General features: G+C 44.4%; 1 protein-coding gene and 1 pseudogene across 1 annotated transcript; one reads left to right on the forward strand and one right to left on the reverse strand.

The window, feature by feature from the left end:
* Positions 1 to 9,822: 9,822 nt before the first annotated feature.
* LOC8044156 (intracellular coagulation inhibitor 1-like) lies at positions 9,823 to 11,031 on the forward strand. Its single transcript, XM_002416636.5, has one exon. The coding sequence runs from the start codon at positions 9,823 to 9,825 to the stop codon at positions 11,029 to 11,031; it is 1,209 nt and encodes a 402-aa protein (XP_002416681.4).
* A 16,909-nt stretch (positions 11,032 to 27,940) lies between these two features.
* LOC115330531 lies at positions 27,941 to 33,085 on the reverse strand (annotated as a pseudogene).
* Between the last annotated feature and the right edge of the window lie 39,004 nt (positions 33,086 to 72,089).

A 72,089-nucleotide genomic window follows, 5' to 3' on the forward strand; every position in this document is an offset into this window, starting at 1 on the left:
ATTTGCAGTACTTTTCCTCACTTAAAAATATGTCTTACTAAAAATATGTAGTATAGCCGATGACAAAAAGAGAATGGCTGGGCGTCCTCCAGCACGTGCTTGTGCTTTTCACCCCGCTTTGGACAGATGTGCTCGCTCCAGGCTCATCAGGCGCTGAAACGTCATCGAAGGCAGCAGACGGGCTGGAGGTGGAACAACGGAGACTTCTCCCTGCCTTTCTGATGGTGTCAGTGAGCGTGTACTTCTATACTCTAACTTAGCTTAACCTGCACAGAGCTGAGTAGAATAGGCTTGGCAAGTGCCCTTATTGCATATGCATTTGTACAGCTGAGGCACTTTCTAAATCAAGAACATTGTGTACCTTACCTTCAAAAACACATCATTTTGGGGGTGCAAAAGGAATTCTAAGGCATATTTTTGTTTGTATTGTCCTATTACGCATCGACTCCTTCAACTTAATGCAGAGTCGACCCAGCCTCTTGAAAAATTTAATGCTTGCCAGGTAATTGTTTTGCATTTAGTTGATATATCAGTATTCAGTTAGGTATCCCAAGTCATTAGTCGTTGAGGTGGAGTCTCTCTGTAAGTCAATCATGTTTAACATTCATAGAAATGCTTGTCAAATAATGGCACTGTCGAGGATATCTATTCAGCTCGGAACAATCGCTGGGCACAAGCTGATCGTGTGGTTACAGGCAGCAAGCATCCCGGTTGGAACGTCCTATTTCGCAATGTAGCTGCAGACTAGGTGAGGGCCCCACTCATAAACGTCTATACTTTTAGTCTCTTTAAGCTGGACCACTTTTGACACTACAAGCCATTGCAGCTAAAACAGCATGACACATGATTATAAGCTAGACGTACCATGGCGTCCAACTAGAAGGTCACATGGCTTGCTTTGTGCACTGAATTTGCAAGGATGGCTTGAAGCTTCTGTCGTGGTTAACTTTAAGCTGCGATACTTTAAAATAATGCTCTCAGTTTTTAGTGTTGCCCGGCATGGTTAACAAGTTGGTGATATAGCGCTGCATTGAAAAGTCTGTGCATTCATGACTGTATCACCTTATGAATGCATACGAGCTATTAAACTCTTCGTTTTTCAGAGAAATGAAATGCACTTTGCTTCCAATTGCACCTGCTTCTGTAACTTCATGGTATGAAGCACCTTACGGCTGCAAGCTCTGATTGATCTTGTTCTCTGGTCTGCGCAGGCCCATATCAGGGAGTCGCTCCGAGAGCCTCACCAAAGTTTCCTGCCCGTGGTCGTTCTAAATTTTTTTTGTTGTAGGTATGCATCCTTTCTGTCTTTCCCTTAATTGTACTCAAACGTCTTCTTTTCATTGTCGCCGATTTGCCTCAAAATTGGTTAAGCACACAAATGGACGCTGTACAACTTTATTATACATATTTTGTTCAAGGTAACTTTTCTTTGCCACAGTTACAGATTTTTTTATGAAGGTTAGTCTTTTTTGTTTTTATTTACAAATTTATGTGAGTTTCCATGGGCAGCACTAAAACGTTATGCCAGGAGCAAGGAGTTCACTGCTGTAATTTGTTCTCAACTGATTGCAAGAAATTTCGTTAATGTCGTGAAACCTCCTTCCAGCGCTTGCTTTGCAGCATAAAAAAAAATTATACATAGGACATACTCTGTTTTTTAAACTGCTTGCTCAATCTGCAGGTCTGCCTGCCATAGATGTCGTGCTACTGGAGAGCAGGCAAATTCGATTGCTGGTTTTGCCATTGCTTTTTTTTTTTTTTAGCCGTTGTCTTAGTAGTTCTTGTAAATTTAGAGATTTTCCTAAAAAGCAAGCCGGGAAGAATATTTAGTTTAGTTAGGTAGGTGAAAGTAATGATTTAGTACCCCTTTGTCAGTAAAATAGATACTGTATGCCGCTGTTAGTGTCAAGCCGAGATCCACGCTTTTTTGGCATTTTGCTCAGAGTAGTACCCATTCTTATTCGTTAGCCTCTTGGTGTGCCAACTAAACTCTTTGTATACAGACACCTGCCCTCTGCTGGTACACTGTACCCTCATGTTCAGCGAGTGTATGAACTGGAGTTGTATCCACAGTCGACACTCGCTGAGCACGAGGGTAGGAAAATCTTTCCATTGCAGCAGAGCCATATATGGGGAGAGTCCGGCAGTATGATTTCGCTGCCGTAACGTCTTCCTTCCGAGTGAGCTGATCAGCCCGTGGCACAGAGCAAGAGGCGTGAGCGCATGCGCGTGAACTCTAGGCTGCTCCCAGCTGAGCGGGGAGGGCCGCCATTTTCATTCATTCGCCCGGCATGGGATCGATATTCAAATTTCGGTTCTTTCCTTTTATTTGGCAGGCTCTGGCAATAAAATGATATAGTGTTATTCCTCGGTGGCTTAAAAACCTAAAAAAAGAAGTTCCTCTATGTTTAAACGCACTTTTATTTAGACAAAAAAAAAAAAAAAAAATAAGCCCGTAGCAGACGACTCATAGCCTCAACAGTGCTCCGTGCCGACAGCTTTGCGTCAAAATGGCGGTCATCTCTTTGCCTCTTTGCTGCCTTCTCTATCCCTCCTTCGGCGTTCTCCTCCCTTTCCTCCTCTCCGGCGCCTTCGTTGCCACACCCGCTGGCTAAACTCTCCCACTATACGGCTTTGCATTGCAGTAGTAGTTTTATTTGTAGTCTTTACAGTTGAATGTGAATATTTGACAGAAGTCTCTCAGGTTGGGGCGAAAGGGGGTTAAATGAATGCATTTGATCATTCGCCTAAATTCGGTACCCATCATTTTAACGCCTACGTAGCCTTGTCCTGGTGGGTGACTATGACTAAAATAAGAGGATCTATGTGCTGATCACGAAAGAATATGCTAGCCATTCTAATGTAGCTCTGCCAAGTACTTGATTGTGATTTGTTTTTATTTTCAGCTACTTGGGTGCCTCGAGATCTGGAGATCCTAGTGGCCACAAGCTTGGACTCAATCTTTTTCTGTGGTCTGGCCAGGACCATGGGGGAGGTAATCCCAGCAACAAGAGCATCGCAGTATCTCCCTGCCTGTGACTTTCGATCAGCGTCACGACAGGGGAGTCCTCGTGCCACCAGGTGTTAGGTATGCCACTTGAAATAAGCATTTTTCTTACCTATTAATAGAACAGCAAAAGCACTACTAAGCCTAAAATGCAAAAAAAAACATATTCAAATCTTGGGTTGGATGAAATTCCAATTACAAAAAGGAGTCTGCAGACATGATTATCATGTGAACTTAAAGCCCGCAGATGTAGGTTCGACGGTGTCACAGAAATAACTTCTCGCAGATCGCCTTGCTCGTGCTATACCCAAACAAATTCTTAAAATAATCATTGTGTTTCGTTGGTGTCATCAATCTTATGTCCCTACCACACCCACCAGTTGGGACATGTGAAATATAGAAAAACAGGAACTTGCACATTGTCAGCTCTGCAAAGATTTATATAGTAAACAGAGCATAGCACGTTCAGCTTAAGAAAAAAAATTTAGTGCAGGCCTATATTCATGGTTCACATATGTGTGATTGCTCTTTATAATGAAGTGAAAACTGCTTAAGTTGTGGCCCACTACAGGCTTTCTATTAGTGTTAAAAAGTGCGGTAGAAAACATGATTGTGCTTGGAAGACGGGGACATAGGAAGGACAGACACAACAGAGCGCTAACTTTCAACTGATTTAATTCAAGAACCTCAGCGTAGAAACGGACTGTGTCACCACACCACATCTCAACCAATCCGTGGCCCTGCCACGGACCGCAAGTACGCCAACTCCTTATCCGCCAAGTCAATTGACGCCGCACTGACACAACTTGTGCCGGAACTATTTATAGTGTCAGCCTCCATAATCTCGCTAACAGTCCTATCTTTGTGCCTCTCAAGAGCAGTAGACGAAGCAAATAATGGTTTGCACCCGCAGTCCTGACAGTGACACGACAGATCATGACTGCGAGTGCAAACCATTATTTGCTCAGTCTACTGTTCTTGCTAGGCACAAAGATATGAGTGTTCGAGAGATTATGGAGGCTGATGCTATAAATAGTTCTGGCATGTGTTGTGTCAGTGTGGCGTCAATTGACTTGGCGGATAAGGAGTTGGCGTACTTGCGGTCCGTGGCAGGGCCACGGATTGGTTGAGATGTGGTGTGGTGACGCATTGTGTTTCTACGCTGAGGTTCTTGAATTAAATCAGTTGAAAGTTAGCACTCTGTGGTGTCTGTCCTTCCTATGTCCCCGTCTTCAAAGCACAATCATGTTTTCTAACGTAGTCAGCACTTGTTAAAAAGTGCTATTGTGTTTTAAGCAGCTCGTACCAAATATTTTCTTGAAATACATTGGTTCATGGAAATTATTATGTAGATGTTGGCAGACAGTCATGGTGAGGCCAATCTTTAATGCCAAGTGGTCCACTTATTCAGAGTTAATTGAGTTTGTAAATATTGTAGCTCGCAAATTAAATTTTTATGGTACGCAATGGGCACAATCATCCGTAATGACTAGCTCTACCTAGGAGAACTTCATACGTTTACTACGGCAAGATGGTTTCGAAAAACAAAGTATTTAGTTTATTCAACTCCTGCACTAACCTTGTCTCTAGAAACTTTTTATATTCTTTGCGATGCTGAGATAAGATTCTGGAAATAGTTTTTCTAGAACTACTCTAGATATTTCCAGTTCGTCATTTTTCTCGCAAAGCATTCGAGAGAGCCAAGCCCTGTAATGTACGGAGGGAATTCACAGAATGATGCGACTGACAGTTTGGAACATTGGGCACTGTAACAGTAATTATGACATGTCACTTATGTAATGCTCATTATCGCAGATCAAACTGCTTTTTCGTCTACACTCATTTTCAGTAGACTCATTCAGCGAACTCCCACCTGAGACTGCAGCGCTGGGTTCTGCAAAGTAATTTGAATGAATATAGATGCAACAGGTTTCTTTGAGTGTGCATCTAACACATATTCTTCATATTGAATCTGCTAACTGTATTCATGACCATGTCCATAATTGTATCCACATTCCAGCTTATTTTTATTTTGACATTTGAGTTTTCTTCAGTACTTTTCTCAACATCTGTGCTTGCTGAGCCGTACTCAAGTTCATACATCTTGTCTTTCGCTATTACATTAATATATAAAACTGTTGATGCCAAGTGAGAATTCAAGGTACCGAATCTGTCGTGCGAGCTAAATAAGAACCAATAAAAAGCTCTACAAAGGAAATTTTGTTAAAGGATGCTGTATGAGCATTAGAATAGTACATGCCATGCTAAAAAAAAAAAATACAAATTCTTGTTAGGTATGCGAGGATGACAGTGCTGTGCTGTTTCTGATGTGTCACAAAAAAAAAAAAAAGAAATCAGTGCCATACAGTGTTCCTTATGGAAGTACAAACTGTTGAATTCGAAGCCCAGAAGTTTTATTCAAGAATGTTCCTCAATACAAATGTATTTAGAGATCTGAGCTACTGACTCATACATGACTATGTGGCAAACATTCATTTTCATGTGGATTATAGTTTACAAGGTCTAGTCTGCATTGATTTATTGCATTCATGCTGAAACTGGGAGGGGTTCTCTGGGTATGAATAAAGAGATAAACATTTCTTGAAATCAATACATTTGAGAACGGACAAAAGGAAGGATCTGAGAACGGTATCTTAGATTCTCTTCTTTTTCTTACAGTATCTCTAATGTTCACTTTATTTCACCTGATGCATTTAGTTTTTAGCGCAGCTCTTAGCACCCGTTTCCGCGTTTTGCGGCGTCGCTGTCGGCGTAACCGCCCAACTAAACTTGGCAGGAAATTGAATTAATGTTGTGGTCATGTGACGTTAATATTTCCGCTAAGTCTAGCTGAGAAACTGAATTTTTTTATGGATGACGTGACACGGTCATGCGACGTCATTTTCCCCGCTACATTAGCGGAAAAACTGCATTTGTGTTGAGGTCATGTGACATCAATTTCTGCGCTAAATTTAGGGGGAAACTTAACCAGCTAAATTTAGTGGGGAAATTTTCCCGCTAAATTCAGGGAAATTTCCCGCTAAATGGGAGGGAGCAGAAGAGGAGGAGGGGAGGGGGAGGAGGGGCATACCCTCCCATCCTCCTCTTCAAGATCTGTGCTCTAATTTCACGTTACAGAGAATTGTAAACGTCTCATATTTCATCTCATGTTTATTCAACTTTTATATTGCAGGTGCGCTCGCAGCACAAATCTGGGTTGTGCTGATCCTCTACGCACAAGTTAGGAACTCCTGAGCGGCAAGAGTGGGAGTTTGGTCTGACAGCTCAAGGGACACCATTGTTCAGTATTGAATTTTTAATAATCTTCTTTTGAGCAAAGTTAAGCTTTGCTGCATGCAGTTCTTGTAAAAATAAATACCTGCAACCAAATTTACCAGGTCACGACATTTCGCCTCTGCTCTTAGTGCTCCTGGTGAGCCTCGGATAAGAGCTTACTGGTGTGCAAACATCATGCTTGTTTGAAACCACTCACTGATGTAGAGACTCGCTGACATCCAGCATTCCAATGAAATGCTGGATGTCCACAAGTCTTTCTTGAACAATGCAAGCGGGGAAAGAACCATACAATCGTATCGTATTGGGGGACATTCTACAGAGTGTTTTTTTCTATGTTTTACAGATTTTTTTAAAAAAAGCCGTAAAAGCTACATTTACACGGTCTGTGCACGTGAGTTATATGGCCAGGGCGGCACAGTATAAAAGGCTAATTTGTAATGGTCCGTCGGCTTATTACAGAGATGTGCCAGACTTCTTTCAGAAAACTAGATGGAGGTTCATTCTAGCGTAGTTTTATCCCGCGAATCTGAATATCCCGTTCGTTTTCCTCAAAGATATAACTAAACGTCAGAAAACACACAAAAACATCCTACCAACAGTGACATCGTAAGAAGACCTTTCGGCCGCCAAGCGTGTGTCGCTTAAGGGCCGCTCGTCCAATCGCAAGTTTTCTAGGTATATTCTCCGGCATTGGCACCAGTTGTGACACATTTTTCTGCCCTTTTAAAAAATAGCATGTGCGTGCATAGCTTTGATAGGCGCTGAAGATGCGTGAACAAAGATTTTGAAAGCTGCTCTTGTGACGTCGCTCTCTAGGGAAGTGCTTTCACAGCGCTTTAAAAATGACTCTATGCAGCCTCAATTAATTAAATTAGCAAATAATTTTGATATTTGAGATTCTGGAGGTCAAATGAAGAAGATTTAAAAGTGTTTTCTCAAATACAAAACCGCTTCAGCCTCTCCTAGTATGTTCCTGAAATTTTTAATCAGTGAAAATAGACCCATGGTTCCAATTAGAAACTTGCTAAGCATCATCAAAACACACTAAATCAATTTTCTTTGTAAAGATATAAGACAAGAGTAGCATTTTATGGCGTTCTAAAAAAAATGGTCAATTTGGACGCGTTTCCAGACTTCGGTTTCTTACCAGAGCGCATCTTTGCACCTGCGGTCCAGCTGCCCAGTGGCCACAGTGCGAAGCCGCCCCCTCGCCTCCCTCGTAGGATGAAGGGAAGCAAGGCGCACGTGTGTTGCGTGTCTAAGCCCCTGGGGAACAGGACCGTGGGCGCAGAGATGAGCTCTGATAAGAAACTGAAACCTAGAAACTCATCCAAATAAAGCTTTTTACAGAACGCATAAAACGCTACCCCTGCATTATTACCTTCTAAAAAAACTTGATTTTGTGGTTTTCAATGACTCAGCAAGTTTCTAATTGAAACCATATTTTCATTTTCGCAAATTAAAAAGTTGATTAACAAATTGTATTTAATTATCTGACTGATCGTTACGACTAGGTCCCTATACTACGTACGCCTGGCCGTATAACTCGCCTGCACAAACCGCATTAATTTAGCTTTCACGACCTTTTTAAACATATATGTAAAGCTTAAAACTAAATCGCCCTGTACAACAGTGAAAAGGCGAAACCAACATGATGGAGCCATATGGCTCCACCATGCTGGTATCGCCTTTTTGCTGGTATAGGATGTCCCATATTACGTTATGCATGTATGGTTCCGTCCACCTCCATGGTTCCGCCTTAATCCACTACGCTGGTATAGGATGTCCCATAATACGACACGCTTGTATGGTTCCGCCCACCTGTATGGTTCCGCCTTATTCCACTATACTGGAGCCGCCTTTTTCGCTTGTATAGGATGTCCCATATTACGGTTACGCTTGTATGAGCCTTTTCCGTCATCTTTCCATCATCGATATTTTCCAACAGGGTGGCCCAGACTGTATTTAGCATGTTGCTCGAGCAGCATGCAGCTTTTTTTGCTTCGGCTATCTTGTTTAAAAGCAGAGATACAAAAGAAATAGTATACATAACCTGCCAATTCATTCAGACCATCAGCAGCATTTATTGCGCGAGACGTAAATCTATAGTGATGCTCCTGAAATTGTGGCCATATTTCCTTATTTTCATATACCAGCTCTGATTCATGCGTTGCCTGCCCTGTCAACCATGCTTAAAATGTTGGTTGAAGTATCGCCTGTAGCTACAGGCCATACCTTAATAAAGGCCCATATAAAAATTTACACTTCCTACGAAAAACACGCCAAAAAAATTAAATAGAAACGAGCGCGCCGACAGCTAGCGTCGTCACAGCCTCCACAGGGCGAGCGAGGCGAGTCGGGGAAAAATTCTCCCCTCGCCATGACGTCACCCCGGTTTGCCGTATGGGGGCGCCACGCGAACTTCTCGGGGCTAATAGCGCATGCGAGACCCACGGGGGAACTGCCCGGGCAGCCCAAGGTGAGCATGGCCCCTTCCTAGCCGAACTTTTACCTATGACGGTACTGCGGAGGCAGACCAAGTGGGCGTGTCCTTGCTTGGCCGATATCTACGTTAACTTTGCCTTCGCATAACGGGGGTGAAAATACGACGGTATTGCGTGGGCAGCCCAAAATGGGCATGCCCGCGTCGCACCGACGTGGGGCCCACGAGGGTACTGCAGGGGTTACCCCAGTCAACGTCGCCCACGTGCCCCTCATTCAAATCTATCGAGAACGTTACACGCTTCCCCTAGAGCGAGATCACACGTAGACAATATTTGTGTGTTCCATCGAAAGCTGTAGACCTGTCCTCATATAACGAAACATATGCCAAATAATGATAAATACCAAACGGATTCTTTTTTTGTTAAAAATAACGAGACATTACTGCACTAGAGACGCACCGGCAAACAATGCAACGTGGTTTTTAAAGAAAAATAACTAGAGAGAAGGTAACAAAATGTTTTGTTTATTTGTATTCATTTTTGTATTAAAACCAGCACACTCTTTTTTATTGCGTTGTTTTTGGAATATAAAACGTCATTTGTAATTTTGATTACAAATAAAACTCACGCGGCAGAGAAGAATAAATAACGACCCTTATCAAACCGCGGCTATCCAACTTTATAAAAGACATCTCACGAACACTAAATAACTGTTACTTCACAAGCGCCGCGCAATTTTCCTGCTAAACTAAGCTCTTTATACGCACAGTTATACAATATAATTTTATTACTAGACGAGCGAATCAACTTCGAAAAGTTAAATTACCTTTTATAGAAACAAAACCTACAAGACCGAAATCCCAAAGCGTGAGGAGTACAACACACGCAAAATGGTTTGCGAAAATCCCACTCAGTGTCCACCATTTTTCGAGCAATACAATGGCGTTTATGGGGATAATTCTTTATCAAAAGGAGCCGACTTGATTGTGGTGGTATGTTTTGATCTTGGTTTTCAATCCGCCTGTGCGGGTATAAAAGCTCCAGAAATCTTAACGCATTCTCACTTCTTCAGCGATGTCTCCCCGGAGTGCACTTATAGTCTTGATTACGGTGCTAGCGGCTGCTGGGCACGTTAGTACTCAGAGCGACGATCCTAAACTCGCCAGGGCAAGCTCAGAGTTCGGTTTAACACTTCTCAAGGAACTGTGCTCTACCAGGAAGCCTCAAGAAAACATCTTCTTCTCCCCAAGCAGCATCTTCGCAGCGCTGACCATGGTTTACGCTGGTGCAAAGGGTACGTCTGCCGCGGAACTTGAGACTGTCCTAGGCCTAAGCAGGGCACAAATCACGACGCGGGACGCCGTTCTCGGGGCGTACAGGACGTACCTGAATGACCTCCAGTCGCCCAACGTGACCCTGAAGATAGCCAACGCAGCTCTGGTCGATAAAAGGCTTAGACTTCTCGAGAGCTACAAGCGGGACCTGGCTGAGACGTTTGGTGCCGAGGTTCGGTCTGTTGATTTTGAGAACAATCTGAAAAACGTTGTGCCGGAAATTAACCAATGGGTCAAGACGAAGACAAAAGGCAAAATTTCCGATATCGTTAGCGAAGGTTCCTTACGCGAGGCAGTGATGGTCCTCATAAATGCTATATATTTCAAAGGCTCTTGGGAGAACGCTTTCGACACCAATCAAACAGCTCATTTTCCGTTCTACAATGGAGGCATCGAACCTGTCCAGGTGAAAACAATGGCACGCTTGAGCACGATAAACTATTGTACGCTACCCGAGCTCAAGTCTCAAGCCGTTCAGCTTCCATACTCCGGGCACAGATACAGCATGGTCATTGTTCTTCCAAACGACAGGATCGGACTTCCTCAGCTCATAGGAGCCCTCTCTGTCAGAACACTTCTGACTCTTCAGAAGAAACTGTCTCCGCACGAAGTGGAACTCAGACTCCCGAAGTTCGAGCTAAGAACAAGCTACAAGCTTGTGGATGCGTTGAAGGGGCTGGGCTTAATATCCATATTCAGCAATCGGTCTGACCTATCGGGGATCTCAAGTTATGGGAAGCTCAAAGTGTCCGATGTTGTGCACAAAGCTATGGTGGATGTGAGCGAAGAAGGGACTGTCGCAGCCGCTGTTACGGAAGTCAAGGTTGTATTTGAAAGCCTCAGCTCTCCAGAGGCTCTGAATGTTCACGTCGACCACCCTTTTCTGTTTCTCATCTCTGACACCGTCCAAAATCGAATCCTCTTTATTGGTGCGGTTCATAGATTGTGAACAGACCGCATCTGAAGAGATGTTATTTGAACTTCCTTCGCCGCACTTGGTAAATATTTAGAAAAGGTTTTCCTAACTAATAAACCATATTCGAAGCAATATATGTGTTTACGTCCTTATGAGTGATGCTCCTTCAAAAGCACAGCCGTGCAATAAAATGGGCTCTCAAAATATATATTTTTAATTGCGTGTCATCCGCCTGTTGTCCAGATTATCTGTGAGGTAAGAAAATGTTTAGGGTCCGCTGGTGCTCCGCCGTTTTCATTTTTTATGCTCGTTAATTACCGTTAAAACTGGCTCAATGTAGCACAAGATTTCGCTGATCTAGTTACAAAATTCTAACGGAAACAAATATATTCCCGAAGTTATTGGGATTTTTGTTTGTCATCGCGTTTTATTAAATTTAATCTCTGGTATAGTCAGTTGCAGATGAAGAAAAGTATTCGAAGGAAATGAGGGGTGGGGCGGAGGAAGCAAACGAAATGCTGGAAAGGAGAGAAGGAAACCTTCTCTCTTGTTTTTTTTTTCTGACTTCTAACTTGCACCGAACCTGAGCGCACTGAACGTAGTATCTTAATAAATCTTTCCTTTTTTCGAATTTCGCTTTATTTCAAAAGTTATAGGCAAAATAAGATTACAAAAAACAAGCAGAAAGTAACCTCCTCCATGACGCCCTTGGTTGCTTAAGTGCCCGTGAACTAGAGGAAGGGTAGTGAGCTCAGCGAGCGCTCACGGCTGCCGCGCTAAGTGTAGACGGCTGGAGAAGGCGCCACTAAAGCATGTTTAGATAGGCTGTTTGAAGCGGGCAGCCAGGGCGGCTCGCATTGCATTTGCGGTGCGATTAAACACTAATTCGGCATGACACTTCGTGGGTCAGAAACGACAGCAAACACGGGGTAAAGATCAATTCAGAACGGGAGCCACTTCGCGCTGCCATACTGCCAACCGGCCAAACCGCAAGCCAAACCTTCTCGGCGAAGGCCTTCGGAGCGCTCGAAACCGGTCGGATCCTCGAGCCCGTATACGACTGCAGCGCCGCCGGTTACATCCGGGACCTTTCTACGCTCGCCGCCCCTCGGTGCCTGATCGCACTGCACCGTTCTTGTATACGTCGCCTTTTGCACCGCGTAGTGGCGGGTATGTCGACGGGTCATTTCTTGTTTCCGTACTTTATAAGCTGCATTTGTTTTTGTTTTCTTTTTTTTCGATCTAAAATACTGAACAAAAACTACTTTTATAAATATTGGAAACGGTTCGCGCCACTTATATTTTGTATTTCGAAGCTTTTAGCGCCTCTCACCAGTAGTAAGCCCAGGACAACAGACTACATTACGCGCGCTTTCGGCACCGCGCGTCGCCCCCGTAGGTGGAGGAGGTTTCCGTGTCGTCCGGTTAAAATATGACGCACTGATTTTTAGTTACTTTCTCCGAGACTTGTGCTCGTTACTTGAAAAATGAAATGAATTACAATTACAAATTACCGAGCCTCAAATGTAATGGATTGCAGTTACAAATTACTTTCGCTGAAAAGTAACGGATTACTTTACTCGTTACGTTACAAATTACTTTCACGTTACTTTTTCCGTACACTTACCCAGGAAACAACTGAAACAAGTTTGATATTTTTCAAAAATGTTCTGCAACACTACTTTTCATTTCTCATACACCCGTATAATCGTAGTCCTTGTAAATATAAAATATTGTATTTAAGGGAAAGAGTGTACGTGCACTTCGTTCACCTATAAGCTGACAAGGCACCGAAACCGGCAACCACACACGCAATCCCGCTAGCTTAAGGCCTCCGGAAATGATCCATGGAATTGTGCAGACAAACCTAGCGGTGCGCATGCTCAGTAGCAGCGTCTACCTCTGCTACTAGATTCGGAGCTAAAGACGCGATCTACGAAAGCTCCCTCTTTACTCGGGTGTTTCGCCCGTTATTCACAAGAAAAGAAACATTTGGTTCTAACGTTAGAATGTATAGCGAATTTAGAATGCAGGTGTCCCAGCTTACCTTGATGTGTTTCCGTAGATTAGAGTTCGTTTTTCTTGCTGATGACAATGCGTGTTTTTTGGCGAGCAATGTATGCACTGAAAATCTAGGTTTCCGTTCTCCTGAATTTCGAACATCTCATTAAGAGTTGGTCATGGAGACGATGGAAACTTCATGATCTAAAACTCGACCAGTCAGAGAAAAAGTGGTGGTTACGGGTTATCGATCTTTCATCGGGTCTCACTTTCATACCAATATTCGTGGAGGCCAGGGGGAAAAAAAGGCATAGAGAGCGAAAGCAGCGGTGGCCACCGGTCTCAAAAAAAAACAACAACAATAGAATGTCACACCGCTTTTACGCGTTCTGTCTTTCTCTCTCTCTCTGTCACCACTCCTAGATGGACTAACCTCCCCCCACCCTCCCCCTTTACGTTGGCAGTTGACTGTAAAGTGAGGAGTGGACTCGACCACCATGTCAAGACAAGCAAACCAAAAGAAGTATCGTTCGTACCCTCAAAAACGATGCTCTTAGGCTCGCACCGGGCGCTCTTCAGCCATGCCTCCAGAGCGTGCTAAAATAAAGTAGCCTACATCAAAGACAAAAAGAATTTGACTTCTTCGCACGAGGCTACATCGTCTGTTACGTGAGTTGTGAACCCCCAGATCGGAAAGGGGGGGGGGGGGGGGGGGGGGGGGCTTACGGACTCGCCTTTGATGTATGTGCAGGTGGCGGGAGACGTCGAAAAGCTTGGAAAGTGTGAAACGGTGTAAAAGACGAAAAAAAAATAAACACGAAGAGCTTTCCGCTGCGCAGAAGAAGAAAAACAGGATGGAGGGCGACGGAGAGCCTTCTCCGCGTTGCCTTACTTGATCTTTGTCTTTCGTATATTTGTGCATGCCCTGCCCATATTGAATTAACCTGAGACTGGGGTAGAGAAGAAACATCAAAACGTGGAAGGTATTCTACGTTTTGATGTTTCTTCTCTGCCAGTCTCAGGTTAATTCAACATGGTTAATATTCACCAGCTCGCCTGCACACTTACAATTTTTTTTTTGCCCTGCCCATTTTTTTTTTGTTCTAGTAACCGGTTATACAAAAACTCGTGTTTTCTTTTCGGCTATTCTTCCCTTCCTGATGTTTTCTATTTTGCTGAACTTGCTCTGTTTATGATGCTGAATTTTCAGTTCCTATTGCTCCAGTTACTGTAATATGCTCTTATTTAAAAAAAAACTAACGTAGTAATTAAATACGTTAGCATTTATTTCGAAAAATGCATATCCAACTAGCCCACCTTAATATTTTCGTTAGCAATTATTTTTAACGAAATTTCATTACAAATTTCTTTCCATAAAAAATAACGTGGCACTTACAAAATTACATAAAAAGTAACTGATTACTTCCCAAGTCTGCTCTCTCCGTGCCCGCTGGCTTGCCCGAACCCCAAGAGACGTGAAAACCGCAAAAAAAGGTAGACGCTTAAATATGATTGCAGGGCCTCATTAAGGAGCGGTCGAGTATAGGTCACGTAGCATCAACACACATAAAAGTCAACGTTACTAGATTAGCTCAGTTGCGAAGCTGCCAATTGACCTTATGTGACGTCATCGCTTCAAACAAATCTTTACTAGGGGCGTCGTTATGGACAAATACATGGGACGGAATTTCGCTCAGAAAGGACGATCGGTAAAATATCGGACCTGGAATTTTAACGTCTAAAAATAATAGATATTGGGAGCCTAGATTTCACACTTACCACGACAGAAGTTGGCCGAGAATCGGATGTTTCTGAAATATTTGCGATGGCAACTTCCGGTCCTCGAGAGGTCTGAAATACCTGCTGGAGACGACAAAGGCATGACGAACGCACACGGAATGACTGGAGTATGCCGTCTACACGAGTGTGAATCCTTTGCTCAATTATACTGTTTCGTCTTACGTTCTTTGGCGAAGAGAACACACAGACAACCTTTCGTGCCGGAGTCAAGCTGAAGACAGAGGTTTCGTTTATTAAATATAAAACGAAATAAAAGAAGGACTCCTCTGGTGCGGGGCGCTCAAATTGAGCGCGAAGCGTGGAATCGGACGTCTTTAGCTTCTGGTCCCATGCTGTAAATGAGAGCGTCGACTTGGTGTGATGATGGTTGAGATGCCGGTCCTGATGCACTGTGGAAGCGCTTGAATCTTATCCTCCACGCCGGCCATTCGTTAGTTGTTGTAAAACTGAAGGCTTCGGGTGGCGAGATGCGAAAAGTTGCTGTTACCGATTGTTGTGTAGCACCGTTGTCGGCAGAAGTTGAGGGCTTGTCCATTCTTGCTTCTTTTGAAGTCGATCCTGCGCTTTACTAATTATTAGCAGACTCGCGGAGCGATCTCACTTCTGACACCATGTTTTGTTTTACGTTCTTTGGCGAAGAGAACACACAGACAACCTTTTGTTCTGGAGTCAGGCTGCAGACTGAGGTCTCGTTTATTAAATATAAAACGAAATAAAAGAAAGACTCCTCGTGTGCGGGGCGCTCAAGTTAAGCGCGAAGCGTGGGAACGGACGTCTTTAGCTTGTGGTCCCATGATGTAAATGAGAGCGTCGACTTGGTGTGATGATGGTTGAGATGCCAGTCCTGATGCACTGTGGAAGAGCTTGAATCTTTCTTCCACGCCGGCCATTCGTTAGGTGTTGTAAAACTGAAGGCTTCCGGTGGCGAGATGCGAAAAGTTTCCGGTACCGATAGTGGCGTAGCACGGTTGTCGGCAGAAGTTGAGGGCTTGTCCATTCTTTCTCCTTTTGTAGTCCATCCCTATTGAAAAAGGCCAATATGAACTCGGATTATTAGAAATATTGTATTTCAATGAAGTTGATGGAAACCAATAAAAACTTATTGTTATCCGATTAATCCAATACGCACGACGGGAATTCATATCGGAGCACAATATCCCGATATAGTATGCGGTTATTGGTATACAACAGGATATTGGAGCACAATATCCCGATATAATTTGCGGTTATTGGTATACAACACGATATTGAAGCACAATATCGCGACAGAACGTACGGTTATTGGAATAGAATACGACACCGCGTGCATATTGGTGACCGACATGGACATACTGTGCGGCCACACGATATATAAATATCGGTCGTCGATCACGGGCCCAAAGGAAAATACAATATCGCGTGGATAAATCTCAGAACTAATTCCAAGTTACCAACATGAATTACGTCGGCATATACCGCGGACTAAGAGGATACGTAACACAGTATTGATCGCCCGTGAAGCAACATGTGGATATCGGTACGCCCACATATACGACATTGCGTGAATGATATCGTAGAACAGCAGGAGTTACCATACGGCAATACGAGAGAGAACAATATTGGAGGTGGATACACACAGAACACAAACGTTCCGCGTTGCGAACACATTCACATTGATCGAAAGCGCAAGTGTACGTACGGCACACAGTACACAGAGCCTCGAGCGCTTGAAATGCTAGACAACCACCAAACCACTCAGAATAACTAGCTGGGACACTCGCGACCTACCTTTCAATGAGAAAGCCCAATAGCGACGTGCTCATTGGAGTGATCGTTTTCAAACAAATGTTTATTGCAGTTTTAATGCAACAAAAGTTAGGTTACCGATGTTGGAACCCAAATCGAACGCGATACGTGACAATGTCAGTTCGCACGATAAAATAATGAGGATTAATGGGCTTGACAGGTCACGTGCTTCTTACCCGCACATTTATCGATATTGACCCACCTTTCCGGGTAATCCTACGTCGTACACAAAATCGACAACCACACACGAGCACATTTCACCCACCCCTCTTCGTCGCCTGTTTTGCAAGATTCACACACTGTAAAACAACGACGGGAAAAATACGTGCATTTGCGCCATCAAACGATACGTTACAGACTCGTTTTATGAGAAACGTTTCCATCGTCAACCCGCGCGCGCGAAAGCTCGAGCGCTCGATCTTAGGAGGCAGTTCGAACTTCGAATTCCGAAGGGAGGCGAGCCGAGCGAGCCGAGCGAGTCGCGAGTAGCCCATCGAGCCAGACGAGCGGCTGAGCGAGCCGCCGAGGCCGCCGAGTGGCCGAATCCGCCGATCCAGCCAAGCCTAGCCGAGCCGCCGAGATTGCGCGATTGCGCCATTGCGCAGCGACCGCGGCCGTGCCAACCCGGCGAGACGGCGGCGATGGCGGGACCGACGGATGACAGCTCGTCAAGTTCGTCGCGCACTTTGCTTGTGGGTTCCAAGTGAAACCAACGCACTTTCCATCGCTTCGAAAGGTACGTATAGACGAATTTATTACTTGCAGCATTGAGTGCTTTGGTATAGGCTTTGGTATACACAGATCAAAGTGAACACTGAACGACAGTAGGGAGACATGATGTTTTGAAATCGCAGCTTATTTGAACGCATGCGTCCCCTGCTGAAAGCGTCTGGCTGTGCTCTGTTGCAGACGTCATTTCGACTGCGTGTACTCTGATGTAACGTCAGTCAGTGTTTACACTCGGCTAGCTTCACTATCTTGTTATCTCATGTGCGAAATAGACGTAGAAACCAGCGCGTCGTCTCTTTCGGATATTCAACCTCCAGCCCCCTGGCTCCCAGCGTGCTTACCGGCGCAAACCGTTCGACGTGTTGGATTCGTGGGCTCGTTCGAAGAGGCGTTGTTTAACGCTCACGAGTCGCCGAAGTGTTACCGGAGCTTCTCTTTACGAAAGTCGCAATCGACGCTGAGCTCTGAACTCGTACTTTTTTCTTCCCTGGTAGACTAAGAGTGCCGACTATTCATCTGTGGTGCCGACTGGCGCCGTACGAAGTTGAGAAAAGCTAGCGAGTCTGTTAGATTTTCGTGACGCCGCCCAACTGCTCTGCTACCGGCTGCGCTCAACGAATAATGTAAAAAAAAACAAAAAAAGCGCGTTTTCTAATTTTCAAATTTTTTTTTTTTGCCATGTTTCATTACAGTCGTTGCAAAGTAAATCGCGGCCGTACGTCGGTTGACTCCCGGTTACTGTCTCTACATCGTAGATTGTCTCACCACAATGGTGCCTCGTTGGTGTGATCTTATTCTGATATCGTTACATCTTGCTTTTTCATCTTGGCACACTTCTAGACGACCTTCTACACGTTGCACTCCTTGTCGACATGTCGCTGGTGTTAGAGACAAATCTGAAGTCGCTGTTTGCTCACTCCTTGGTGCACATATTTCATGTTCAACATCAGGTATCTGAAGGAGGCGCCATGAAACCCTGGAGTTTGTTTAGAGGTACCTCAACATACTGTATTCAAGTGTCGTTTTGTGTGTTATAGTTTCCTACATAACCAAATTGCACTTTGTTCGTAATATACCCTATAACTGTTCATTTCAATTAAAGTTGCTATGAAACATTGGCCACGAGAGGTGACTCGGCCAACGCAGCCTGAAAATTCCTGGCATAATTTTCTTCATGGGTAATTTTGGACATTGACAAATTTTCTTGTGAATAATGAGTGTTATGCACATGTGTTCTACTTTTCGTACAGGTACTTCAGTTAGATAAACCCCAGCAAAGGCAGCAAGACCGTCTCATGGGGTCACACCAAGGATAACTGCATTCCTGCTCGAGTCCTGAGTCTTGTCACCAAACTTCACTGAACATAATGGTACATTCCGTTTCGTTAACTTTTTCTTCTGAAATCTTTTTTATTGTTGCTTTTTTCTATTGAAAAAAGGGTAGTACAACGTTTAAACACCCAGTGTTTTTTTTTTCTTTTTGTAAAATGTGTAGTACATCGTTTAAACATCCAAGCGTTCATAAATGGTCTCTGTACCAGACAATAGGGTGTCTTATACCCTGTTTCATACTTAGCGTGCAACGCTGTCAAAGGTACTAATGTGGTGCGCATGAAAAAATAGAAAAAGTGTTACTCTGCGCATTTCGTGGACGAGTGGTAGAAGGCGCTGCTCTGGCGATATTGACGTCTCGGTGGCCGTGGTTCGAACCCATAATACGCACAAAGTTTTTTTTTTTTTTTTCTTTTTTAGACATACTTTTCGTGCCAAATTGTGCGCATTGACGAAGTGCATATTTCAGTTCCTCCTCCTTGATTTTTATTTATAAGTCGCCGAGAGGCCAGATTTCTACCATCTGGTCTGCCGCTTTGCAAGTGTTATTTGCCTCCGGCACCGAGTTATATTTTTCTTTCGTGCAGCGTGGAATGAGGAATCGCCCTGATAGCGGCCTTGTCCCAAAATTTATAATAAGACGTTAATCGACAATGGTTGTGGCCGGTACAGTTTATTTTGAAATAGCTGTCAAGGGTAGGAATCTCCCTCTCGGAGCAGAAAAAAATGCACCTTCAGGCGAATGGCGTTCTGTGTGAACTCGTCATGCTTGACGGTCCCCGTGCTCGAAACTTTCACGTTGCGAGGTCTTTGCTTCGGGGACGCCACCTTGCCAGATAGGCACTGCGCCTTGCACTTCGCGACAGTACAGGACACACTCCAGTGTCGTTACTGGCCGTCTCCAGGACTTCACGACCGAATTCTCCAGGGAATGTGTTCTTATGCTCCCGTACACATTGGCGATCATCTGCTGGCACTCTTTCAAGATTTTCGCACAACGAATCTTCGAAAACATCCGAGCAGGAGAGGTACTTGAGCTTGCTGCGCAAGACGCCATCTTCTCAAAACCAGCCAGTGCCACACAACCCGAAACCCCACAGCGGCTGCCACACGGATGAACACGAAAGCAATTTAAGGTGGTTTACATTATTTTTTCCTTTTTCTTAAAAAACATTTGTGCTCCGTTGAAATCATAACGCCACTATCAGTTGCAGGGGACGCACTATCTTATGGGGCGAACGTAGGCACGGTCAGCAATGCAAACCGGTGCGCTAGCTTTGACTGCGTTGCACTCTATGTATGAAACATAGTATAGGATCGCTTCAGACGGGGCAACCTTTCCAGCAATTTTGGGGCTGCTGGCGGGTTGTTCCCTAGTTTTCCCTAGATCGACACAAATTGCTGAGATCGGGTCCGGCTCGAAGCGGACGAGCAACTCTGACTACTCGGAGATGTCTGAAGCGGCAGCAGCCAATCAGGAATGCAATATTTTCACGTGACACCCCTGTGGTCGTGATGATGAGAACTGAGGACTTAGATCTGGTTTGAAATGGATCATTTTTGAAAATAAACTGTTTCAAAAAGATGAGTTAGTATTCTCAGCGCAATTTAAAGATATAAAAACATGTTTTTAGGATATAACTGTGCGTCTAAATACTGTAAGAAAAATAAAATTTCATGATGATGATGGCAAGTCGTAGCAATTCGGTTGCTGCATGTGAACGCGGGCGGCCCGTGTTATTATGCGACATATAGATGCATAATTTACACACTAATTGATTTTCAGAAGCGCTTTTATTCACACTCTGTGGCTTTCTAGTGCTTGCAATAGCTTCTCGGTGAGCTAATGCCAGCTCTGCAAAGGGAGAGGGATCTTCCCACGCTTTGCAAGCTGTAAAGCTGTGGCTTGCACAGCTCTAGTGTGTCACACCTCGCTCACTGGCTCCATCGCGAAGCATAGGTGCTGCATGAGTCGCGCCACACCGTAATCCCATATACGGTCGGGTGACAAACCTGGGACCAATTGTCACTGCACTCAGCTATGGTATGGTGGCATGGTCGGGGCATGAAGCAGGGGTACAGCTTGGAAATGCTGATCTTCATGACATTTTAAACACATTTTTCATTACTTTTGTGTCGAGTTGTCAGCATTCTCAAGGTGAGAAAGCAAGCAGCAACGACAGCAAGAGAAGAAAAATTTAAGACCGCTTTCACCAAGAATCAATTACGAGCACTAGAAAGGCATGGAGTGTAATTAAAACGCTTCTAAAGGTGAATTAGCGTATAAATTAAGTACTTGTGCCTCAAAAACACAAAAAAATGTAAATATAGTTATAAGGATAAAAATATACACCAGGAGGACTTAAGCCAAAACTACAGTCTAAGTCTGAAATTTGACACCTTAAACCACTTGGCCACCACCCAATTTTATTTCCAGGTCGTTCATCGAGGTATATGAATTTTGTTTGCAGCTGTCGGCTGCAAGAGAGATTGCCTTAATTTCATTTACTTTACTATTCCCACGAAATATGACAAGTGATAAAGAATAGAACCTCATTTGGTTGGCCGAGGCACTGTGCTTGCATCAAGGCAAACTAGCCTGTCTTGCTGGGTTCATATTTCGTTTCATCACCTGTTTAGGATTCTGTTGTCGCTCATCAGAAGAAAAAAAAAACTGACTAATTCTGACTTATTCTGGTGTGCAGGTACCCTTGGCAGTAAACTCTGCTAAATAAGGCAAAATATAGATACTTTTTTTAGCAAATATGCATCGTTTTAGCAAAATGAGCTACACTATTTGACTAACGTGAAACAGAACGAGCCTCTCCACTTGGGTCTTTTTTCATCTCTCGCAGACACTATTTTCTGCTTTTTGTGGTTTGTATCAGACTTTTGTATTCTGTCCGGCCAAAGCATCTGTGTTACACTAAGACTGGGTTCTTTAGGATATCTACAGGTATTCTTCGCTGCAAATGGCTTCCAATCAGGAACACGAGTTTGTTCTCGGCCACCGAGAGCAAGTATTTTCAAGGTAAGCCATTGCCCGCCTATATCAGCTTTGTGTTTCATTCCTTTTGGATGCCATTTCCTATGTGTAGTGGTCTTGCACTAGTAGTTTGTTGTCTCTCTTCTGCAAAAGCACCCAAGTTTAATTAAGACCGGGTTCTTTCTTATACATGCAGGTCTTGGTGGCAAGAACCAGCCAATCAAGGCCAGAAGTTTGTTTTTTTGCCGCGCATGGCAGGTGTTTTCAAGGTGAGTGATTGATGCCTATCTGAGTTGTTTGTTTCATTCCTCACAGACACTCTATTTCCTGTCTGTATAGTGGTCTTGTTTCAGGCTTTTGTGTCTCTGTCCGGCCAAAGCATCTGTGTTAGACTAATCTTTAGGATATGTGCAGCAATTCTTGGCAGCAAGTGGCTGCCAGTCAGGAACACGAGTTTGTTCTCGGCCACCAAAAGCAAGTATTTTCAAGGCGAGCTATTGCCCGCCTATATGAGTTTCAGCATTCATCAAGGAGCGCAAAATCAAAGCCCGGGGGTTGGCCATTGCAAAAATGTTGACTCGGAAGCGCATAGGGAGGAAGCTTTATAAAAGTATCCACCTGCTTCTACAAGACAAACCAAAACTAAGAATGTGGGTTCCATTTGAAAAAAAAAAAAAAACATTGTTAGCCCGAATTAACTCAGAAGCGGCACGGAGCAAACAAGCCACGGTACAAGTATGCTTGGTTCAGGCGTTTGTAGGTGTGGTAGATGACTCGGTGTTCTCTAAAAAAATATTTTTTTTCCAAAAGTGTGGTGGTTGAATATTCAGGGATGGGCATTGAGTCGGGATGTTAGGGTAAAGATTTCATCCAAAATTTTGAAGGCCTTGTCTCCCTAGCGAGGGGGACAAGGCCTTCAAAATTTTGGGTTCGCAAAAGGGGTGCGTCAGTATTGACGTCTCATTTTACATCATGCGTCTCAATTTAAAACGCGCTATAAATGACATGCCTGAGATTCGTTTGGGTGTACTTCCTCTCAGCAAGTATATGGTTCTGTCTCAAAAATGTCTAATCTGATGTTGACCGCTCCTCAGGTCTCCACCGACGATTCATCAGGACGAGACCCAACCGGGACACTAGGGAGGAACGGCTTAAGCGAGGGAGGCTACATATACGACAGCTTCTTGCGGACAAGAAACGAAAATAGATAGATGGTGGGTGTTTCATATGCTATGCCTTTTGGCGTGCACATTATGTTTGTTATGTTTCAAGATTCCTGCAGAGTTTGGTTTCAACTATTGTAAAATACCGAGCATGCGCCCAGGTCGCAGAAGCGCCTACCCTCTGATTCGGAACGATCCGCAAATAAGCAAAGGGCATACCAGACACCCATCCACCTGTTTTGAGCCGTGCTCAAAATATTGAAAGAGGACATCAAGCGCCAGGTGCTGTGGCGCCTTTGCCACAATAGCGCCAGTCGCAGAGCTGACAGATCCGTGACTGGCGCAAGCCATGGCATGGCCTTTGGGAACCAGGGAATCGGGATTAAAGAAGTAGCGCAGAAATTGGAGGCGAGTGGTGAAGGTGAGCAGAGTTAACAGAAAACAAGGACGAAGGGAGTTCCGTCGCATGAGGCATCTGTGTCCCGTGCATGTAATTTTGAGTGTGCTGTATGCGGCTACCCAAAAAAATTGTTACTTGGACGTAACTAATCGCAAATCTCTCTTGCAGTTTCCATGGCCCACAAGCCAGCCGGCTTCCAGTTCGTTCTCATTCAAAGGTGAGGATTCTAGATTTTCTAGATTGCTCTGAAGCAGCAATACTGAAGCCAGACAAGGGGTACGGCATATTTAATGGACAGAACGACTGGGGACGCTTTCACTGAAGCTTGTTTTGCTGCAATACACGTGTGCATTGCAGCAAAACAAGCTTCAGTGAAAGCGTCTCTACTCGTTCTGAGCTCCGTCAATTAAAGGTGCCGTACCGCTTGTCTGTATGGCTTCAGTGTTGCTGTAGGCGACAAAACGTGTGCCCAGTTTTGTCACAAGAGGCATATTATGTCACGCACATGTAATTTTGAATTTATCCGGCTTAGTGTGCTGTAGGTGGCTGGTCAAAGAAATTGATACTTGGACGCAGCTAATCGCAAATCTTTCTGGCAGTTTCCACAGCCTAAGAGCCAGCAGGTCCCAGTTTGCTTTTCTTCAAAGGTGAGAGTTCCAGATTCCCGAAGCAGGAATACTGAAGCCATACGACCGGTACAGCATTTTTAATTGACGGAGCTCAGATCGACTGGGAGCTCCTGCATTGAAGCTTATTTTTCTGTAATACAAGCGGGCGACATTGACACGTGCCCAGTTACGTCGCAAGAGGATATCTATGTCCCGCGCATGTAATTTTGAATCTTTCAGACTTAGTGTACTTTACGTGGCTACTCAAAGTAACTGCTACTTGGACGCAACTAACCGCGAATCTCTCTTCCAGTTTCCACAGCCTACAAGCAAGCAAGCACCAGTTCGTTTTTACTCAAAGGTGAGCATTCCAGATACTCTAGTTAGGTGCGAAGCAGGAATAGTGAAGCCAGACGAGCGGATACGTATATTTAATTGACCGAGCTCAGAATGACCTGTGGCAGTGGCATTGGAGCTTATTTTTACACAATCAAACACAGACATAATTTTGAATCTATCCGGCTTGGTGAAGATTTGCTACTTGTCGCAAACTAATCACAAATTTTTATTTTGCGGTTTCTATATGGCTACAGCTAGCAGGTGCTGTTTTCCTTAAGGTGAGGATTTCACATTCTGTTTTCAAACATGAAGTTTTTGAATGAGAGTCCTAAACAATTAACTTTCTTTTGCAGTAAATGCCAGATCCTCCAGTTCAGGAATATGTTGAATATATTTGTTATGGATAAGTCCAGTGTTTTGCTTCTTTATTCACAATTTGACAACAGCAACATTTTTTTTAATTTATCACTCAGAAATACACACAAGGAGAGACTGCGTTGCAGAGAAACGTTGCGCTGAACCTGATATTCCAACTCGTATATAGTTTTATTGGTAGCCGATATAATATATTGGATTCCAATATCCATAATACGCTGAGTATATTGGAATCGTAAACCCTTATTGGATCCCCATACGACACGTGGGGATCCAATAAGGGTTTATACGGTATTGGATTCCAATATTTTCAGCGTATTATGGATATTGGAATCCCATAACAAATCCTTATTGTAATACAATACAATAAATGTAATGTTTTCCAATACACTGTCTATATTGTATTGCAATACAATAAAAAGATATTGTTTACCAATATCCATAATACGCTGTTCATATTGGGGTTTTCCAATAGGGATCCTGCGCTTTACTAATTATTACCAGACTGGCGGAGCGATCCCACTTCTGACACCATGTCTCGTTTTGCGTTCTTTGGCAAAGAGAACACACAGACAACCTTTTGTGCCGGAGTCAGGCTGAAGACTGAGGTTTCGGTTATTTAATAGAAAACCAAATAAAAGAAAGACTCCTCTGGTACGGGGCGCTCAAGTTAACCGCGAAGCTTGGGAACGGACGTCTTTAGCTTGTGGTCCCATGATGTAAATGAGAGTGTCGACTGGGTGTGATGATGGTTGAGATGCCAGTCCTGATGCACTGTGGAAGCGCTTGAATCTTTTCTTCAACGGCGGCCATTCGTTAGGTGTAAAACTGAAGGCTTCGGGTGGCGAGATGCGAAGAGTTGCCATTACCGATTGTTGCGTAGCACCGTTGTCGGCAGAAGTTGAGGGCTTGTCCATTGTTCCTTGGTTTGTAGTCGATCCTGCGCTTTACTAATTATTAATAGACTCGCGGAGCGATCCCACTTCTGACACCATGTTTCCTTTTACGTTTTTCGGCGAAGAGAACACACAGACAACCTTTTGTGACAGAGTCAGCCTGAAGACTGAGGTCTCGGTTATTAAATATACAACGAAATAAAAGAAAGACGACTCTGGTGCGGGCGCTCAAGTTACGCGCGAAGAGTGGGAACGGATGTTTCTCTCTCGGGCTCCGCGCGAACGGTGCTTCTCGGTTGCTTGGGACTTTGGAGCTCGGGAGCGTCGGCGCGTCGGTGACTCCATAACATACGATTATAATTTTGTCATTATTTGGAACGTGGCAGGCCTAAGAAAACTCACTAGATTTATAAAAAAAAAAAATTGTATTTGCGTGCTATACGATACTGTCTGACGAAAATCATCACACACATGGACATCTACGAGGAATACGGCCAGACAATGCTTCTGCTTGAAACATGATACTAAAGCAGCGTCGGGCCCAAATTTTATTTTGCAGTTCACGTGCGTTGTAATAAGAAAATGTTGCTGATTTTTTAGCAAAAAGACTTGCTGATTCTTTAGTTTTAAGAAACACTCCAAATAGCGAAGGAGCTTTATAATAACATTAACGTAAGTTATATTGTCGCCTGCATGACCAAGAAGAAACGCTTCTCCTTACATCTAAAAGATTAAACTTACTCTTACCCTTAGTGTAAAACATAAGGAGGCAAGAATGACATTGCCTATAGTCCCTATCGACCATTCCAGGTAGAATGTTCGAGATGCCGAGTGCAGTGGATAAGGAGTCGAGCGTGAGCTTTGCCGACTCACTCAGGTTCTCCCGACGACGAGGCACATTCACTCTCTCTCGAGCCAGCTGTCATGCCGACGCCGCGACGTACGCTGCTGCTGTTTCGACACATTCCTCCGTTTGTTTCTGGCACAAGTTCGCCGATTAAACCTTCATTTTCAGTTTACACTCGGCGAGCCTTTTCCATCCGCAGCATTTCCGATGGAGGTGCGGGTAAAGGAGAAAGCGTTCCTTCTCGGTCATGCAGGCGGCAGTATACATCTGTTTCGGACAGTTCGTTTGATCCCAAAAATGTGCACTGAATAGCTGTTCTGTCAGATATCCTTGAAACGTTGGCTAACCTGCACTTCGACCTTGATACACTTCACGTCTTCGTCGTACGTGATTCGGCCTTAGAGCGTTTTTATCTTCTCAGATATAGCGGAGAGAGAGAAAACTTTATTTATCACACCATTGTCCGGTGCCCGGTTCGAGTCATGACTGCTCCCCCAACACAGCACGGACGTGTTGTACCAGTAGGGGCAGTAGTGCCAGCCAGTTGGGGAGGGGAGGGTGGCGACCCAGCCTGTCCAGTCGGGGGATCGCGAGGAGGGCGGGAGAGTGGAGAGGAGGGAAGTGAGGGAGGATAGGGCATGAGGACAATGCCATAGCATGTGTACATTGGAGGAGTAGTCCTGGCAATGGGGACATGAGGGGTCAGAAGGGAAGAGGTCTGAGGTCTCCGGGAGAATGGAGACGTCCTCTCTTCTGAAGGAGGCGGGAGGAAAACGAAATTCTGCCATTGCCTGTCTGCGTTCGCGTAGAAGGGCGGTTCTGTCTTTGTGTAGAACTTTGCGATGGAACCTGGGATCATGGTGATCTGGCCAAGCCTCCGAGGGTCCCTGAGAGGGCTCGTCGTGGGGGGGCGTGTGCTCGCGTACGTTACTCTCGATATTTTGGTGGCCAGGGATCCATTGGATAGACACATAAAGGGAGGGGTGCAGGGTGAGGTGTTGGAGGATTTTGGTGTGGACCTGAGGAGGGAGTAGATTATTCAGAAAGTCGCGGCAGGCCGACTGACTCTCCGTCCGGACGAGAATGTTGTCTGTGGGATGACAGGGAAGCGTGATTGCCTTAGGTATGGCCAGAAGTTCTGCCAAAGTAGAATCTGGAACATGGGTCTGTGTAGAGGTGTGTGTGTGATGGAGACTGTAGAACGGCTATACAAGAACTCGCCGGGGAATGAGATGCCTCTGTGTAGTATACCGCTGTGCGGGACGGTATTTCCGCCCTGTTAGTAGGGAGTTGTAGTAGACCGTATCCGCAGCCCGCTGAGCACCCGGATAGCGCTCCATAATCCGCCACAAGATCTTGAGCTATGCAGACAAGGCTGGCGGCGCGCATGCGGAGCTGCTGCGTTTTCTTCGGGGATACCGTAGCGGAGGAGAAAAACGATCTACTACAACTCCCTAATGTGATGTGCTTTCTCTGCGCGACGTGCATCGTTCACTTCAGCCGACATGTCTTTGGGGATAGGCAGGACGGATACTCGTCGGAGATATTGCCAGGGCGCAGCCGGGAGGGGGATTAAATTGCCAGTGGGGTAGCTGATGAGTTGTAGCGGTTGTCTGCTCTGTTTTGTTCTTTTCAGGCGTTCTTGTTGTGCTTTATGATGGACCGGGACCCGGTCCTCGATCTAGCTGAAAAGGCCTGTGGCTTCGATTAGCTGGTTCGGTGCACACCGGGGGACGCCGATATCGAGTCGTTGGCATTTCCGTAGTGCGGTGTCTAATTGCTTCATCTGTGTGGGTGACAGTTGCTGGTATGGCAGCTGGTACATGACGCGAGAGTTGACAAGACCTTCGATGGTATTGCGGAGTTCATGCTCTTTGAAACTTATCTGACGGCGCGTAACTCTGCACAGAATGTGATAAATCTGGTTGATTTGTTGTGTGATGAATTTGAGTCATATATGTGGTTGACCTGATTGGTAAAGATGGAAGCCAAGCACAGTATTGGCCGGCTCACGGGGTACATTTTAGCCACCAATAGTGAGGGAGATCAGGCCCGTCTTGTGTCTGCCTGCTTTGTCCGGTCATTGAAGACAACTATGAATTCGGACTTGGTCGGAGACAAGTAAGACCAATATTTGTGAGGTATTTTTGGATGATGTCGAGGCCTTGTTGGGTGGTTTGTTCGACCTCCGCTGGAGAGCCATGTAACGTCATCGGCGTAAAGGTTGTGGTGAAGTGTTGAAATAGCTTGAAGTTGTGTAGGGAGACGAATCATGGCGATGTTAAATAGCATGGAAGAAAGTGTGGAGCTTTGTGGGACTCCCCTTGAGATAGGGTGAGGAGGAGAGGTATAAGCATCGACTTGATGTTGGACTGTGCGGTTAAAGGAAGGCCCGAACGTAGTTGAACATGCGTCGGCCGACCGCTAACTGGGAGAGGTTGTGCAGGATAGCGGAGTGGGGTACCATGTCAAAGGCTTTGAAGACGTCCACTGTTGCGATTACGCGGAGTTGGACCGTGCTTGCGAATTGATACACGCCCTCGTAGATACGCATGGCAGTGTCTTGTGCGGAAACGTGGGGACGGAAACCTGTCTGTGTGGGGGCGAAAGCGCCTATGGAGTCGAGGTGCCAGTGTAACCTGGCAAGGACCGTCTTCTCCATGAGCTTGCCTGCACAGGAGGTCAGGGATATAGGGCAAAAGTTGTTTGCGTCCGTTGGAGGTTTTTTTTGGCTTCGGGATGTGAATGACTTTGGCGGTGCTCCACTCTTCTGGGAGTTGACCGGATTCCCAGGCTTTGTTTTTGTAGGAAAAAAGAATATCGAGATGGAGTGTCACGGAGGTTGCGAAGGGCCGTGTAGGTGATGCCATTCGGGCCCGGGGCAGTTTTTTCCTTGATGTCGTAGAGGGCAGCCAGATGTTCGGAGAGGCTGAAGGGAGAAGCAATTGCCTCCCCAGCGCCTTGTCCAGGGATAAGCAGTGCAGTGGAAAAAGTGTGAAGTAGTGATGGGGTAAAGGTGCTCAAGGATGTCGTTTTCCAGATCTTTGGGGGATTGTTGATTGCAAAGACGCTTGATGAGGGGGCGCCGCGGCTTTGTCTGGCCGAGCAGAGCTCTGAATATCTGCCATACGCGAGCCGTGTGAAGATTGCCATTCATGTTGTCGCACGTGTCCAACCAGTTTTGGGTGGTGAGGGAGTGAGCATAGTCTTCAGCTTCTTGGGTGATGTTTTGAATGGCTATTTTGAGTCGTTTATTTGCTTTGTTTTTCTTACAGCTGTGGACTAGCTGGTGCTGCTTGTCTCACAGGTGGACGAGATGTGCGTCTATGTACGGGCGGTCCTCGAAACGGGCCAAGTGCTTAGCATGATGATATATGGCGTCTTGAATGCTGGTGACCCAGTCTTGAAGGGGAGTTGGGGGGCGGTGCAGAGTCTAGTTGGGCCTTAACGTTGTCCCATTTGATCAGGGAAGTGCGGAGGGTAAGACCGTGTGATGAAGTGATCGCTACCAAGGTTGTCGTGTAGGTTGTCCCAGTTAGCCGACGACGGACCTTAGTGCCAGGCAAGGTCCGGTGAAGTGTCCTGCTGTACACTGTTGCCTTGGCGTGTAGGGTCGGTGGTGTCCTTAATGAGGCTAAGACTTCGTGCTTGCATGGTGTGTTCCAGCTTGCAACCTTGTGTCGTTGTATGCTAATAACCCCACGAGGAATTTGGCACTTGAAGTCGCCAGCTATGAGGACGGTCGCTTGCTTGTGTTGGGAGGTGTAGGACTTGACCCACGTAGGTGCAGGGGTGGAGATGTGAAGGAGCCAGTAAACGTTGCAAATGACCGCTTAGTGGTCCTCAGATGTGCGACAGTGTACAGTGACGCGCTCCTGCTTCGAGGTGTTGATAGATGACGTGTCTTCATTTCATTTCATTTATTTAACCCTTAAATGCCCACAGGGGGCTTTACATAAGGGGGGCATATTTAAACACTCAAAATAACACATACAGGAAAAAAGGCTAGGATGTTTGGGAACGCGTACAAACAGGACGTTAGGTGGTGTCGAGAGAGGAAATGGCAGATCTGAAGTCATTGCATTCTGTGATGCTGACAATAGCTTCCGGGACGTTGTTCCAATCAGTAATAGCCAATTGCAAGGGAGAAAATTTGAATAGGTTAGTCCTAGGCGTAGTCAGCTGAATTTTGAATGGATGGTCAGTGCGGGGGGAGATGTGGACGGCAGGTGGGCAGTATTCATCTTTTTTTATAGGAAAATTATAATATATTTTCTGCAGGTGGGTAAGACGCGATACTTTTCTCCTGTGTTTTAAAAGAGGGAGGTTTAATTTTGCTTTCATTGCGTTAACACTTGTAGGCTGATAATTGCGGAGAATGAAACGTGAAGCCCGGTTCTGAACAGCTTCCAATTTTTCTTCTAGATACAACTGATGGGGGTTCCGGGCAATGGATGCATACTCGAGTTGAGGACGGATGAGAGAATTATATGCGATGAGTTTTGTTTCTTGCGTGGCCTTATAGAGAAGGCGCTTTAAAAAACCCAAGCTTCTGTTTACTTTCGCAGATATGTAGTTAATATGAGGCTCCCATGATAGGTTATGGTTAAAGTTGATGCCAAGATACTTGTAGGATGTTACGGCTTCAATTGGTATGGTAGAAAGTGAATAGTGAATCTGAGTAATGTTTTTTTTGGTAGTGAAGTTAAGAAATTTTGCTTTGTCAACATTGATCTCCATTTGCCACTCTCGACACCACGCTTGGATTTGTGACAAGTCATTTTGCAAAAGGGTACAATCGGTTACATTCATTATTTTTCTATAAATCACACAGTCGTCCGCATATAATCTGATAGTGGAATTGAGAAGATCCGGCAGGTCATTTATGTAAATTAGGAACAACAATGAACCAAGCACGGTCCCCTGCGGTATACTTCCAATTTAACAAGTTTTTGTGACGAACAATTGTTCTCTATAACAACGTAATGTGTTCTGTTTGAAAGGAAGTTTTCAATCCAGTTTATTACGGTCGTTTCTACTTTAAGTGCTCTTAATTTTTGGATAAAACGGCAATGTTGGACTTTATCGAACGCTCTTTTTAAAATCAATGAAGATTGCATGAGTTTCATGTTTTTTATGCAGGTTATCGTGGATGTCCGTTAAAAATTCAAAAAGTTGAGATTCACAGGAGTACGACCGCCGGAAACCGTGCTGGTTTCAGAAGAGCATATTATTTACACATAAATAATTTATTACATTGGAATAAACGACATGTTCTATCAATTTACTTACAACAGAGGCTAGAGATATGGGTCTGAGATTGGTAGGGACATCTTTTGCGCCATCTTTAAAAATTGGGACAACCATTGCAGATTTCCAGTCAGCCGGAACAACACCAGAGTCAAGGGATTTTTAAAATATGCGGGATACAAGTACACTTGATATGTCACTTGTAATCTTGAGCAGCTTTGTAGTTATAAGGTCAGGACCGGGAGCCAAGTTAGATGGTAAATTTGATATTAATTTTGAAATTCCGTCCCTTGTTACAATGATCTAATCCATCTGGGTGGTTATAAGATATTCTGGGCAGTAAGAGGGTAATGGAAAAACTTCATCGGTGAAGACTTCACTAAAAAAAGTACAAAACAGCTCGCAAGTCTCGGCTGTCGATAAACTTTTTCCAGAGGCGTCACTCAAGCTGACCGAGTCCTTTACCTGCTTTGGATTTACAGCGGCCCAAAACTTTTTGGGGTTTGTTTTCAGTATATTATAAAGATCAAAGTTAAAAAAAACTTATCTTTAGCATTTTTTATTTCATATTTGCAAGTTAAATAACACTCCTTGTATTTGAACCATGAAATAGCAGTCTGAGACGCCTTTGCGGCGCGGAAAAGTCTATTCTTTTTATTTAGCAACCTCTTCAAACGTGTTGAAAACCACGGGTTCGAAAACGACGTGTGAATGGTTAGTTTCGGAATAAATTTGTCACACAACTCAAGCAATTTACACTTAAACAAAATCCAGTTTTCATTCAGAGACCTAGAGTCAAATTCCTCTATAAACCAAGCTGAAAATAGCGAAAAGTGCTGGTTAATAGCGTCGAGGTATGCCCTTGAGTGACTGGAAATTGTTTTTGCCCGAATAGGTTGCTCACATAATAAAATGAAAAGTTCAACATTAATAGATATGTGATCACTTATTGGTTCCATATACACAGTATTTGCAACTAGATCGGGTTTTCATATAAAAAAAGGTCAAGCATGGCTTCACCGGGACTGGGTTTATTAACAATTTGAGAAAGTGCAAAAGAGTATATAACGTCAACAAAATCCCGAGATTGTTTTGTAAGGTTTTGCCACGATAAAAATGGTATTTTATCAGACAGAAGGGACCACTTAATTTCAGGGTAGTTGAAATCACCAGAAATAACAAGTACATCATTTGGTTATAAAAGAACAAGAAACTCCAGAAAATCATGAAGTAGCGGAGCAAAATCCAGAACACTTGGGGGTTTATAACAAGCAACTACAATAATAAACATGGTAGGCATTTTTATTCTAACCCAAACGGCTTCAAAGGTTGGAGCAGTATCAGAACAATCAATACGGTATGTCTTTTTGACTGCTACAAGCACACCTCCTCCCTTTCGGCCTGCTCTGTCATTACGAAAAATAAAATGTGAGGGGTGTATGGTTAGCTCCGAGTTTGAGATATCATCTGTGAGCCAAGTTTCTGTTAAAATGATAACGTCGGCTGAGCATGACTGGACGGCCGAAAGAAGGTCGTCTTGTTTTGTATAAACACTTCTAGTGTTGGCAACGAAAAAATTTAGACTTGAAACGGGGCGAGAGCAGCTTTCGGGGGAGGAGGAATGCGGTTGATGACCGTGCGATTGCTATGCAGGGAGTGCTTTCACTGAGTTAGATTGTTTATCGTAAATGCACTTTATGTTCCCCATTATCAACTTGTCATGCCGAAGCTTAAAATCATGTCCTTTAGATTTTGCAAACGTGACAAGTTCTTTTCTTGCATTACGGACATCGCTTAACCGGAAACTAGTTCCCTTTAGTTTAAACGCCTTTGACAAGATCAGCTCTTTTTCTTTGTACGAGTTGATTTTTACAATGAGAGGCCTCGGAGACGCTCGGTTTTCACGAAAAGAGCCAAGCCTGTGAGCACGCTCGATAGCAGGAGGGAGAATGGTGACGCTAAGCATTTCGTCGCAGAAGGCAATCACGCTTTCCTCAGCTTTTGCACACGTTTCACCGCGAACGTCAGGAAGGTTGAAAAACAAAAGATTCTTACGTCTAGACTGGTTTTCTAGGTTTTCACACTTCTGCATTACACGTTCAAGTTCTGCAGTGGCTCTTGCATTCATTGTGGAAATTGAAGCGACTTCATCTTTTATCACTTTTAAGGCAGAGACACCTCGGTCAATAGCGTTCATTTGTGCCCTCAAGTCCCCGAGAACTTTGTCAGTTTATTTTTGTTTCTCTTGTAATGATTTTATCTCATTTAAAATTGCTGCTTGACCTGCAGAAAGGCTGTTTAACGAGGCGAGAATCTGAGAAAGCGGGGAGGTATCCTCAGAAACAAGGGTATCCGGGCCAGGATTAGTTTCAATATCCCCGGACTGTAGAAGCGAGTTAGCTACAAAATCGGCGATAGATGACATTTTCGCAGCACACTGGAATAAATTACGCCAGATAAGAATTAAACGCTTGTACACGTCGGGAGGGCACGACACCGCAACGACACAGAAGTTATCTCGGTAAGACGTCGAAAAAACACCAACCTGAGAAGTAACAGGGTATAAGTGACGCATCCTGGTTTCGGTGCCGTGCCCGAGTAGCTCCGATGAGTGCAGCCGGTTTTGTAGTCTTGCCACGCCCACTTCGTCAGGTAATACCGGCAAGTGTTGCCAGTTGAACTTTAGAGAGTCCGCCGCAGTTTACGAAGACGGTGCAATCCACAGCACTGTCAAGTAGACGGTGAAAAGCGGTGGTGTACCGCGGCGGGTCCGGTTAGGACATCGTGCGCGGTAAAAATCGGCGAGGCCAGCAGCACGGTGAGGATGACACTGGCAGCAGCGACCTGAGAAGTAACACGATATAATTGACGCGTCCTAGTTGCGGTGCCGTGCCCGTATAACGCCATGGTATAATGTATAAATGTATAATGTATTGCATTGTATTGCAATGCAATTGTATTGTAATGCATCCCAGGCAGCACACCAATGTTGGACCTACATTGGGCCAACAATGGCAAACGCTGGCTCCGGAGGTTGGTCCAACATATGTATTCTGGCCGAGCGCAACTTCTTCCAATGTTGGCCCAGCCATTGGCACCAACGTTGGGCCATCGTTCAACCAATGTTCCAGCCATCATTGGCACCAACGATGGGCCATCGTTCAACCAACCTTCCAGCCGTCATTGGCGCCAACGTTGGGCCATCGTTCAACCAATGATCCAGCCATCATTGGCACTTTTTTTAGGCCATCGTTAAACCAATATTTCAGCCATCGTTGGAATTCACACTATGTCGACATAGTGTGGATGCCAACGATGGCTGAAATATTGGTTTAACGATGGCCTAAAAAAGGTGCCAATGATGGCTAATGATGGATAAGAAACAGGCCAGGGGTTCTTAAAACCCAATGTTGGAATAACCAGGATTTAAACACATTGCCATCATTGCATGGCCAGCATTAAGGATATGGCATTAACACTGGGACATGCCAATGAATCAGCTTGACTGCAGATAACGGCCTATTCAATGATTGAACTTGTATACCAATGATGGCATAGCCATTGAATTAGTGTGAAAGCCAAATTTGGCATAGCCAATGATCATTGGCTATGCCAATTTTGGCTTTCGCACGAATTCAATGGCTATGCCATCATTGGTATACAAGTTCAATCATTGAATAGGCCGTTATCTGCAGTCAAGCTGATTCATTGGCATGTCCCAGTGTTAATGCCATATCTTTAATGCTGGCCATGCAATGATGGCAATGTGTTTAAATCCTGGTTATTCCAACATTGGGTTTTAAGAACCCCTGGCCTGTTTCTTATTAGCAGCCCACTGCAAGAAAAACATTCTGGGCACAAATGGCAAGGTCCTCCTATGCTTTGTCTGTGCACTATTTTATCTGGCGAGCAAATGACTATTTCAAGATCAATTAATACTTTTTTCGGAACTTTTATTGAAAGGGGCTAGGGAGGAAGCTCAGCGGGGAGCCTATGCCTGGTCCTGGGGAAGGTCCTGGGGCGAGTCCTGGGGCTGGGGAGCCATTACGGCTTCCGAACGCCTCTTCCTGCAGCCTCCCCTGTCGCAAGACCCTGGCAGCCACTTCAGCACCATTTTTAAGCTGCCGATTCTTCAATTGTTAGCTTCGCACTGATGGCATCTACGAAAAGATCCAAAGGTCAAAGATCAACGCTTTCAAACCCACATTGGTCTTAGTAAAGCACACTCCCAAGCAGCACTTCAACAAATGTTAAGGTTTGAGTGTCCCCTAAAAAGTCCCTCGCTCACGACTTTTCAGTCCTTGCGGCGTAGCACCCGTGGTAGCCGATGATCAGGGGTCTACGACGTCAGGGCCGAGGTCCGGACGTAGTGACGAGGCAGTTGACCGATGGCCGAAGGCTTGAATCAGGCCCCGTACGCCGGTGGCAGCCTATGACCAGGTGTCCGCCAAGGTCTGGGCCGAAGGACGTAGCGACGAGGCAGTTTGGCGTTGGCCGAAGGCTTGAGTCAGGCTCAGAACGTCTGTGGCACGGAGTGGCAGCGGGTGTTCAACTGCGCCACGCATGCAGTCTTGTCTACCTCCGGAAGGTTGGCGCCCGGACTGCGTGAGAAGTGGGTTGTGGGTCGGGCCTCTTGACGTCTGGTCACGCCGACGGAGGTCCGGCCTGGTCGCGTCTGCACAGTCCTTTGTCAACCGCCCGAATCCCCTCTCGCGCTCCTCGCATGCCCCCACCTCGTCTTCTTCTTTCTCGTCCTCTTCGGCTGGTCGTGGGATCGCTCATCACACCAGACTAAAGCCTGGTTCAGACAGTTGCGTTTGACTGCGTTTGACTGCGTTTTACTGCGTTGCGGCAGCGAGAAACCAGGGCATCCCTGCTGCTTATATCGCGTGCCAAGATGATTCCTTGAATTGGATTCCACGCTTCATACGAAGCACAGATGTGCCGGTGACTCGTTTTCGGTACTCGACGCAACGCAGTCAAACGCACTCAAACGCACATGTCTGAACCGGCCTTAAGCCAATCAATTGGCGACGTGCGCGACCGAAAGCGTCGCTGTGGCCTTTCACGATTGGCCCAAAAGCTGACTATGACGTCGGAAAGGGTATACCATCGACGGAAATAAGAAGAATGAAGGAACTTTAATTTCGACGGTGTTGGCAGTGTTCCTTTGAGAGCGCAATGATTTCAGGCTTCCACCATGCTATTTACAAACACCATCGAACTTGTTGTTCGCAAGGTAATGACGTCACAAGGGGGAACCATAGGAGGGCGCCACCAAAACATCTCGCCGCTAATTACCAACGTTGGTAGGCCACTGGCTAAGAGAGGCAATTGGTGGCCAGCTTAAACCAATCGATTGCCAACTTTGGTAACCCGTTGGCTCTATTACAGCTTATATTTCTGAGGGTGTTGTCACTACCGTAGTCAGTACTGCAGTTGCCGTATTTTGTACGCACTTTGAAGTCATTTTTGGGCAAGCAGGCATAATGCTCAGCTTCTTCTGTTATAGACCTTTCCAATGTTTACAAATCCACAGCTCAGCGTGCGATCTCCACAGTTCAGCGCGCGCGTGTGCGTCGCTTCGGAAAGCGAGCAAATCACGCGCGATAAGCAAGAACACTGAAAATGAAACCGGCCAGCAGCCCTTTTCTGGAAAGGTCTATATGTTGCGTGATAACCTTTCTTTGCAGATTGAAATGCGCATCAGCTTTATGTCACCTCCTACCTCAAACATAGGGTGTTCGAGATGTTAATTCAACGCAATTTTTTATTCGTGAAGACATGTAATTGCTTAATCAGTCGCTGGATATTTGTTTAAGGTTTTATTTTTTTGCTAAAATTATTAGTGCTTTTTATTAATTTTTTTAATTTTGTCCGGTTCAGTCTGAATTATAGGCCGCGTTTTGCCGCTCAGCAAAGCGGGTTGCCTTGAGATTTTCAAGATCACATACAGCTGACAATAAACCCGTGTCCTAGGTTGGGGAGGCGGGTGGAAATTTCGGGCTTGAACCCTGCCTCCCCCCCCCCCCCCCTCTTTGGAAAGGTTTTTGGCTGCGTCGCTAAATGGGCATAAGAGAAGAGGCACTATGCTTTTTGCCGTATAAACATATACACAAATCGAAGGAAGCGTGCATTTTGTATTTTGTGTGGAATTTACTAAGCATAACTATCAGTTTTGGGAAGACGCGTGTTAGTTATAGTCGGTGACAGGTGGTAGAAGCTCCTCCCATCTCTTTCCATATTTGTAGATCGAAAGATCAGGAGGAGTCGACCTCTCCCCAGCGTTTATTTTTAACCTGTCACCGAACACGGTTTTTTTCTGCGTGGACGTTCAAACTTGCTACAGCTCGCAATGCATACAGCGTTCTAATTCAGTTGCTAACTTGCTCTGCGTGTGAAAACAGAAGAATCGTTCCCCCCGGAGGCATAGCTAGAGATTGTTCTCAGCGTGCGCGATCAGCACATTAAAAGAACTAAGCCAATTATATATAACATTGGTAAGCCACTGGCTAAGACAGGCCAATGTTGCCCAGCCTAAGTCAATCGATTACCAATGTCGGTAATTGATTGGCTTAAGCTGGCCAACATTGGCCTGTCTTAGGCAATCGATTACCAATGATGGCAATTCATTGGCTAACATAGACCAATGTTGGCCAGCCTAAGCCAATTGATTACCAATGTTCGTAACCAATTGGCTAAGACAGACCAATGTTGGCCAACCTAAGCCAACCAATAGCCAACGTTGCTAAGCCGTTGGCTGAGGTTGGCCAATGTTGGCCAGTCTAAACCAATCGATTGCCAACGTTGGTAAGCCATATGCTGAGGTAGGCCAATGTTGGCCGGCCTAAGCCAAACGATTACCAACGTTGGTGAGCCGTTGGTCAAGTCAGGCCAACGTTGGCCAGTATATTCCAGTGTACCCCAATATTGCTTTTACGATGGCCACATTGGCCCAATATTGGTCCATTGTTTGCCAATTGAATACCAATGTTGGCCCGACGTCATGTGCTGTCTGGGATTCTATAATGCCAAGGTGCTTTGCTGCGTAAGTAATAACGAGGGTTGGTGTCGTTGAGCCGGTAGGACTGCGGCGATCTTTTCAAGTAATGCTTGGCTCGGTACATTTGTCGTAGCCAAGGAGCGAGAGATCTCCGCACGTCTCCTGGAGTAAAATAATATCTGGCTTGATCAGGGCCATTTGAACGTACAGTTGTAGTGTTGACTCTTTACGGCAGAGCCCACGGCAATCCCACTGCCATATGGTAAAGGGACATGTGCGAAGGGACATTAGAAGAGACGCGGCGTATGTGGCCATCCTTATTTTGCGGTGTGGAAGAACGTGGGGCGTGCAGTTTACGGGGAGGGCTGTCGTCGTCGTGGCGTTGGTGGAGGGCTGCGACCTGGTGGTCCAAGTTGCGAATCGCAGTGGCCTTTTGTTCTAGGCGGTGGGAGAATTCAACATTTGCGTCTACGAGCCTTTGAATGGCTGTGTCGCGTTGTTGTGAGAGATGGCTTTGTTGGTTAAATATTGTTTGTTTGCGTGCCGACCGCTGCCATGATGTGATCGAGCTCTGACGAGATCCTGTCAAACCTAGATTCGTGCTCTAACACACGGGCATGCAGCTCTCCTAGAGGTGGAGAAAGAGGAGGAGGAGGAGGTGAGGGAGGTGGTAAAAGAATGGTTGTTTTGTTGTGTGTCTGTTGCCGTTGAGTGTGTTGAAGTCATGCATTCCTTGTTAGTGGTGTTGTTATTCGGCGACGTAGAGACCAACCCAGGACCTACGGAAAATATACTTGCTGAATTAAAAAAACTGTCCGTCGCGCAGGCTCAGATAATTTCCCAGGTACAAGACCTCAAAGCCCAACTGCAAAATACGGACAGAAATATAGCCAACCTGAATGAGCGAATGGCGGAACTAAAGGTTCATTACATAAAAATTGACATCTTGCAATCTAACCTCGAGACGGCACGCGCTGATACTGCTCAAACATCCCATATGGTTTTAGAGATGAACTCCCGAATGGACGATACTGAAAACCGCTCACGGAGAAACAATTGAATATTTTACGGCGTTCCTGATCCCGTCCCATGTGAGACTTATGTCCAGTCCGAAGAAGGAATAATTAAGTTATGCTCTGATCACCTCCACGTGACGCTTGAACCCACAGACATAGAGCGAGCTCACCGTTTCGGCCATCACACAAACGGACGCTATCGCCCATTAACCGTAAAATAACTTTTCTTTAAAACCAAGGAGGCCATTCTTTTAAACGGCCGTAAGTTAAAGGGCGCCGTCTTTAGCATTGGCGAAGATTTCTCGCGCCCTGTCCAAAACACCAGAAAGCACTTAGCTACCTTTGCTAAAAACAAGGCAGTCCCACTCTTGCTACGCTACAAAGCACTATTCATAGGCGAGCAACGTTATATGTTCGACGAGTTGTCACAAACTGTAAAAGAAATGGCATAACAATCACCAATCTATCAACGACCAATAAACCGTCCTCAATCCACCCCTCGTGTAATACTTCCTTATCTGTTATCTTTACCAACATATGGAGCTTTCTTTCAAAGCGGGATCTTGTATCTAATTGCGTGTCATCATCCAGCAGCAATATATAACTACTAACTGAAACATGGTGAATTGCCGACGTCACTGACGCTGAAGTCCTGGCTGACTTGACAAATTTTCACATCTTTCGAAATGATTGAAAAGGCGCACGAGGTGGAGGTGTACTCCTCGCCGTTAGCCAACAGTTGTCATGTTGTCTCACTACCATTCCCTCTGATATTGAAGCATTGTGGCTCATCTCTCGGGCTTCTCCGCAAACAGTTGTACTGGGCATCTGCTACAGACCACCAAATTATAGTACCGAATTTTCCCGTAAACTAAACGACCTACTATGTCAACTTTCTGCAGAGTACCCAAATGCACGAATTCTTTTTGGTGACTTTAGCTTCCCAAATAATTTCATATTTATTTATTTATTTATTTATTTATAAATATATAAATAAATATTAATTGGATTGACCCATCACCCTTAACTGTAAGCAACTCACAAGAAAAAGAATCATTGCGGTTTTTTTTCAATCTTAACGCGTCGCTCGCGAATCTGCAAATATTTTAGATCTCAACTTAACCAATCAACCTGACAGTCTATTATCCATAAACGACTTTCGAGATATTAGGTACCACAAAGTTATTCATGCTGTCGCTGAGCTTACCCCTGCAAAACGTCATAGCGGAAAGAATACAGTTCGCCTGTACGATATAGGAAATTATGAAACTATAAATAACGAGCTGAACGCCTTTTTTCCAGTTTTTGAAGCCACATTTCACAACCAGTCAATTCATGAAAATTTGTTGAATTTTAATAATAAGTTAAACAAACTAGCAAATAATTTCATCCCCTTGTTCAGTTTCCACGCACATCAACATAAACCATATGGTTCACTAAAACCCTCAAAAGATTTTAAAAAATTGAAGAAAAAAAAAACGCCTTTTCCGCTCAGCCAAGCTGTCGGCTGGCCCTTGTGCGTGGGAAAAAAACTACGCGGCTGAGGATGCATATTTAACAACAATCCGAAACGCCAAGTACTCTTTTTTCCACGTTGACCTACCAAGCATGTTGATTACAAACGCCCGAAAATTCTGGCAAGTGATGGACCCTCAGCAAAAGCATAGTGTTGCCATTATCAATGAATTCGGCGAACTTGTCAATGATGCTGAATGTGCAAACGTTTTGAACACCGCGTTTTCATCGGTTTTCACTGCAGAATCTGATGTGTAACTTACAGTGCTTCCTGCAAACACCGAGTGTCCAATGTCTCCAGTCACTTTTTTTTTTTTTGCTGATGGTATTGCGCCAGTAATCGATAACATGAAACTGTCATTATCATTCGGCGTGGACGAAATTAATTCCAAATTTCTAAAAAATACTAAACACATCTCTGCAGCATATTTGTCCGTGTTATTCTCTCAGTCACTTTCAACAGGTAACATTCCGGAAGACTGGAAGGTGGGAAAGATCGTTCCTGTCTACAAATCAGGTGAGAAAGAATCCCCATTAAACTACCGCCCTATCTCTCTAACGAGCGTGGCTTGTAAAATCATGGAACACGTCATTGTTTCTCAAGTCATGCATTTTATGGACTCGATCCACCTCTTCCATTATTTGCAGCACGGCTTTCGCAAAGGATTCTCCTGCAAAACTCAATTAGCTCTCTTCATGATCTCACATTAACCCCGACTCTTGCATACAAACTGACGCCATTTTTTTAGATTTTTCAAAAGCATTTGACAAAGTACCTCATTAGCGCTTGCTACAAAAACTTGCTCAGTTGAACTTAGACCATAATATCTTACGATGGATTAAAGGGTGTCTTAACAACCGCCCCCAATCTGTCTTAGTTAATAACCAGTCTTCTAATCTCATCCCAGTCACATCGGGCGTCCCCCAAGGGTCTGTTCTTGGTCCGCTTTTATTTTTAATATATATTAATGATTTACCGCAACATTTATCCTGTAATATTCGCATGTTTGCAGATGACTGCGTAATATACCATTCCATCACTAACGTATCGGAACAATCTGCCCTTCAAAACGACCTTAACCACGTGCTGCAATAGTGCGACCGTTGTTTAATGTCACTTAACTCTAGTAAATGTAAACTTATGTCCTTTCAACGCCGCCACAATTCCCTTTTCTTTCCGTATACCATCACTACCACCCCCGTAAAATTAACCGAATCATATAAATACCTTGGTGTCACCCTTTCCAGCGATTTATCTTCGCGTACGCATATTACTAACATTACCTCATCCGCTAACAAAACCCTGGGATTCCTGAAACGTCAACTACGCCACGCTCCTCAGGAAGTAAGACTAATCGCCTACAAATCACTAATAAGATCAAAGCTTGAATATGCATCCGCCATATGGGACCCTCACCAAGTATAGCTCATCAACGCACTCGAAGCAATCCAAAATCGCGCTACTAGCTTCATTCATTCTTCATACTCGTACAATACCAGCGTATCACCCCTGAAAGCGGAATCAGGTTTACTTAGTATCGCTTGTCGTCACCGCATCGCCACCCTCTGTTTGCTTTACAAGTTATTTAATTCCCCCCTCTGTATCTCACCTTACATCGTACCTCCCACACGCATATCTCACCGCACCAGGTTGCTCGACCGCGCGCCCGCACTGTCACTTTTTCCGCGTTATTCTTCCCCCGAGCAGCTCCAGACTGGAACGGCCTTCCCACCACATTCCTGCCATCACCTGCCCATCAATCTTCTTCGAAAATCTTACCAATCATCTCTCATCCTGAAGACTAGCAGCTATGTTTGACTAGTTTTGTAACCCCACCCCTTATGTAATACCCCCTAAAAGGGGGTCTTTAAGGTAATAAAATGAAATAAAATGGAAAACGGCTGGGAGAGGGACGGAAAGAGGGGGTGGTAGGTTTGGGATGAGAAGGCTCGCTTATCCCTAGTGCCGGACACGAGGGGTTCGAACTTTGAGTCCTACCCGAGGGGTACAGTTATTTGGGAGGGGCGGAAAGAGCTTTGGCGGTGGCCTTGCCGAAGGCTTTTGTGGTGGCGGGGCCGAGGGCTTTTGTGGTGGGACCTGGTACTGTGGTAGTGGTACCTGGTACCCTGGTGGGGGACGCGGGTCTTCGATGTTCTCTTCTAAGAAGTTAGTGTCCGGTTGGTGGGGGTGGTGGTGAAGGTTGAAAGTGCTGTTTGCGGCGGGCTTGTATTTGCTCTTGTAGGTACTCCGTGGCTTGGATGTGGTTGGAGCAGGTGAGAGATGTGGGCGGGTGTTCTCCTTTCCAGTTGTGGCAGAAGGGTTCGCACTCGTGGCGCGTCGTTGTGGGGTCTTGGTTGGACGGAAAGCGCTTGCTGCAGTTGGGGCAGACCGCGTAGTCCCGCTTGTTCAGGCAGGCTTCGGCGCGATGTCCTATCATAAGGCAGGTAGTGCAAAGAGTGCGTATCGGGCAGTGGGAGTACATCCTAATAGCGGCTCTGTTGAGGAATGCGTAACGGGGAAGTTTGGGGCCCTCCACGGTGACCAGGATAGAGTGAGTCTTGCCTAGGCGTCGGGGCGTCAGTAGAGTTGCCTGTTTCAAGACCAGGATCTGGTGAATTTCTTTGTCCGTGATGTCCGGGGAGACTCCATGGGCGTTGCTGGAGTCGTTAGCTGTGTAGGAAGAGGTGGCGTATGACTTGCCTTGGAAATAGAATGTCGTGAGGGCCAAGATTTTCGGGATGGCCGAGGGACGATAACCATCGATTGGCAGTAGATAACGGACCGAGGGACCTTGATGTAAGTGTCCGTATGTTCAATCGGAGTCAGGCGTGTCGCGGCAAGCACTGTCGCTGCGAGGAGCTGCGAGTCGAGACATTGAAGCAATATAGGTCCGAGGATTTTCATAATGATGGTCGTTGGAGATGACAAGCGCGGCTGCAGGCCGACACTTTGGCATTCTTTAGCGGGTGGAGCAGTGGAGTTGGCGGTTTCCATGTGGGAACCGAAGTTAGGAGCATTGGCGGCGTTCGCCGTCCTGTCGGCAGAGTGGCGCAGTGAGCAAAGCTTAGCTCGTCGGCTCGTCCGAACCAGACAGGTTCGGACGTGTTTTTTGGACTCGCCTGGCGGGACGGTGGTGTCGGAGAGTTCCAGATATTGTATCAAGAAGGTGAGGGAATTTGCATGAAATCCTGGCTGCTTGGGTGCAGATTTTCGGTGAATACTGTAGGAGCAGCGTAGAGATACACCTGCTCCCTCTTGACGTCCTCCAAGCGGAAGCTGGCTCCACGTGCTCGCAAATTTCGAGCGTCGATCAAAGCTGTGTACGGGCACTCTTCGCTTCCGAAATCCCACAAAGAGATAATCCCAAGGATTAAAGTTTTTTATTTTATTTTTTATTTTTATGAACTTTATTTAGCCCAGTCACGTATTCCCTCAGAAAGAACCGCTGAACCCGCGAAGCCATCGTGTCGTCTGCTAGCAAGGCAAAACCGGTCGTGGAGCTTTATTACGGGTTTATGTCACTTCGTCATGTTACTAAGACAATAAAGGTCTTCATGGTTAGATATTCTCATGCGCGTCGCCAAGCTAGCGCGTACGTGACCGAATGGTTACCGTGCTTGGCTGTCGCGTGGAGTATCCAGATTAGATTTCTCGGATCGGGATGCCCTTTCATTTATTATTTCTACTTGGCGTTATCGTAAGTTCGAGAATCTCGTCGTCTGATGAAATTACGAATGGTCTAAGCGTCGAACGTTCTACGCCGAATGTAATAGATACCCACGCGGGTACAAAAGATGCTCTTCGTGGCGAGCGGGAGTCAGTCTCGCCCCAGCGCTGCATCCTGCTGTTTCGCCGACATAAATGCCTACGACGCTAACCTTCTTGCATTTTGTTTTGGGTACAAATTCGCCTCATTCAAACGTTTTGTTTTCCCAGTTATTCGCCGCATCATCAATTGTCATTCGTGACATTTTGTTGGAGTGCAGGGTAATCCAATCTATGCCCACGATGCGCACCACCTGTGAACACTATAATTCCGAAGGCGACGACCGTGAAGGTGACGTCCCCAAAACATCCCAGTATGAATCTAACTGTGACATCATAACTATGCCCTCTAAAAGGACCTGGACTATGAACTCGACGAAGCCTCTGGGTACGACGTCGACGATACTATGATGACGACTTCGACTACGACGCCGACTATGAAACGGGCAAAGACTCCAAAGACAAACCCTGTCTACGACGTCAACAAACAACCCGACTATGGCCTCGACGACAAAACCTGTCTTTGACCTTGACAACTAAACTCACAATAACACTGGCGATGACACTGGCGACGACTCGAGCGACGAGATTGATGACGATCCAGACTGCGCCTTTGACGGCAACCCTGATGACGACTTCGACGGTCACTCAAAGAGTCACGGCTTCTGGTTTGGGCGCCGTGGGACCCGGGAAGGCAGGGAGCCAGCCTTTGGGGAGACAGCTCTTTATTCGGGTTCCAAGTGTTGCTTGAACCAGCTCTAGCCCGAAAACTCCCCGTCTCGTCGATTCTTCCTTCCGTCGTCACGTCGCCTTATCTCGACGCGCCAATCAGGGCACACCACGGGTAACAAAAATATAACAGTCACAAAGCCCGGTAACCAGTCGGAGACGGCGCTGAATCCGCTGCCTCATGCATGCCTCATGCATAACACAAGGAGTACCCAGACGATGGCTTCAACGACAACCCCAATTACAACGTACTCGACGACCTGATTTACGAACCCGATGACGATACCGACGATGAGTGTGATGTCAACCACGAAGACGAACAGGTCGACGGCGCTTGGTTGGTCAGTCAACGAGCGGAGGAAGTCCGCCAGCTCAGCCTCATTTTGATTGAAGCCGCACAACTCGTACAGCGTCGTACAAGCCTCTAGGCTTTGGCAGACCCTGTTTTCTGTACTGTGAAAAAATAACAATAAAAATCATTATTATTATTAAAAAAACTTGCTGACGATGGCGCGCGGTGCAATCTTTGTCGCCACAACGCCCAGTTCCAGCCCGGCTACCAAGTGTAGATCTGAACAATAATTCATCGTTGCAGCAAGGAACCGTTCAAGGTGTGCTTCGGCCTCAAGGTTATTCTCTACCTGAGGGACCTAACTGCAAGCCGTTGCCCAACGTGACATGAACATTCTACGCCGCCTCTGTGACCCAAAGGTGATTCACGTCATCCGACTCGAACTGAACTAAGCTCGATAGAACTTTGAAAATCTGTTTTAGGTGACTCTGTAGTTTGCCTTAATATTTTTATAGTTGTGAATTTTATTTTGTGTTGCATCGGGAAGACGCGTTGTTTTTGTTGTTTTTCAAGAGAGAAGTAATGCAGAGTGCGAATATGGCTAAGGCAGCAGCGTGCTCGACTCCCAAGCCGCTGGTAGGGGTTTGATCCCCACCAGGTCTTGCCCTTTTTATCTTTCTTTTGTTTGCATTACTGGAATGTTCCAGTGACTCGAGAATCTTGTTGTTCGTTCGAGCTAGGAAACTTCTAGATACCCAGGCGCTTACAAAAGCAGCTTCGCATGACTGCTTGTGTCAGTCGTCATTGCGTCCCCGTCAAAGTACTTCGTTACTTCACGTTTCTCGGCACAAGTTCGCCACCTGAAACATTCATTTTAAGTTTTATAAATCAAGTTTATATTTTTATTCGTCACGATATTGAGACGACACAATCCTCACAAAAATTATTAACTTTTTTTATGAGACAATTTTTAACTTCAGGCTATAAACACCTCATAGCCGGAGTGAGCTGCCTTCGATGGTTTCAAGCAATGTTTACAAACGTTTTAATTGTGGATCCTGTGTCGACCAGTGTGTCTTTTGACGAGAACTGAAAGCAGCGAAGTCGAGATGGGTCTATTGCCAAAGCGAGTCGATCGATGATTAAGGATTCGCCAGCGATGCATGAGCATGTTTCAACTTTCAGCAACAGAAAATTCAGGCTTCTTTTCAGCTACATTATGTGCTAATTTTGAAAATAAAAAGAATCTAGTCGCTTTGTGACAGTCAACATAGGTTCAGGGATCTCCGGTATCGAGCAGGAGATCGCGAATCAGAAAATTCGATGGAACTAGATTTTCCACAATTTCAAGTCACACCCGGCGGCGAAAATGAGCCTTCAACTAAGTGTTGTAGATGATAAAATCGAAGCAGTGTCATCACTTCAAAATATTAATATTATATTAAATTTATTTGCAAAATGTTACAAGCTGAAACAGCAATTATTGCGGGAAAACGTGCATGCACCTTCCGAGCGTACCCCGTGTTCATCGGTGGTACCAGAGTCCTGTGCGCGCTCCATTCACAAAATGTTCCGAGCAGCTGAATGGGTTTTCGTTCAGCCTCGCTCTCTCGCTATGGTCAGATACAACATCAGCAGTGTTGTAGGCGCTACCCAAAGAAGTGACGATTTACGTTATCTAGATATGTGCAAAATAAAGCAACGCGTAACTGACCTGCACGTTACATCAAAATAAAAGGAGCGCTTTACCGTCACCGTAACCGATAAAAAGTAACGCACGTTACTTTAGCGTTTCATTTTATATATAAATTGACGGTAACAGCGTTCATTATCTTTTTTTTTTTTTTTTTGCTACAGCGTTTTTTTCACACTGGGACAAATGGCGTGGGCGTTGGGTTTTTTTCTGAGGTGAGCCTTTTTTGTGGGAAGAAGACAAACAAAATATTGATGGTGTGTGAATTGAGTGCAATAATTAATGACCTAGCGCCCGTACTCCGTTTCAGCTTGTGCCCACACGCCGCCTACGCTACGAGTTAATGGGACCAATCAAGCAGTTTCAAAAGCGCAAGTCTCTGGGCCTTTTGTATGATTGGTACAGCGATGACAGAACCAACACCACTTAGGTGTAAGGGCTTGGTACTGTTCCCTCTCCACAACACTAAAGGTAACCTTACATGTCCGGACACCGCTAACCACTGGCCGCTCCAACGGGGTCACGCCAAAACGATAACAAATGTGAGAACGGAAGAGAAAAAACGGTACCGCTGCCCGTTATCGAAACTTTAGTGTGACGTTATCAGTATCTGGGTGGTGTTAATAAAACACGTACGGAATGTCGACGAACACCATTATGGTGCCCTTTTGACGCTTTCTGTATGATTAGTCCCAGAGCTAAGCGCTGCCTTTTCTGTTTTAAGTAAGCTTGATTTTGACTCACTATAGTTACGCGTGAGCCAACCGGTTCGCATTTCGTTGGCCTGCCTATTAGTGTTTGTAGCGTTAAGAACTGTGATATAGGGGGAGAAAACGAATGTATTGCATGTATGAATTCTCTGCCAGCAGGGGGTCTCTGTCTAAAGTGCTCAGAACGCGAAACCAAGTACCATACTGGGAAGTGCTCTGGCGTTACGAAAAAATCCCCGCAGGCAGTGACGGCAGAGAGCGTTAATGCATGGAAATATACCACGTGCGAACTTCATGTTTCCCTTCAGTATGAAACGGCCGATGAGCGCGGCCCCACAGAAGGGGAGAGGGCAACTTCAAGTGGCTCCCGCGTGTTGAATATAGATAAGTTACTGTCCACAAACGAAGATATCTATAAGAAACTAACTGACATCCTGAACAGGATGAAAAGCGTTGAAAAATCTTTTGAAAAATAAAGCAGTAAAGACGATGAAATCATGACGAAGCTAGATGCACATGGGAAAACTGTCGAAGCAATTGATGCATCGATGAGCAACTTTTCAGGGAAGTACGATGAAGTTCTTAAACAACTGGATGAACAGAGGGCTACTTTTAAGGAGCTTACAAAGAGGACGCGTGAACTAGAAGCTAAAGTAGCTGGGCAAGACCTGCAAATCAGGGAACTAAAGATAGCAGTGGACAACGCGGAGCAGTACTCCCAGCGCAAAAATATTGAAATTCATAAAATCGCTCAACGACCAAATGAGAATATGTTGGAAGTTGTACAGAACTTAGCCGATAAACTCGAGCTGCCGCAATCTTGGTGAGGTTGTGGAAAGGAGAACATGGGACCTCTGGATGACAAAGCGCGTGACCTTGCGGAATGTCAAAAATTACATTAACGAAAACCTAACAAAAACACAGAAAAGTCTGCTGTGGGCTACTAAGGAACGCGCAAAAGCAAAGTCATACAAGTTTGTCTGGGTGCGAAACGGTGACATCCTTCTGAGACAAAAATAACGCGCCGGTGCTCTTCGCATTGAGTGCGAAAGAGAGTTAGCTAAGATAACGTAGAAATGGAGAGCACATTCGACACCATCCAGGAATGGGAGAGTCTTATCGCACACTTACTAACAGAAAAAGATAGTAGCGATCGAAAACTCAGTCTGATACACGTGAATGTTAGATGTTTACGCAATCACTGGGACGAACTACTGGTTCTGTTCTCTAGAAAGCTCTCGTCCCTGTACGTACTGATATTAGGTGAAATAAACGTCGAAGGGAAGCATGTATAGAATATGGTTTGGTTGGTTTTCATTCCTACTATCTCTGTCGGCAAGGAAAAAAAAGAGGAGGTTTGCTGATGTTTACAAATGATAGCTGTTTGTCGGTAAGAATTAACGTTTCCCTTGACCATGCAGAAGTATGCGCAATTTCTGTTCACAAGGCATCTATTTCTTACATTCTATGCGCAGTTTATTGACCGACTAATTCTAATATAAAAATGTTCTGTGAGGAACTCTCATCATTATTACGCCAACTTGATAAAAACCCGCATATCATATTGGCTTGTGACTTTAACATAGATGTCTTAAACGAGAATACGTATGGAGTTTCCACCTACTTAGACACGCTTTCCACCTTAGGGCTCGAGAACGGGATACGCGATTTCACAAGAGAAGAATATTATGGCAGTATAATCTCTAAGTTATGCATTGATCACATAGTAATAAGAATTAGTGATGCAACATTAGTGCCGAAGGTAATTAAACAGAAGGTAGCAGATCATTATTTAGTAGCGCTAGCAGTATTGGGTCAAAGCTCAAAAAATGAAATGTCAAAACAGAGTTTATTGAGAACCGTTTTAGATAACAAAAAGATAAACCATCTTATCAGTATGTATGACTGGAATTTTTTATTAGTTCATGACCATGTTACCGCTTACGACTTAATCTTTGATAAGTTTAAAGAGATATATAAAATATCTGTCAAAATTTGAAATTGAAGCAAAGTAAACACGAAAATGCACGAATTAATGAAGAGATTTTAGAGCTAACCCACTTGAAAGACAGGTTATGGCATAGATGTAACCCAACTCCGGGTAATACCACTTTAAAAACCGAATTTCGCGTTCTAAAAAATAAGTTAACAGCTAAAATCAGATTAGATTAGTTATATCACATACGTTCTTATACGTTCTGTTGCATGAAACATTAAATCGGTCTTTCCATGTGCAGAAAGTAAGGACGCAAATCTCACGATCTATCGCGATTATCTATAGACTTAAAAATGCGCTGCCTCACTGGGAAAAAAAGAACTGTATTGTAACTTAGTTTATGCACGTCCTCACTACTGTCTCCTTGTTTGGGGTACCACAATAAAAACAAATATAAGAACCCTGCACATAATCCAGAAAAAGGCCCCGCGCTTGGTCGAAAATTCCCTGTACCGAAGGCACTCTGCTCCGCTTTTTAGAAAGCACCGAATATTAACGATTCAAAATGTTGTATATAAGAAGTTGTCTTTATTAATCTATAATCAGATAAAATTTGAACCAACTGTCGCTTTCGGTACGTATCTTTGGAAAGATCATTCATGCAACTTGCAGCACACGAGCTACAGAAAGCAAAAAATACGCACAAACAATGGCATACAAAACATGTGACTATCAAATACCTGTACTTTTAAATGACCACCCTGATCTCATGACCATTATTCTGGGAGGTGTGTCTATACAAGCTTCAATGAAAAACATAAATGTTTATCTATTGGCCCTTCGAAAATAGCACTTTTTTTTTTAGTGCGCGTGTGTTTTTTTTTTTTGTGTAGGATTTTTCTGGTGGCTTAAAGAAATGTCTCTGTAGAGATGGCTGGCTGGCTGCACTATGTTGTTGTGGGTGGCCCCTTTGTTTTTCGCGTTTGTGCAGGCCTAAAATAATCTAATTTTAGTTCCTTGTTTTTTTCTTTGAATACAGTGTTTTGTACTGCTTATGGGATTTTATGTTTTATCTTTCATGATCAAGTAGTTTTAGTCCTCTGAGACTTTCACTTTTTCTGGCCGTGGAGAGGGGGGGGGGGGGGGGCTGTCGCCTTGTCAGGCATGCCGATTGTTGGCCTTCACCTGTCGCCAACGGCAGCAAAGACTATAGTCACGATGGGCCCCGGCGGGCGCCCGCGGCGCTAGACGCTCACATTCGGATTCCCGAGACCGACCCTTGAGTCATCGGGCCGGTGGTGGCTTTCCAGGAGGGCTCCAAACACAAAAATAACGTCTCCCGGAGGCCACGAGACCGTCTGGGACCGCCAGCATTCGGAGGGACAAGCACCGGCGTGCGTGTGCGTGCCTGCGTATGAGTGTGGGTCCGTCGGTGTTGGGTTTCGGCAGGAGCGTCGACTCCTTGCATCAGCCACCGAAGCGGGGCAAGAACGTGAAGGGACTGCATCATCTGCCCTTGGTAAAAGAACACCCGGAAATTGCATCAGCCGCCCCAAACTTCGAACACCACGTGAACACTCGGATGCCGGGGAAGGCTCTTCTCTCGCTCTGCGGGCCTTCTCGCTCTCGGAGGGTTATATAACTTGGGCTCAGAGAGCCCGAGGGTGCCGACCACAGTGAAATCATAACCTGTGGTCCCACTCAAGGCCACTTCCGGTAATCGCGCATACACAGCGCTCCTCAAGCCGGATGGCGACAACTGAAGTTGTAAAACAAAAACAAACAAAAAAAACAGGGTAAAAAAGAATCGCAATTGACTAAATTGAGTGCGTTAATGTTAATATTTTTAGAAAAAACAATACGCTAGGTGATAATCATAAACCAATATGGAAAGAAAAAATCGAGCAGTTACCGTTAGCTTTAAAAAGTTCATTGCCCTAACCGGAGCCATGTGGCCATGATTTAAACGCCGCCGGTAGCGTTGTCGGCGTTGTCGGTGTTGCTGTTCTGCGAATTTCTCTTTCCTAGTACATTTCCCTTTCGGTTGGATCTTCGCTTGGCGTTTTAATGTCACGTGAGTTACCGAATCACGCTATGAATGTGTTCTAAATGGGTCTGCTCAGGCAAGAAGCCGAAAAGCCGGGGACTCACTTAGCCGTTCGAGATTCAGGGATTCCGCTTCAAGTTCGTTGCTGGTGAGTGCAAGCATTTTAAAGTGCTGGTGCTGTCCTTCGCGTCAGGCCATGGCACGATCGTCTTTTCTCCAACGCAGTGTATGTGACTCGGTTAATTTCTTAGTCGTATGTACGTCGGACGTGACTTGTAAAACGGTCGAACGTAATGGATTGCTTTTTCACGCGCAACCTCCACGTATCGAATCTTTCACACCACTTTACTGGAAAAATATAAATATCGTGGCAAATGACGCGGGTCAGGACCAAACCTGGGATTTGCTAATCTGTAAAGTCATAAAAGAGAAGTTGGCATCATAACATAAGATATAAAAAAATGAAAGCCGTTTACAACTCCCTGTAACGCCGAATTAGAGCGCAGCTCTTGAGGAGGAGGAGGGAAGGGTACTGAAGGGGGGGGGAGGTCATGTGACCTCGGGGGGGTCACGTGATCTGGGGGGGGGTCACGTGACCTTGACGATGACGATCCGATGACGTCATCAGTGACGTCACTGATGACGATGACGATGCAGATGCCGATGACGTCATCAGTGATGTCACTGATGGCGTCATCAGTAATGATGACAATGACGATGCGGATGCCGATGACGTCACCAGGTTGCATGCAACCTGGATAGCGTGCAACAGGTTGCATACAACTTGCTGCATGCAACAGGTTGAATGCAACCCGGGTTGTATGCCGGCTGCATGCAACAGATTGCATGCAACCTGTTGCACACAACCTCCCGAAGGAACCCGAGGTCCTTCCGAGGTCCTCCCGCAGGAACCCGAAGTCCTCCCGAGGTCCTACCGAAGAAACCCGAGGTCCTCCCGAGGTCCTCCCGAAGGGACCCGAGGTCCTCCCGAAGGGACCCGAGGTCCTCCCGAAGGACCTCGGGTTCCTTCCGGACGACCTCGGGTTCCTTCGGGAGGACCTCGGGTCCCTTCGGAAAAATTTACCCATAATGCACCGCGCGGTTACGCCGACGGCGACGGCGACGCCGCTCAAGCCGGAAACGGGCGCCTAAGAGCTGCGCTCTAAAAAGAACACGAAACATTATAAAAAGTGAATTTACCAGTTGTTATATACTTGCAAACAGGCTAAGCAAGTTGACTGGGTACATTGAACATAATTCTGAATTAACTAGTCAGATGGATGTCCCTTGAAGGGAATTAACGGGAAGGCACCTCTAAAAAAAGCGTTGCTCAAACATGTTAATTTCCTAAACTTACAGCTTCCTTCTGTCTCTCCTCAGGATACCCTGTGGGTATGACAGCATCTGGCACCTGTCGTTCAGCATGCGTCGAGATCCCCCCTCGCCCTGTCAAGCTCCAGACATCATTTATCTCCGCTTGGCACGTCATGCAGTAAGACCCACAGTACTTATCTAATTGAGAAGTATAAGTAGGGACGGATCCAAGGGGGACGACAGGGGCGGCCGGCCCCCCAAACAAAGTCGACCCCCCCCTCCCCCTCCCCCCTTCTCGGAGGGCAATTTGACAAGGTTGGACCCCCCCGATGCACACGAAAGAAGGGGAGAATAGTATACTTACAAATTTTCTGCCCCCACCCCCACCCCAAACGGAGTTCTGAATCTGCCCCTCAGTATAAGGTGTGTCTCACTTCGTCTATTCACTGTATGCTGTTACTTTCTTGTTCCAGTACGATGGTTCCTCGGAGAATCACAGAGAATACCACGAGGGCGACAAACGTGTGGAGGGAAGCTGCAAGGTCCAGACATCAGAGACAAGGACCATCAGTAACCAGGGGGATGAAGTGAGAAAACTCAAGAGGCAGCTCATCATCTCGGCCACAAGAAGAAAGTCGGAGACCGTACGCTGGAAAATTTGTCGGCCCTCATCCTTGGGTGGCATGAGCATTTTCTGGTCATATTCGTACGTGAGGTGAACTGCCACTGGAACTAGGTTGACTTATCCTTCTGCAGCTTACAGGGCGTTACCAAAGCTACGGCACCAACGAGACAGCCGGAACATTTGAATGAGGGACGGGACAACGTATTGTGGGAGTATACTTATCCTAGGGAGAGCTCTTACAAGACTTGCTTCATTGCTCTGATTAGCGTCAAAGTGTGGTAGTGTTTTTTCTTTGTAAAATTAGGCTGAAACAGATTAGAGCTGTAATGTGGCCACCGAAATTGACATTGCGGCATAACATTCCTCATGAGGGTTCTGGCATCTATTCTATGATCTCTTATGCAATTATGAATGTCGCAGCAACAAGTGATAACTCGACAATAATCTGCAACTCGTCATATTACAAACTGCGTAAATGGTTGGGTAAGTGCAGTAACGGCAGTTCTGCATATCTGGGAAAAAACAGTGGCTGGAAGGGCTCTAGCTCTTCCTCATCACGATCTGTCTTAGGGAGGACTGTCTTGAAAACCCCTTTCAAGTCATTAGTCTGAAAGGGAGTTTCTGGGATACCGCTGACGCATAGTAGTTTTCAGCATCTATGAGACACTTGAGAAGGAAAACCTTATGGAGTTGCAAGCTGCGAACCAGGTTGCAAACTGTGAGGACGACTTATATCAAGTCCTGCTTTGTACGAGTGCTCTCAGCATTTGGCATGCAAGCTGTGGACCAGTTTTGGCGATGGGAACTTTAAGCTCTTGAATACTGGAACTGTTCCCATCAGCACAACAACCACAGCTGGTTGTCGTGCCAGTAGATCTCGTTGTAAAGTCACCGGAAGAAAACAACAATAACCTGTTGCTGCCATCATGTTGTGTTAGCCAGTGGTCAAGAATAATATTTTTTCTCTTGAGCTTGGACAAAGTGTTCTTCAATTAGTTTTCTCAAAGCCCCTTTGACACGCAATGGCACACATAACCTATCTCATTGGACACCCTAGCTGTTAGTAGTGTTTCCAGGTTGTGCTAAATCACAAAAAGAGCCCTTGAAGAATAAGGTAGTGTTGTGAAAAAGAAAATTTTTAATTCCTCATTCCGGAGATTTTTATCTGTTGGAGTTTGGATAGGAGTAAGCTGTGGTCTGCGCTGTTAAAAGCCTTTCTGAAGTCTAACTGGACGATCTTGCATGGGGTTCGGTTGTCGTGGCTGGTGCTGAGTGCATGGGCGAAAGCTGCAAGGGCCGATTCGCAGCTCCTGCCGGGTGGAAACCGTATTGGTGGCGGCTCCATTGTTTGGCATACGATGGAGGTTATGGAGATTGGTCAGTATCAGTGGACGTTAGACTTGAGGGGGCACCGTGTCCCTTTTTGAGAGGCGTTACTGACGCAACTTTTCAGGATTTAGGAACAGAGCTGTAGGAGAGAAAATCGTTGAAGAGGCGAGTGAGGACGGGGGTCATACGGCCAGCACAGGATTTAAGCAATGCAGGGTGGAGGCTGTCTGGCCCAGGGTGTTGAGAGGAGTTGACACAGGCAAGGGCTTCGTAGGTTTCACTTTGAAGAATGACTATGGAAGAGAGTGTGGCTGCTGGTGTGGCCTTGACTGGCAGAGTTGTGGGTTGGGTGGGACAAAGGTTAGGTGCAGTAGGGTCAAGTAATGCTGCAGCCTGAGAAAAGTGGTGAGAGAGCTCTGCTATGTCGTCAAGATTAGAATAGGGCCTGCCGTGATGTGCAAAGACCGGCGCGTGGAACATTTTTTTCTATAGTGAAAAAATGCCTAAGAGTCTGGGCAGGCAGGTTGCTTTTGCTCCTAGTTGCTGTAGGTGATATGGATGAGATGATTGACTTTGGTACGTGCCTGGTAGGCTTGGTTAAGATGAGAGGGATTTAAAGGCGCTTTCTTGAATAGTCAGTGTTTACGTCTGATTAAGACTGCAGTCTCCTTTGTCATCCATGGAAGGCTGCCGTGCCTCCTGTTAATTCTTAGGGTGAACACATTTGTGCTGAATTGCAGATATGTTGAGCGAGAGGTCGTCGGCCTCGTCAGCCGATGGGTGATCAAACACAATGAACCAGGGAGTGAGGTGTATGAGCTGATTGAGATGAGGGGAATCGTTTTTTTAGAACTGCTTGAACTTCTTGGCTTGATGACCTCGCTTAGGGGCTGAGCAATGGTTATTGGTGAGGAGAGCACTGCAATCACTGCCTGGCAGGCTGGATTTCACTGTGCAGCGGTAGGATAAGGTGGGATTATTGCTGCGGACGAGGTCGAGGAATGTAGCGTTGCTGTTTTGAGAAATGTAGAATGAGGCGTCATGAGGTTGGGTGAGGCCAGCAGTTTCCAATACCTCTAACAGCATGTCATCGGGTGGATCAGATAAATAGTGCAGAGAACTTGCTGGGGTCGACGCGCTGTAGGCTCTCTTGGAGGAGGGCGTACGATTGTTTACGGAGGGAGGGTGGGCAGTAGGTAGACACCAGAAGAAGCTTTGCATGTTTGCAAAATACCTCGACAAAGATGGCTTCTAGACCCGGGGGGGTGAGGTGGTCGAGACGTTGGCAGGGCAGAAGTTTTGGCATGGCGATGACGGACGCCTTCGCTCCAAGGCGTCCGTCCTGTCTTGCTGGAATAAAGAGGATTCCAGGCTTGCTGGAATAAAGATCGAGGTTTGTGCGAGATTGATGAGTTCCCCATTAATTACCCACCGAAGACGGGCGTCTCGCCATGTCTCGTACACAGCGAATATTGTATTTGGGAAAGATTACTTCAGCGCTTTAAAGTCAAAAAGGTTGTTCTTTAGGAAGCAAACGTTGGAAAACCCAACGTGATTGGAGTCTGTAGACTCTGATCGCGCACTTTTCACACGACAACTATGCCAAACGCGGAGTTGTCGTGCGAACGGTGAACGCTGTCGATGTCGCTCGCCGGAGGCGGGTCGGAGAACTACTTGGTAGAGCTGGCGATAATGGTGGGGTACGCAGGAGCTTCGTGCTGCTTAGGGGATGGAAACAGGTCATCGGCCAGGGGTGGGAGCTGGCACGCCGCACAGAGCCACTCAGTTGATAATGAGGAGAGGTGTCTATCAAGGCGAGAGATACATCTTCACATTTCTGGTGGAACCACAAATCACAAACGTCGGATTGGAGAGTGGCGACATTGTCGAACACAGACAGGGAACAGCAGGGGCAGGCGGGACGTGAGCCGGAGTTTGAAGGTACACCCGTGAGCGATATGAAGGTGAACAGCTTTTTTTTTTTGTTTTTGACGCTCCTGCAAGTTTTGGAACAAGCTCTGTTCCAGAAGAGGGCTAGAACGCAAAGTTTAGACCCCAAGCCACGTACCATTTGAGACGTTGAGATTTAATATAGCTTTAGGGAGCCGTAAAACAGGCAAGAATTCAGGTAAGATGTTCACGTTCATATTGCCGGCGGGTGTGCATCACTAGTGATCAGCAATAACGGGATTAGGTGAGGTTCTTGGCGAGGGCGACGAGTGAAGAATGCTCAGCCAGGAGGTTGCTTCCATGTACGACAATGTTCGATGGTGATGCTGCAGTTAGAAAGTGGCATTCTAGGTGCTTACGGTTTGTCGATAAGGGATATTTCTATCGAAGGGCCAGTAGCCCCGTTAGGCAGATCAGAAGGCTGAGAGTTGTAAAGGCGCTCTCTCATCGAACCTAACAGCTAAACATTGTGCTTAAGAAATTGACTGGCTAGATCCAACATATCTCATAGAGAACTGACAAGGGGGGTAATGTTCGGCAAATGTCTTCTTCTCCTAAGAAAGGGAAGTGATGGAAGCGACGATATCGCGTCTGATTGGTTAGAGGCTCAAATGACGAAGAGGGGACTTTCATCATTTGAGCCTCTAACCAATCAGATGCAATATCGTCACTTCCGTTTCTTTTTAGGTGAAACGAAACATTTGTCGAACGTAGCCCCCCAGGTGTGTTGAACATTCATCTTGGGGGGGGGGGGGGGGGGGGGGAAAGGACGGGCAGGTCAAGTGCACCTCCAAACACAGCTTTATTCTTTACCACATTTGCCTGTAGTTACTGTTAAAGCAACTGGTCTGTAATCGCACTCGTTATGTAAAACAGTGTCGCGTCTGTGCAGTTCTTTTTTTGCATGGTTTATGAATAGCTGTTTTGAAATACCTTTACCGCGATTTTACCTGTACCTGTTTAGACTATATTTGTTGATCTTAGGTTTATCATTTTTTTAAGTACATAGCTTGAAGGCTAATATTCAAACTGTTTGTGCTACCGTGTCTGTTCGCTAATACCGGTCAGCAACCGCATCATGCATGTGCTGTTTGTAACGTTTTCGTATAAATTGTACTATGTAGAGCGAAATAAACATTTGCCTGCTGAAATAACTCTTGTGTGAATAAATTGCCTGTGATTGTCGTCCAGTGGTGCGCACGTCACAATAAAGCGAAAACGCAACGTAAGCGGACGCGAGAAGCGGGTACACAAAATGCCATGGGGGCCGCCATCTTGAAAAGCAAAACAATAAAACGAAGCATAAAATGTGGTTAGTTACCCCATCCGTGGTGAGGGAGCTTCCACGAGTTTAAATAATTTTTAAGGAACTTTCGCTCTTTTTGAATTATTTGGTTATCAATTTGGAGTGGGCACGGCGAAAGAGTGGGCACGGCGAAAATGCTACGACAATGACGCCTAACATACCGCTCCTGTTTGCTCTGCAGTTTCTTCTCGTGGCGAGTGACGGTGGCCTTCCATCCTTCTACCCGAGAGCGACCAACGCCACGCCCGTGATGACGAAGACAGCACCGCTCATTACCCTGGCCGCCCCCCTCGATGGCGATAAATTCAACGCTGGAGCGATACCAGGATTTCTGCCGCCAGTGTCGCCTGACACGCAAGCCCCACCAGCATCGACATCAAGCACACTGCCTTCAAAAGCCTTCTCGCAGGCGTTTTCGACCAGTGGGCACGGCGAAAATGCTACGACGATGACGCCTAACATACCGCTCCTGTTTGCTCTGCAGGTTAGTAGGCAAAAACTTCCGTACTCCGTTAGAGGCAATTACGTTTGTCTTGTTTTGCCGTGCCCACGGATGTGTCTGAAGCGGTTTCTTGACTTGTTGTTACTTCTTAGTGGAGACATAGAGCGTAACCCTTGTCCCATGACTAAACCTGAAGCCCAGTCACTAGCGAAAATAGAGTCGCTTGTCTGCGAAATGCATTCCGGCCAAGCAAGCGTGTTGATTCAGCTCAAAGAAATCAGGGACGAACAAAAACGAACAAATGACTCGATAACCACTCGCACCGCGCGTGTTGAAATAATTGAAAGTGATCTCGCAAGTTGCAAATCGAAAATGAACTCGACAGACGAACTTGAGGCGAAATTCGAGTCGGTACTTTCGGAATTGGCCATTCTCAAGCGTCGTTCCGATGACGCAGAGTGTCGTTCACGTCGATCCAACTTGCTTTTCTTTGGCATAGATGACTCGGCTAAGGAAACGTGGGCTCAATGGGAAAAGCTGGTTTTGGATGTGTGCTCAGATAAGCTTGACGTAGAAATTGACCCTGCTACAATCGAACGGGCTCACCGCATCGGGAAGTTGGACACCAGCAAGAAAAGGCCTATTGTTGTAAAGTTTTCCTTCTTTAAACATAAGGATGCGGTGCTGGGGTCGTGCTACAAGCTGAAAAATACGGGTATTTCTATCAGCGAGGATTTTTCACAAAATGTTCAACTTGCCAGAAAACGGCTGCATGAATTTGCTCGTACCCAGGGGGGTCAGTACAAACTTCGTGTCGGCAAATTGTATATCGGCGATAAGCAATGTTTGTTCGACCATGACAGAAACGAAGTTTATGAAGCCGTCTCCTAACTAACTAGAGATAGCGCGTTTGAATCTTTCCCCTCTGAGCTAAAAAAAAAAAAAAACGTCGGTAAACACACGCGTAGTTCCCTTTCTTTGCTAAATGAGATTTCAGTTCTTTTTACTAACATAAGAAGCGTAGTCCGGAACCGCGATGACCTGTCAATAGTTATTGATGCATCATCAAGCGATATTGTTGTTTTGACAGAAACGTGGCTTTCAAGTGTTGTTCGTGATAATGAAATTTTTGACTCTGTTAAATGCTACAATTTTATCGGTGTGACAGAACAGATAGGCGTGGGGGAGGTGTTTTAATCGCAGTGAATAAAGCCATTGAATGTTATTACGTGAATATTGTTTCCCCGTTGGAGCTTGTTTGCGTACGCCTACGGTGCGCTTATAGAAATATTATTTTGTGCGTTTGTTACCGTCCTCCCAACACTCCTGCAAATTTTCGCTCGGATTTGCATGATGCTTTAAATATGATTTGTCCAAGGTTCCCCTTGCACCCATTTTTTTATTAGGTGATTTTCATCTTCCCTTGGTCAACTGGTCTGGACCGTTTCCCGCTGCATCTAGTAGCTCTTCTGATTACTCGGATTTTATTAGTCTCTGTTCTGATTTTTCTTTTTTTCAATATGTCACTGAGCCTACTCGGATTACTGATGCGACGGCCAATGTGTTAGACCTTATTCTTACAACTGACCCTAATCTCGCTTCTTCTATAACTTATTTACCGGGCGTTAGCGACCATGCTATTTTGAATTTCAGCCTGCAAGCTTCCTCGCATGTTGCTAACAAATCTACCAAACACTTTCTCGATTATAGCAAAGCAAACTTCGCTGCAATAAATAACGAGTTGGCTTGCTTTCTTGACGAATTTCTGCCTGCGTTGTCAGATCGCACGATTGAGACTAATTGGAACATGTTTAAAAACAAAGTAAATTCTCTAATTACTTCATTCATTCCGTGTAGGAATATCGTATCTAACCACGTGTCTCCCTGGTTTAATGTAACTCTTAAACGCTTTGCTAATAAGAAAAAACGCCTTTTCCGCGCTGCAAAGTTGTCTGGCCTCGCTGAGCGCAGGGAGCTTTATAAATCTGTTGTCAATGCTTATAAGGCGGCCATCAAGCAAGCAAAACTGACTTTTTTTTTAAATTTTACCCTTCCTTCAATGTTAGCAAATAGCCCTAAACAATTTTGGAGTGTTATGAACGGTCCTAAAGGAATGGCTGTATCGCTCACTGATGTTGAGGGTGTTGACATTCCGAAAGCTCAATGTGCATCCCTTCTGAACGACCTCTTTGTTAAGGCATTTACTGATATTGTTGGTTTAGATTATCCTATTTTTCCAGATTATGCATTCTTTCCCATGGATCTGCTTGCTTTTGATTACGACGGGATTGTAAAGTTGATTGATAATTTGAAAGTTTCTTCCTCGTGTGGTGTTGACAACATTACCTCTAAATTTCTTAAGAACACTAAACATTACATGTCAATTTTTCTTACAAAACTTTTTGAGCAGTCACTCAACCTTGGTGTCTTACCGGATGATTGGAAAAAAGGAAAGGTGGTTCCACTTCACAAGACAAGTAACAAACATCATCCTCTTAATTACAGACCCATTTCGTTAACCAGCACCCCCTGCAAACTTTTAGAGCACATTATTTATTCTCACTTAGTTAATTTCTTAGATTCAAATTCTTTCTTTTCACCCTCACAACATGGTTTTCGCAAATCTCTTTCTTGTTAGACTCAGCTTTTGTCCTTCACTAATGACCTACTTTCCATTCTTGACCGTGGGTCCCAGGTTGACTGTGTGTTTCTTGATTTCGCCAAAGCTTTTGATAAAGTTTCTCATAAATTATTACTTTTTAAACTTAGCAAACTTAACATTGATCCTAATGTTTTGTCGTGGATTACATGTTTCCTAACTAATCGATCTCAATATGTTTGTGCGAATGAAACTAATTATTCCCTTAGTCCTGTTACCTCTGGTGTCCCACAAGGGTCCGTTTTAGGACCTTTTTTGTTCCTTATTTATATAAATGACTTACCACTGTGTGTATCATCCTCAATAAGTTTATTTGCCGATGACTGTGTAATTTATCGTGAAATAACTAACGATTCTGACGCAACACTACTTCAATATGACCTGTGTGCTGTATCCGAATGGTGTAACTTATAAAAAATGACTCTTAACACTAACAAATGCAAATCCATGAGGGTTTCCCGTCGGAACACCTCCCCATCACCATACTCAATTTCTAACAACCTACTGGAATCTGTGACGCCTAACAAATATCTTGGTGTTCACATTACTTCTAACGTTTCATGGAAATTACATACTGATCATATTATCGCTAACGCTAACTCTATGCTTGGATATCTGAAAAGAAACTTCTCTTTAGCCCCAATATCATTAAAATTGCTTCTGTACAGAACTCTAGTTCGTTCAAAATTAGAGTACGCCTCATCAATCTGGGACCCCGGTCACACACGCTTGTGACTAACGTTGAAGCTGTTCAAAATCGTGGAGTACGTTTTATCTATTCTAACTATCATCGCACCGCTAGTGTATCATCTATGAAAACCTCATTGTCCCTGCCTCTTCTTTCCTTACGGCGAAAAATATCTCGTCTATGCCTTTTTTACAAAATTTATCACTTCAACGCTTCACTAAAGGATAAGTTATTCCTTAACCCCGCATATATCTCTTCACGCATTGATCATCGTCTCAAGGTCGGCATTCCTCACTGTGAGACATCAGCATACAACGACTCCTTCATACCAAGAACGTCTTCTGAGTGGAACCACCTTCAAGCATCTTTAGCAGCTATCCCATCACTTGATTTATTTAAAGAAGCGCTTACTAATCACTTTTGTTAATATTTTGTCGAATTGATTGTGTTCTAATCACTGCCTTTTACGTTTGTATTTTCTTTTGAGTGAATTCTTATATGCCCGACTCCCTCTGTAATGCCCTATGGGCCCTGAGGGTTTTGTAATAAATAAATAAATAAATAAATAAATAAATAAATATAATTTATATTGTGTGAGTAATATGTAATGAGTTTAGTTCTACAATGTACTTTTATTCACACAATGCCCTCGATCACGTGGTTAGCCATTACCACAGGCTTATTCTACAGTGGGCAAACTGTGTATGATAAACTGTGGCGCCGACTGCCGACTGCCGGCTGCCGATTAACCAGTCGACCATGCTACTTGTATATCCACTGTATATAAAAGTTCTAAATCAGTACTCCCACTCCAGGCCTGTTTCCTCGGGGCCATGCTAGCAGCGAGCCACAGCACCGACTCTTGGTTCGCCGCCTGAGGTCGGCACCCTCCCAGACGCAACACGATGCCTTTTGTGGTGGCCCCCCAGACAACTGTAGTCCTCGATGGTTGCCTGAATAAACTTTGATTTTATTTGATTTGGAAAAAAAAAAAAACAGTATACTAGCAAAAGAAAGCATGGGACCTTGTGAATGAGTTGATTGGCAGGAAAATGAAAACTAACACTGACGATACAATTAGGAACAATTTTCCAGCATTAGATAACTACACGGAACTGGCCGATGCTTTCAACAACAGTTTCATTTGTACCAAAAAGCCTTAAGGCTAAAGATAATGGTTGACTGTGTGAATTCAGCACATCTACAAGAAATAAAGGAGTACGATCTCATAAGCAATATTAATTCAGTTATCAATACCGAAAGTGCCTGGAATAGATAAATTCGTATTAGGGATTTGCCTGGAATAGATAAATTCGTATTAGGGATTTACGCTACAATTTTTCAAGTCTAAAACTGTTCCTCCTCGCTATAGTGAACGGATGTCTGACAACAGGAAAAATACGGGAAGGACTAAAATCGTCCACAGTGAGTACGCTATACAAAAAGGGTAGTAAGAAAGAATTAGGAAACCAGAGACCGATATCAATATTACCAACAACAATTCTGTAAAAATGGGTACATATACAGTAGTAAAAAAAGATCTGATATTTCGGTTTTACGTTGGTAACTTTTCTTCGAACTGTGATACAGATATGAACATTGTAATGGAACACTACATTAACGTATTTATAGACTAGAAACTGATGCTTACTTAAATATGAATCAATCAACTAGACGTCGAGCAATACTTCTGTAAAAGAAACGAAATATATATTTTTGTTCACTACTGTATGCACGAATGGCTTCTCTGAGAGATTTTCGTCGTTGAAAGATGGGCAATACGGTTTCAGGCAACAAAGGAACACTATTTTATTACTTGAAGTTTTCTCGGACTGTGTTAATGAAACGCTTGAAAATAATAAGGTAGCCCTTGCCTTGTTTTTGGACTTGTCCAAGGCATTTGATACAATTGATCACGCACTCCTCCTATCAAAACTCAATAAGCATGGTTTCAGGGGCCCGCTTCTCTAAGTCGATTGCGGCGTGCCACAGAGTAGCCACACTAGGTCCGTTATTCTTCAATATATATGTGAATGATCTAGGGTTACTACCACTACGATCTAGAATGTTTCCGTACGCGGATGATACTGTTCTATTACTACCGCATGACAACTATAACCAGGCGGTTCCGCTACTTCAAAGCGATGTAGAAATATTAGTTAACTGGTACTCAAGTAATCTCATTTCTGTGAATGTCAATAAAACTAAATTAGTCAGCTTTCGGAACGCCCATAAACGAATTACTCTAGTACCAAACATATATATTCACCTCCATAATCATGCTCAACAAATTCGCACATGTAGACCTTATGAGTGCTCGGTTAAATATTTAGGGTTAATATTTTACCAACATCTCGTTTGGAACCAACAACTAGAATATATATTATTAAGAAAAGCCGATTGGTATCGGCGTATCTTTACAAGCTAAAAAGTGCATGTTCTGTAAACTTACGAAGAATTATTTTCAGATCTTTAGAAGAATCAGTTAATTGTTCTGAGTACAAAAAGCAAGATATTGATAGAATCATAAAATATAGTGTAAACAATCTTTCTTACGGGTCAGTGTACGAAAAACTAGATCTTGAAGAAAAAATGCACGCTCTAGAAGTGTTGGCATTCAGTTTCATAAATATGTGATAATAACAAGTAAATATTATAGCAGAACTTTTCAACAAGCAGGAAAAAAAACTTAAGGAGTGCAGACAGGTTCAAGGTCCCTAAGATAAAAACAAGATATGGAAAAAAGATAAAACGTCACTATGTCCCTTCAATGTTCAACAGTTTCCCAGACTCTTTACTGAACTTATCCTTTCGTGTGATTAACGAATGTAAGAGAATGGTGCCTCACGCTCGAGCAATCATAATTATATAATTACTTAGTGCGTATTCGTTGCCCACATTCCTACATATCTGTTGTTTGTTTGTTTTGTTTCTCCAGTGTTCAATATCTCACGGTATTTTGCTGGCTGCATTGCGCCACATACAATTTATGCTTTCCTGGGCCAGCAGGCTTACAGATGTGTTTTTTAAAAGATAATAAAGATATTATTATTAGTATTGTTATTATTATTTGTTTTTTATTTGACAAGCGTCTTATAGGAGCCGGGATTGAAAGTTTTTTTCTTTAAAGTTGTGAAGTTGTTCTGATTTTGCGAAGTACTGGTAAACAGCGCAAGGGTTAGCGTGTCGCAGACGATGCACAAGCCGATGCCCCGGCGGCTTCGTCTCGGCGAGCGGGAACTCGAGGGCGCCGCAAGGGACCTGTCGAGCTGCGCTCGAAGCGTGGAAACAGCGTGATAAAGCGAAATGGAAATGGAATCCACATCACGAACGGCAAAAGCCGATCCAAATTAGGCGTGCACGAACATACACAACGTTAAATAAATGCCGTCACTCGCTTCTATGAAATGCGTTCCGAGGAGTCAGTAATGTGCCGCCGTATCTCTTCTTTGCCAGTCGTACTTTTCTTCACTTGACGGCTACTGTGTCGCGGGCCACGCCAATGAACGATTTCCGGGATACGTAGCAATGGCTACAGCCGAACTTTGCACCGTTTACCATGCATGGCTCTCGCTACGAATTGCCGTCAACTCGGAGATTCTCATGCTTGTTGCCGGCGTTAAACATCATCGTGTGACGTAAATCAAGCCGGGGAGGATGCAGGCATTTCCAGAGGGGAGGGGGAGGGAGGGGTCAGGACATCTCGACCCGCCCACTCTAAGAACGCTAATGGGTGCGAGCCATGTATAAACCTCCTCCCGTCTGCTCACATTCTTTGTTCAGTGATGGCCGAAGACAACGCAGCCTAGAAATGGTGAAAGTGCAGGCGAGGTGGTGCGTATTAATCATGATGTTTTTAACCGGAGACAGGGAAGGAAAGTTGAAGACAAATAATAATAATAATCAATCAATCAATGTTTTCAATCAATCAATCAATGTTTTTATTCGTGCCCGGGAACAACCTTGCGGTCTTGGTACAGGTGCACTGTGTTAACATGTAAGGCAGAACAGGGTATAAAGCAATAGTACGGACAACACAAACAACGGACAAGCCCTAGAAAAATACACTTAAAAATTATAAAAAGTAAACACAAAGTCACAACACACGATAAGCTTAATGGTACTACCGCCAACACCAATTGCTAGAAAGAAAGAAAAAAAATGCAAAAGTGGGGAATTTCGGCGTGAACGCTGCAAGTTAGTGCATACAGTTCAAATTTAAGTGATGGCCTTTAACGTTTTTACAAACTGCAGCGTGTTATTGTTAAATATGTCGAGTGTTTCAGAAAAAGAAGAATTATAAGTATGCCCAAGTCTGGACACAGGATCGTGGAGGTTGAGTAGACGCCTGTTGCAGAAGGACGCATTTTGCCTTGTTGTTTTTAGAGGAATTTTTAAGAGTACTCTTGACGTCAATACCGTGCAATCAGTGACGGCGTGGACAAGTTTGTATAAAAATAAGATATCGGCAAGTTCTCTCCTACGAAGCAGGGTAGGTAGTGCCACGCTACGCTGAACAGGGACAGGGACATCAGTAGTGGTGGGCACAATGCGCGCTGAGCAACGATGTCTATAGATGGAAAGAAACTTGTTCTGAACCCGTTCTATTTTCGAGGAATTTGTGGCACAAATTCCATTCCATACAACAGAAGCGTATTCAAGCTGTGGTCGACACAATGCACTGTAGAGTATAAGAAATGTGCAGGGGTTAATAAACTCTTTAGTGATGCGGCACGCACTCCCGAGCGTGCGTAGAGCTGCGTTCACGATGTGATCCACATGACTGGAGAAGATTAAGGTGCTGTCAAACACTACGCCAAGATCTTTGATTCTGTTCATACGTTCCAAAAGGTCTGTCTGAATAACATATGGGAATACAATGTTATGTGTCTTACGAGTGTACGACACGACTTTCGTTTTAGAGCTATTTATCTTTAGGTCATTCCCCCGGCACCATTCTTCAAAAGCGTCAACATCTCTCTGTAGCAAAACACAGTCTCGGTCTTCTCGTACCTCCATAAACATCTTAATATCATCTGCGTACTGAAGAAATGAAGAGTGACGAATCACAGTCGAAACATCATTAACAAAAACTGAAAACAGAAGAGGTCCGAGAACGGAGCCCTGAGGCACACCCGTTGTCGCCTCATAAGTAGCAGAAAAATTATTATTCGAGCTAACAAAGCACTTCCGGTCACGCAAATAACTTTCGAGCAATGAAAGCAATGAGTTGTGAATATCTAGCTTTGACAGTTTAGCCAGTAACATTTCATGATTAACAATGTCAAACGCTTTACTCAAGTCAAAGTAAATCACATCAAGCTGGCCTCTGTTAGCGACGGCGTGAGCAGCGGTTGACATAAAACAGGCGAGATTAGTTGTGGTCGAGCGACCCGCCATAAATCCATGTTGGTTAGGGATAAGATAACGCTTGAGATTGAATGACAATATTTTGTGTAGTGCCACTTCGAGGAGCTTCGAAAATGTGCAAAGAAGAGATATAGGTCTGTAGTTCGACACATTTGTTTTTGGACCGGACTTATGCACAGGTACAACAAGTGCCGTTTTCCACATGGCGGGAAAGACCTCATTCTTTAGGCAGTTGTTAAAAATCTGTACTAGAACAGGAATAAATATGGCACTGTATGCCTTCAAGAGGACTGACGGAATACCATCATGGCCAGAAGACAATGATGGTTTCATTTTTTTTACACACTCATGCAGTAGCTCCTCGTCAAAGAGTGCAATACAGGATGCATTCCCAGAGACAGCTGGCGCGGCAGTAGTTGAAGGGATTGGATGATGCTTAAAAACAGACTGGAAGTGGCGTGCAAATATTTCACAAACATCTGTCGTCGAGTTTCCCTGTGAGTCCAGCAGGGTGATCTCTCCTCTACCTTTTTTCTGGGACCGAGAGCGAACATACTTCCAGAATTCTTTGGGATTTTTAGTTAGCTGCAACTCGACGGAATCAGTGTACGCCTGACGATCACGTTTAAAAACTTCCTTGCAGAGAGACCTAAAGTGCCCAAATTCTGATTTTAATTCGGGAGTATCGTTCTTTTTAAACTTTCGATGAGCGCGCGATTTCTTATTCATTAAAGTACGTAATTCGTGCGAGAACCAGAAGGGAAACTTTGAGCCTGATGTTTTAATAATAATAATAATAATAATAATAATAATAATAATAGTCTTTTACCCCTTTGAAAAAACACTTACAATAACTGGCCCACAAAAGCAAAGAAGATTGCTTGTCCGTGGGACCAGGCAGACAAAAATCTTTACAAAATAAAAGGAATAGAACGCATTATTGCAAGTAGCACTATAAATACAGAAATTAAACAGAACTGTAAAACACAGCAATATTTGCGCCATGTAAATGAAACTACTCTCCATATGAAAATCAAACAAATCGCCGAACACTGAAATACTAACAAATTCTAAACACCGTACGACTCATGTGAAACATACCAAAATAGACAACAATTGAACATCAACATCGCATAACATAGAAATGACTCAGGAAAAAACACACCGAACAGGGAAATCAGAAATGACTCAGGAATGACTCAGGAAAAAACACAGAAATGACTCAGGAAAAAAACACTATAAACAACAGGGAAATCAGCTTTTACGCTCTAGACACCACTTTTTAAGAGCTTTCTTAACCGTTCGCATGGATGATATAGTAATCAAATTATCGGGTAATTTATTAAAAAGGGAAGGAATATAATGCGTTTTTATTCTCTTCCCGTAGTCCGTAAATATTCTGGTATTACGTACCTTTCAGTACACCTCAGATTTCTTTTTTTTTTTACCTAAATTTTCGAGCACTTATCGTAGTAATGCCGTGTTAATTTTACATATTCATACAGTTTAGAAAAAGGCCTTATATTTAGTTCATTCATTTTCATATCTATTACTAGGTCATCATATCTGGTTCCGTACGCAACGTTACTCGCAATCTGTTTAAGTAGTCTATCTATTCCTAGTTTTTTATTTCCTGCACATCATCCGAAAACAGTAATACCATATCGCAAGATCGACTCTCCTAAGGCCATAAAAACTGTTTTACGAACTTTTACACCACAAACGCTCTTTAACCGGTAAAGATACGCTGATACTACGCGAAGCCTTTTTTTAATAAATTCTATGTGATGGTTCCATAAAATATATTCGTCAAAATATACGCCTAAGTACTTTACAGACTGTTCGTACGGAAGTGCTATGCTTTTACAAGAGTTGCCTTGCCCTGAATTTAAATAAATGCCTGCCGTTAGCTTCACCTGTTTATGGGGATTACGGAAATACATAAGTTTCGTTTTGTTGTTCTTTACTGAAATAATATTGTCAGAAAACCACTGCAATAACATGTCCACGTCCTTTTGAAATGTCGGAATTGCTTTTTCGTATATGTCATATGGTGACAGTAGAACCGTATCGTCTGCATATAAAAAGATTTTAGTCTGTAGCGGTAAAAGACTTAACTCATTTATGTAAATATGAAATAACAACGGGCCCAAGGTGCTCCCTTGAGGTACGCCGCACTGAACCCGAGTTTTTTCAGTTACACAATTTTCTATTTTCAAAAATTGAAATCTATCTGTGAAGTAGTCATGGAAAAAATCATACAATGGTCCTCTAAAGCCCATTCTTTCAAGTTTTTGTAAAAGGAGAGTATGATCGATGGTATCGAAAGCCTTCGATAAATCTAGGAATAAGGCCAGAGCAATTTTATTGTTATCTCATGTATCGTTGATGCAGTCCGAGAAATCCTCCAAAAGTTCTGTTGCGCTTTTATTTTTCCGAAAGCCATACTGAGAATTAGTAATAAGAAAAAAATTTTCACAGAAATTATTCATATTTATCTGAACCAATTTTTCCATGATATGCGAAATTACTGGCAATATTGATATCGGTCGGTAACTCCCTAAATCCCTTTTATTACCGCCTTTGTAAAGAGGCCTAATTACTGCAACTTTTAGCTCTTTTAGAATTTTTCCTGTAGTAAGTGAACCGTTAATTATTTTCAGTAATACTTGTCTTAGATTATCTATATTGTAACGTAAATCTCGCACATGTATTTTTTTCTATACCTGGTGACTTTGTTATGGACATAGAATTTACTATGGTTACCAGATCATCCTCACACATTAGAGGTAAGTATGCCAAGTTTTTGTTACTGAACTTAGGAGCGTTATTTTTGCTTCTACTGTTTTAATTTTCTCTCTTAAATCTTTAACGCCACTGATAAAACAACTATAAAAGAAATCTGCTAAGGTAGTGTAGTCATCAGTATTGGGGAAATGCTTCTTGATTGTATTATCAATATTACCTTTTTCTACCTTCCAATTAACTGATTGACAAGATTCCATGTTTCCGCTGAGTTTTTTACCGACTGGCTAAATTTGGTCATGTAATGCTTCCTTTTTGCCAATCGAATTTTAGCGGTTAGTTTATTGCGCACTTCCCGAAACTCCTTGTTTAAAAGCACCTCCTCAGGTTTCAATTTACATCTCTTCCATAGGCTGCCCTTAGTGTGACATAATTCCAAGATCTATTCGGTAATCCACATATTTTCTGGTCTTCTCTGCCTGATCTTTAGTTCCCTATTCGATTTTTGGTATATATTCTGAAGTATGCCTACTAGAGTATTATATTCTGAAATGAGGTCCAGATATAGTAACAAATTTTAATCAGATGTCCTAATTGATTGGTCAATTTCGCTGTTATCTAAGATTATTCTCCACCCGTCACTTCCCACTAAACAGACAGTCTGGCTTTCACCCCATATCAACAATGCAGTAAAGTAATGATCTGCAACTTTTTCTCTGATGACGCCGGACAGCATATGCAAGTCACTGACTCTGGTAACTATATGGTCTATACACGTTCTAGCAATTTTATCGCCATAATATTCTTCTCTAGTGAAGTCATATTACATTTTCTAGCCCATTAGAAGAGAGAGTGTCAAAATAACTCGAGACGCCGTATTTAGCCTCCTTGGAAAGATCAATGTTAATGTCACCGACGAGAACGAAATTATTATTGTTATTAAATAAATCAGACAATTCTTCGATGAACAGATTAATGTTGGAGCTCGGTGGCCTATACACAGCACAGACAATGTAAGAGAAGATGCTTTTGTGGATGGATACAACACATGCTTCTGAGTGTTCCAAAGAAATGTCAAGTCTATCCGATATACACTTGTCGTTAACAAATATAATTAGTCCACCACCCTTTCCTTTTTCTCGACATAAATAATATACATCAAAGCCATCTAAGGTGAACGTTTTGCATACTGTTTCTTCCACATTAATCTCAGTTAAAATAAGCACGTCCAAGGAGGATAATCTGTCTGATAACAGCACCATGAGTTGATCCCAGTGTTTATTTAAACTCCTCACCGAATTCCTCTTCCCTTAAGACTCGTTTTGTGTGCAAATCCCAGAGTTTAAATGGATCAAATGAACTCTCCATGAGAACCTATTTTTTTCTAAGTCACTTTCGACCTCAATGTGAATACGAGCTTCCCGTTTCTGGACCACACAAACGTG

This window comes from Ixodes scapularis, unplaced genomic scaffold, assembly GCF_016920785.2.
Source record: "Ixodes scapularis isolate PalLabHiFi unplaced genomic scaffold, ASM1692078v2 PGA_scaffold13__105_contigs__length_92229423, whole genome shotgun sequence".
Taxonomy (NCBI): Eukaryota; Metazoa; Arthropoda; class Arachnida; order Ixodida; family Ixodidae; genus Ixodes; species Ixodes scapularis.

What these genes read in the sequence shown, in the direction of transcription:
- LOC8044156 (XM_002416636.5), top strand. Translation starts at nt 9,823, where the DNA reads ATGTCTCCCCGGAGTGCACTTATAGTCTTGATTACGGTGCTAGCGGCT.